Here is a 72,089-nt window from a genome sequence, read left to right as displayed (position 1 = left end):
ATTGTTATATCTTCTTCTTGGATCAATCCCTTGATCATTATGTAATGTCCTTCTTTGTCTCTTCTAATAGTCTTTATTTTAAAGTCTATTTTGTCTGATATGAGAATTGCTACTCCAGCTTTCTTTTGATTTCCATTTGCATGGAATATCTTTTTCCATCCCCTCACTTTCAGGCTGTATGTGTCCCTAGGTCTGAAGTGGGTCTCTTTTAGACAGCATTTATATGGATCTTGTTTATGTATCCATTCAGCCAGTCTGTGTCTTTTGGTGGGAGCATTTAATCCATTTACATTTAAGGTAATTATCGATATGTATGTTCCTATTCCCATTTTCTTAATTGTTTTGGGTTTGTTATTGTAGGTCTTTTCCTTCTCTTCTATTTCTTGCCTAGAGAATTCCTTTAACATTTGTTGTAAAGCTGGTTTGGTGGTGCTGAACTCTCTCAGCTTTTGCTTGTCTGTAAAGGTTTTAATTTCTCCATCAGATCTGAATGTGATCCTTGCTGGGTAGAGTAATCTTGGCTGTAGGTTTTTCTCCATCACCTTAAGTATGTCCTGTCAGTCCTTTCTGGCTTGCAGAGTTTCTGCTGGAAGATCAGCTGTTAACCTTATGGGGATTCCCTTGTGTGTTATTTGTTGTTTTTCCCTTGCTGCTTTTAATATGTTTTCTTTGTATTTAATTTTTGATAGTTTGATTAATATGTGTCTTGGCGAGTTTATCCTTGGATTTATCTTGTATGGGACTCTATGTGCTTCCTGGACTTGAACTATTTACTTTCCCATGTTAGGGAAGTTTTCAACTATAATCTCTTCAAATATTTTCAGTCCCTTTCTTTTTGTCTTCTTCTGGGACCCCTATAATTCGAATGTTGGTGCGTTTAATGTTGTCCCAGAGGTCTCTGGGACTGTCCTCAGTTCTTTTTATTCTTTTTTCTTTATTCTGCTCTGCAGTAGTTATTTCCACTGTTTTATCTTCCAGGTCACTTATCCGTTCTTCTGCCTCAGTTATTCTGCTATTGATACATTGTAGAGTATTTTTAATTTCATTTATTGTGTTGTTCATCATTGCTTGTTTCCTCTTTAGTTCTTCTAGGTCCTTGTTAAATGTTTCTTGCATTTTCTCTATTCTATTTCCAAGATTTTGGATCATCTTTACTATCATTATTCTGAATTCTTTTTCAGGTAGATTGCCTATTTCCTCTTCATTTGTTAGGTCTGGTGGGTTTTTTTTTTTATCTTGCTCCTTTATCTGCTCTGTGTTTTTCTGTCTTCTTATTTTGCTTATTTTACTGTGTTTGGGGTCTCCTTTTTGCAGGCTGCAGGTTCGTAGTTCCTTTTGTTTTTGGTGTTTGTCCCCAGTGGCTAAGGTTGGTCAGTGGGTTTTGTAGGCTTCCTGGTGGAGGGGAGTAGTGCCTTGTTTCTGGTGGATGAGGCTGGATCTTGTGTTTCTGGTGGGCAGGTCCACGTCTGGTGGTGTGTTTTGGGGTGTCTGTGGCCTTATTATGATTTTAGGCAGCCTCTCTGCTAATGGAGGGGGCTGTATTCCTGTCTTGCTAGTTGTTTGGCATAGGGTGTCCAGCACTGTAGCTTGCTGGTCATTGAGTGAAGCTGGTTGTTGGTGTTGAGATAGAGATCTCTGGGAGATTTTTGCCATTTGATATTACGTGGAGCTGGGAGGTCTCTTGTGGACCGGTGTCCTGAAGTTGGCTCTCCCACCTCAGAGGCACAGCCCTGACTTCTGGCTGGAGCACCTAGAGCCTTTCATCCACATGGCTCAGAATAAAAGGGAGAAAAAATAGAAAGAAAGAGGACAAAATAAAATAAAATAAAAGATAAAATAAAGTTATTAAAGTAAAAAATAATTATTAAGAAAAAATTTTAAAAAGTAAAAAAAAGACGGACAGAACGCTAGGAAAATTGGTGAAAGCAAAAGCTATACAGAGAAAATCTCACAGAGAAGCATACACATACACACTCACAAAAAGAAGAAAAGGGGAAAAAATAATATATCTTGCTCCCAAAGGCCACCTCCTCAATTTGGGATGATTCGTTGTCTATTCAGGTATTCCACAGATGCAGGGTGCATCAAGTTGATTGTGGAGATTTAATCCGCTGCTTCTGAGGCTGCTGGGTGGGATTTCCCTTTCTCTTCTTTGTTCACACAGCTCCCGGGGTTCAGCTTTGGATTTGGCCCCACCTCTGCGTGTAGGTCACCTGAGGGTGTCTGTTCTTCGCTCAGACTGGACGGGGTTAAAGGAGCAGCTGGTTTGGCGGCTCTGGCTCACTCAGGACAGGGGGGAGGGAGGGGTACAGATGCAGGGCGAGCCTGCGGCGGCAGAGACCAGCATGACGGTGCACCAGCCTGAGGCGCACCGTGCGTTCTCCTAGGGAAGTTGTCCCTGGATCACGGGACCCTGGCGGTGGCGGGCTGCACAGGCTCCCAGGAGGGGAGGTGTGGATAGTGACCTGTGCTCGCACACAGGCTTCTTGGTGGCTGCAGCAGCAGCCTTAGCGTCTCATGCCCGTCTCTGGGGTCCACGCTTTTAGCCACAGCTCGCGCCCCTCTCTGGAGCTCCTTTAAGCAGCGCTCTTAATCCCCTCTCCTTGCGCACCAGGAAACATAGAGAAAAGAAAAAGTCTCTTGCCTCTTCAGCAGGTCCAGACTTTTTCCCGGACTCCCTCCCAGCTAGCTGTGGCGCACTAGCCCCCTTCAGGCTGTGTTCACGCTGCCAACCCCAGTCCTCTCCCTGGGATCTGACCGAAGTCTGAGGCTCAGCTTCCAGCCCCTGCCCGCCCCGGCGGGTGAGCAGACAAGCCTCTCGGGCTGGTGAGTGCTGGCCGGCACCGATCCTCTGTGCGGGAATCTCTTCACTTTGCCCTCCGCACCCCTGTTGCTGTTCTGTCCTCCATGGCTCCGAAGCTTCCCCCCTCTGCCACCCGCAGTCTCCGCCCGCGAAGGAGCTTCTAGTGTATGGAAACCTTTCCTCCTTCAGAGCTCCCTCCCACTGGTGCAGGTCCCATCCCTATTCTTTTGTCTCTGTTTTTTCTTTTTTCTTTTGCCCTACCCAGGTACGTGGGGGAGTTTCTGGCCTTTTGGGAGGTCTGAGGTCTTTTGCCAGCATTCAGTGGGTGTTCTATAGGAGCAGTTCCACGTGTAGATGTATTTCTGATGTATCTGTGGGGAGGAAGGTGATCTCCACGTCTCACTCTTCTGCCATCTTCTCAAATCCCCTACCCATCTGTTCTTGTATGACATCCACTCTTTCCATTAGAGCCTATATATAGCATGTTAATCACAGTCTGATAATTCCAACATCTTTGCTAAATCTGAATCTGGTTCTTTGCTTGCCCCGTCTCTTCAAACTTTGTTTTTTACGTCTTTTGGTAGACGTTTAAATTTGTTGTTGGAAGCTGCACCTGATATACTACGTGAAAGGAACTGAGTTAAATAGGACTTTACTGTAAGCTTTTACATTTCTCCTAGAGTTTCAGCTATGTTTACCATTTGCTGTAGGTGTCCGAGGCTGAAATATCCTCTTCAGTCAGGCACCGTTACAATAAACCAGAGCCCTGTGGGAGTGACCGTATTGGTCTAAATGTCTGGTATAGGAGGGCTTCTGCTAATAAGGTGCCAGTAAGGCTGATCACAACAAAGTAGTGGGTACTAAAGGCTGGGGGTTGAGTCTAATGCCTCCAAAAGGAGGAAGAACTGTTTAGAAGACCATGCATTAATTTTGCAATGTTAACATGGTCTGTCTAAGCAAGGCTTTCTGGCATTCTGTGAGAGCTGTAGCCTGAGGTTGTCAGGGAGGTAAAAGTTCCACCATATGCTTTTTTAAAAGAGCCCAGTGTTGCATATTTTAAGAAATTAATTGAACACAACAAAATGGTCAGAACACTGAAGGCAATAAGGAGTATCTTGGTGGGTTCTTGCCTTTTGGCTTCAGAAGTGGCGTCTGGTGACATAGATGAGTAATATGCCTGTACAAGCATCTATCATGGTCAGAGCATAATGAGTAGCTCCTGAAGAGGGGTGAAGGGTCCTGTAAAGTCTATTTGCCATCAGCTGTAGGAGCCCCACCCTTAGTCTTGGAAGTTAAACCGATCAATTTTATTGCCAGTGGAATTTTAAAATGTGGAATAAGCTACATTTGTAAGTTAGCCAAGGCAGAGGGGGTCCTGGCATTCTATCTAGACCTTTAGGGCAGAGGCCTGTCGATGTTTTTTATATTTTATGGGCCTCCTGGGCCAAGGTTATAGCATCAGGTCCGAGGTGTAGGCATGTGTCTCAGAAACTCAGGTCAGTTTATTGGCTTGAGTATTGAAATGGGCCTTTGAAGCGTGAGGTTTATTACGTGCATGGATGTGTCTGACCTTGACTTATATTTGGGTAATTGTGAGGCAAGATATTATGAGTTCTTTATCCCTAAAGGGTTGACTTTGGATAAGAAGGTCTTGGTGGTGGTTGAACCAGACAGCTAGACCATTGGCAATGGCCTAAAAATTTGCAAAAAAGGGTGCAGATGCACCTGACTGTTGGCCAGGACATCCTCTAGTGCTAGAATGATTTCCAGGAGTTTGATTAATTGTGCTGATGCTTGGGTCCCTTCTTTGAATGGGGATGGTGGTTTTTTTTTTTTTTTAGGGATAGAAAGCAGCAGCTCTCCAGTGGACTCCTGATTGTGCTTGAAGCAACCGTCCATAAAACATACAAACCCTCCTGGTCACTCAGGTGATCTCAGAAGGCTTCTCAAGGGGCCATTGGGTCTAGAAAAAGGGAGACCTTCTCAGAGCCATTGCATCAAACTGAGGACAAGGGAAACACTTTCTCCTGTTGGTGGAATATGCCAGAAAGCCATGTTTCACTCTCTCTGCAAGTATTGTTATCTTTTCAATGAAGTGGTCTCTGTGGTGAAGCAAGCCTGAAGGGTGCTGCCTCATGACTCAAGGCAAAGTGGGTAGCCAGCTGTACGTGGTCTTCAGCTCAGGGCCTGTGAGAGCCTCCAACTCCAGAAGGTCGAGTGGGTGGCAGTGGCTGTTCTAATTGGTGCAGCACTAGGGGGAGGAGCAGAGTTTCTTGCAGCCGAGTGCCCTGAGCAGTCTGTGGCCAGCATGGTATTTAGGCTCTGGGAGGTGTGACAGGCAGGCTTTGGATGTGGGGAGGGAAATACTCATAGAGTGCCCGTTGTCCCAACGGATTTTAGAACTGTCGCCCCACCCAAAGTTGATTTCACTAGTAACTTGTTAGTGGAGCTGCTAATTGTGACAGTGGGGGCTGTTGATGCTGAGAGACATGTGCCCCATGACATGATTTCTTTTTTTTAACATCTTTATTGGAGTATAATTGCTTTACAATGGTGTGTTAATTTCGGCTTTATAACAAAGTGAATCAGTTATACATATACATCTGTTCCCATATCTCTTCCCTCTTGCGTCTCCCTCCCTCCCACTCTCCCTATCCCACCCCTGTAGGTGGTCACAAACCACCTAGCTGATCTCCCTGTGCTATGTGGCTGCTTCCCACTAGCTATCTATTTTACATTTGGTAGTGCCATTCTCTCACTTTGTCCCAGCTTACCTTTCCCCCTCCCCATATACTCAAGTCCATTCTCTAGTAGGTCTGTGTCTTTATTCCCATCTTACCCCTACGTTCTTCATGACCTTTTTTTATTTTTTCTTAGATTCCATATATATGTGTTAGCATACGGTATTTGTCTTTCTCTTTCTGACTTACTTCACTCTGTATGACTCTAGGTCCATCCACCTCACTACAAATAACTCAATTTCGTTTCTTTTAATGGCTGAGTAATATTCCATTGTATATATGTGCCACATCTTCTTTATCCATTCATCCGATGGTGGACACTTTGGTTGCTCCATCTCCTGGATATTGTAAATAGAGCTGCAGTGGACATTTTGGTACATGACTCTTTTTGAATTATGGTTTTCTCAGGGTATATGCCCAGTAGTGGGATTGCTGGGTCATATGGTAGTTCTATTTGTATTTTTTTAAGGAACCTCCATACTGTTCTCCATAGTAGCTGTACCAATTCACATACCCACCAGCAGTGCAAGAGTGTTCCCTTTTCTCCATACCCTCTCCAGCATTTATTATTTCTAGATTTTTTGATGATGGCCATTCTGACCGGTGTGAGATGATATCATATTGTAGTTTTGATTTGCATTTCTCTAATGATGTTGAGCATTCTTTCATGTGCTTGTTGGCAATCTGTATATCTTCTTTGGAGAAATGTCTTTTTAGGTCTTCTGCCCATTTTTGGATTGGGTCGTTTTTTTGTTATTGAGCTGCATGAGCTGCTTGTAAATTTAGATTAATCCTTTGTCAGTTGCTTCATTTGCAAATATTTTCTCCCATTCTGAGGGTTGTCTTTTGGTCTTGTTTGTGGTTTGCTTTGCTGTGCAAAAGCTTTTAAGTTTCATGAGGTCCCATTTATTTTTGTTTTTATTTCCATTTCTCTAGGAGGCGGGTCAAAAAGGATCTTGCTGTGATTAATGTCATAGAGTGTTCTGCCTATGTTTTCCTCTAAGAGTTTGATAGTTTCTGGCCTTATATTTAGGTCTTTAATCCATTTTGAGTTTATTTTTATGTATGGTGTTAGGGAGTGTTCTAATCTCATACTTTTACATGTACCTGTCCAGTTTTCCCAGCACCACTTATTGAAGAGGCTGTCTTTTCTCCACTGTACATTCCTGCTTCCTTTATCAAAGGTAAGGTGACCATATGTGCGTGGGTTTGTCTCTGGGCTTTCTATCCTGTTCCATTGATCTATATTTCTGTTTTTGTGCCAGTACCATACTGTCTTGATTACTGTAGCTTTATAGTATAGTCTGAACTCAGGGAGCCTGATTCCTCCAGCTCCGTTTTTCATTCTCAAGATTGCTTTGTCTATTCGGGGTCTTTTGTGTTTCCATACAAATTGTGAAATTTTTTGTTCTAGTTCTGTGAAAAATGCCATTGGTAGTTTGATAGGGATTGCATTGAATCTGTAGATTGCTTTGGGTAGTAGAGTCATTTTCACAATGTTGATTCTTCCAATCCAAGAACATGGTATATGTCTCCATCTATTGTATCATCTTTAGTTTCCTTCATCAGTGTCTTATAATTTTCTGCATACAGCTCTTTTGTCTCCTTAGGTAGGTTTATTTCTAGATATTTTATTCTTGGTAAATGGTAAATTTTATTCAATGGTAAATGGGAGTGTTTTCTTAATTTCACTTTCAGATTTTTCATCATTAGTGTATAGCAATGCCAGGGATTTCTGTGCATTAATTTTGTATCCTGCTACTTTACCAAATTCATTGATCAGCTCTAGTAGTTTTCTGGTAGCATCTTTAGGATTCTCTATGTATAGTATTATGTCATCTGCAAACAGTGAATGCTTTACTTCTTTTCTGATTTTGATTCCTTTTATTTCCTTTTCTTCTCTGATTGCTGTGGCTAAAACGTCCAAAACTATGTTGAATAAGAGTGGTGAGAGTGGGCAACCTTGTCTTGTTCCTGATCTTAGTGGAAATGGTTTCAGTTTTTCACCATTGAGGACGATGTTGGCTGTGGGTTTGTCATATATGGCCTTTATCATGTTGAGGAAAGTTCCCTCTATGCCTACTTTCTGCAGAGTTTTTATCATAAATGGGTTTTGACTTTTGTCGAAAGCTTTCTCTGCATCTATTGAGATGATCATATGGTTTTTCTCTTTCAATTTGTTAATATGGTGTGTCACATTGATTGATTTGCATATATTGAAGAATCCTTGCATTCCTGGAGTAAACCCCAGTTGATCATGTTGTATGATCCTTTTAATGTGCTGTTGGATTCTGTTTGCTAGTATTTTGTTGAGGATTTTTGCATCTATGTTCATCAGTGATATTGGCCTGTAGTTTTCTTTCTTTGTGACATCTTTGTCTGATTTTGGTATCAGGGTGATGGTGGCCCCGTAGAATGAGTTTGGAAGTGTTCCTCCCTCTGCTGTATTTTGGAAGAGTTTGAGAAGGATAGGTGTTATCTCTTCTCCAGACGTTTGATAGAATTTGCCTGTGAAGCCATCTGGTCCTGGGCTTTTGTTTGTTGGAAGATTTTTAATCACAGGTTCAATTTCAGTCGTTGTGATTGGTCTGTTCCTATTTTCTGTTTCTTCCTGATTCAGTCTCTGCAGGTTGTGCATTTCTAAGAATTTGTCCATTTTTTCCAGGTTGTCCATTTTATTGGCGTAGAGTTGCTTGTAGTAATCTCTCATGATCCTTTTGTATTTCTGCAGTGTCAGTTGTTACTTCTTTTTCATTTCTAATTCTATTGATTTGAGTCTTCTCCCTTTTTTTCTTGATGAGTCTGGCTAATGGTTTATCAATTTTGTTTATCTTCTCAAAGAACCACGTTTTAGTTTAATTGATCTTTGCTATCGTTTCTTTCGTTTCTTTTTCATTTATTTCTGATCTTTATGATTTCTTTCCTTCTGCTAACTTTGGGGTTTTTTTTGTTCTTCTTTCTCTAATTGCTTTAGGTGCAAGGTTAGGTTGTTGATTCGAGATGTTTCCTGTTTCTTAAGGTAGGATTGTATTGCTATAAACTTCCCTCTTAGAACTGCTTTTGCTGCATCCCATAGGTTTTGGGTCATCTTGTCTCCATTGTCATTTGTTTCTAGGTATTTTTTGATTTCTTCAGTGATCACTTGGTTATTAAGTAGTGTATTGTTTAGCCTCCATGTGTTTGTATTTTTTACAGATCTTTTCCTGTAACTGATATCTAGTCCTATAGCATTGTGGTCGGAAAAGATAATTGATATGATTTCAGTTTTATTAAATTTACCAACGCTTGATTTGTGACCCAAGATATGATCTATCCTGGAGAATGTTCCATGAGCACTTGAGAAAAATGTGTATTCTGTTGTTTTTGGATGGCATGTCCTATAAACATCAATCAAGTCCATCTTGTTTAATGTATCATTTAAAGCCTGTGTTTCCTTATTTATTTTCATTTTGGATGATCTGTCCATTGGTGAAAGTGGGGTGTTAAAGTCCCCTAATATGAATGTGTTATTGTCAATTTCCCCTTTTATGGCTGTATTTGCTTTATGTATTGAGGTGCTCCTATGTTGGGTGCATAAATATTTACAATTGTTATATCTTCTTCTTGGATCAATCCCTTGATCATTATGTAGTGTTCTTCTTTGTCTCTTCTAATAGTCTTTATTTTAAAGTCTATTTTGTCTGATATGAGAATTGCTACTCCAGCTTTCTCTTGATTTCCATTTGCATGGAATATCTTTTTCCATCCCCTCACTTTCAGTGTGTATGTGTCCGTAGGTCTGAAGTGGGTCTCTTGTAGACAGCATATATATGGGTGTTGTTTTTGTATCCATTCAGCCATTCTGTGTCTTTTTGTGGGAACATTTAATCCATTTACATTTTTTACAAGGTAATTATCGATACGTATGTTCCTATTCCCATTTTCCTTAATTGTTTTGGGTTTGTTATTGTAGGTCTTTTCCTTCTCTTGTGTTTCTTGCCTAGAGAAGTTCCTTTAGCAGTTGTTGTAAAGCTGGTTTGGTGGTGCTGAACCTCTCAGCTTTTGCTTGTCTGTAAAGGTTTTAATTTCTCCATCAGATCTGAGTGAGATCCTTGCTGGGTAGAGTAATCTTGGTTGTAGGTTTTTCTCCTTCATCACTTTAAATATGTCCTGCCAGTCCCTTCTGGCTTGCAGAGTTTCTGCTGGAAGATCAGCTGTTAACCTTATGGGGATTCCCTTGTGTGTTATTTGTTGTTTTTCCCTTGCTGCTTTTAATATGTTTTCTTTGTATTTAATTTTTGATAGTTTGGTTAATATGTGTCTTGGCGTGTTTCTCCTTGGATTTATCCTGTATGGGACTCTCTGTGCTTCCTGGACTTGATGAACTATTTCCTTTCCCATATTAGGGAAGTTTTCAACTATAATCTCTTCAAATATTTTCTCAGTCCCTTTCTTTTTCTCTTCTTCTTCTGGGACCCCTATAATTCGAATGTTGGTGTGTTTAATGTTGTCCCGGAGGTCTGAGACTCTCCTCAGTTCTTTTCATTCTTTTTTCTTTATTCTGCTCTGCAGTAATTTCCACTGTTTTATCTTCCAGGTCACTTATCCGTTCTTCTGCCTCAGTTATTCTGCTATTGATCCCTTCTAGAGTTTTTTTTTTTGTGTGTGTGTTATGCGGGCCTCTCACTGTTGTGGCCTCTCCTGCTGCAGATCACAGGCTCTGGACGCGCAGGCCCAGCGGCCATGGCCCATGGACCCAGCCGCTCTGGAGCACGTGGGATCTTCCCGGACCGGCGCACGAACCCGTGTCCCCTGCATTGGCAGGCGGACTCCCAACCACTGCGCCACCACTGCGCCCTTCTAGAGTATTTTAATTTCATTTATTGTGTTGTTCATTGTTGATTGTTTCCTCTTTAGTTCTTGTAGGTCTTTGTTAAATGTTTCTTGCATTTTGTCTATTCTATTTCCAAGATTTTGGATCATCTTTACTATCATTATTCTGAATTCTTTTTCAGGTAGACTGCATATTTCCTCTTCATTTGTTAGGTCTGGTGGTTTTTTTTTTTATCTTGCTCCTTTATCTGCTTTCTGTTTTTCTGTCTTCTTATTTTGCTTATTTTACTGTGTTTGGTGTCTCCTTTTTGCAGGCTGCAGGTTCTTAGTTCCTGTTGTTTTTGGTGTCTGCCCCTAGTGGCTAAGGTTGGTTCAGTGGGTTGTGTAGGCTTTCTGGTGGAGGGGAGTAGTGCCTTTTTTCTGGTGGATGAGGCTGGATCTTGTGTTTCTGGTGGGCAGGTCCACATCTGGTGGTGTGTTTTGGGGTGTCTGTGGCCTTATTATGATTTTAGGCAGCCTCTCTGCTAATGGGTTGGGTTGTTTTCCTGTCTTGCTAGTTGTTTGGCAGAGGGTGTCCAGCACTGTAGCTTGCTGGTCGTTGAGTGGAGCTGGGTTTGGTGTTGAGATGGAGATCTCTGGGAGATTTTTGCCGTTTGAAATTATGTGGAGCTGGGAGGTCTCCTGTGGACCAGTGTCCTGAAGTTGGCTCTCCCACGTCAGAGGCACAGCAGTGACTCCTGGCTGCAGCACCAAGAGCCTTTCATCCACACGGCAAAGCACCTGAAGGATACCAAGAAATAGGTGAAGCTCAGAGGGTCCCTGCTTGTACATATCACTGGTTTGGGGTAGACTCCAGGTGTCCTCTGGTGGGTGTCTCTCATATCCTGTAGACTGCAAAGTAGGGAGTCAACCACAGGGGGAGCATCCAGAAAAGCAAGGCTCTGTGGTATAAGAAAAAAACGCCCTGGACGAGCGCCCCTCCTCAGACACTGGGGCGCAGACCGGGAGCACTTGTCTCCGGCAGGCACTTGTGGTGCTTTCTCCATTGGCCCAGAAGAAAAAAAATCTCTTGACCTCAGGGAAGAATGGCCACTGAGCATGGGGGCGGGTTGTGCCCCATGACATGATTTCTGTCACTGCTTGTTCCGCCCTGTCAGCTCACAGCCACCTGGCGTTGCTGCAGAGAAATTTTCGAGTGGGACAGACCTGGATTTCTATAGATGCTTCCCACCCAGCAGACACAGTAGGTTTCAGGTGGGACTCAGAACTAGAAATACCCTCAAGATGGCCCTGGAAGACATGATACCGATGCCCAGGAAACAGTATGTCCCCAGGCAGAGCCCACTTGGGGAGAACTGTGGGGTAAACCTTTGTTTTAGACCCCTGCCTTCCCAGAGATCTGCCTGAAGAATCTGACTTAAAGTCAAAGGCAGATCCTGGGAGCCCTTTCACTTCTCTCCAGTTGTGTGTGTAGGCAGTGGGCAGGTGCAGCCCTAGAGGACATTTCCTAATTAAGATGGGATTGCAAGAAAGGCTTGTTGGGCACTAAGTCCTTCTTCTCCAGGTCTTCAATTCTTCATACTATTGTTAAGCATATTTATAAGTTTTCACAAATTTATACTAATACTACTTCCAAAAGATGGAGAATACTCTATTACCCCCAAAGAACACCCCTATGGTGCCCATTTGTACTAACTCTGTCCACCTTTAATCACTGATCTATTTTAGGTCCCTATATGTTTGCCTCTGCCTTTTCCAGAATGCAATATCAATAGAACACCATGTCGTCATGTGAGCCCTGTTTGTAAACTTTGATTCCATTTGTAAAAGTGCACAATTGTGCACTGTTCTCCTGGGCATAACAATTTTGACAGTGCCTAGTAGGGGTGGTGGCACACATTAGGCCTTTAAGCTGAGATTCCATTATTATGAGCTCTGAGTTTGGTAAGACCCTGTTCTCCCTGGGTCTGACTTTCATTTGTAACACAGGAGGCCAAAAAAGACTCTGTGCTTCCACTTCAGGCAGCACAGGTTGGATGTGTGGTCGGGGAACCAAGATCTCACATGCTGCAAGGTGTGGCCAAAAAAAAAAAAAAAAAAAAGATGGGAGGAATACTTGGGGAAGGGGCAGAGCAACTGAGAAATAATTATGAAATTACATCTATACCATGCAGAGAAGACATAAGTTAGTACTGAAAACATGGAGGAAGTTTAGACTTCTTTTGCTCTTTAATGAAACACAAAGCTGGTAATCCGTCCCCCTCCCTTTTTTTAAAAAATAAATTTATTTTTTAAATTTTTATTTATTTTTGGTTGCATTGGGTCTTCGTTGCTGCATGTGGGCTTTTTCTCTAGTTGTGGTGAGCAGGAGCTACTCTTCGTTGCAGTGAGCAGGCTTCTCATTGCGGTGGCTTCTCTTGTTGCGGAGCATGGGCTCTAGAGCACAGGCTCAGTAGTTGTGGCACACGGGCTTAGTTGCTCTGTGGCATGTGGGATCTTCCCTGACCAGGGCTTGAACCCATGTCCCCTGAGTTGGCAGGTGGATTCTTAACCACTGCACCACCAGGGAAGCCCTCCCTCCCTTTTCATAACATGTGCTGGAGGTCTAAAACTATGGGAATAACACCTATGAACAGCAAAATGGGCTTTGTAACTCTGTGGACCATTGAAACAAAAAGCTTCCAGTTCTCTTCTTATAAAAGGCATTAAAAACTTTCCATTTTGAGGATGTCAGACATACCTCCTTTCCCACTAACTTGGGATATTACTGAAGAGGATAGCCGTCTGTCTGCAGCTCACTTCACTTATTCCTTGGATGACTGCCCCCTAAACATCCATAGCTCTTTTTAGTGTTTCATGTTGGACTTGCAGAGATATCACTCACAGGAAAACCCATGACTGGCTACAAGTGTGCAGATGACCAGAACCCTTCCTCAAACTTGGAGGACCAGAAAGGCTTCATGGTGTCACTCCTTCTGTGTAGCAGCAAAATTATAATGGAAATATAAAAGGCAGTTTATTTTTTTACAATTTTTGGCCGTGCCCAATGTCATGTGGGATCTTAGTTCCCTGACCAGGGATCGAACCTGCATCCCCTGCATTGGAAGCTCAGAGTCTTAACCACTGGACTGCCAGGGAAGTCCCTAAAAGGCAATTTAAATCTTTTCAAATGATGTTAAATACAAACATAAACACGAAAACTACTCATGGCCCAAAGTAATGGGAATGGGGAGTCTCAAGTCTTGGATAATCCATGTCCAAACTCATGATTACTATTACATGCAATAAAACTTTCAACTGTGGCGAAGATGAAGATGAACCATGTCTACATCTTTATGGGGAAACCATTATGGTTAATCCCAGGAATGCAGGGATGTCTGTATTGCTCCCCACTTCTTATATCTGCACCCAAGCAGTTCGTCAAATAGTGTTTAAGATGCAAGATGGTGTAAATAAAAAGTGATCAGTGATGACATCCTCACTCATGAGGCCGTGACCTGCCACAGACACACAATTCCAGTCTCCCTATTACCTCATAGCATTGTTTACTTTCCTCAAAGCTCTTATTTCCATCTTATAAACCCAGATTGTGCTATTTGTTAGTCACCTCTTCCCACAAAAATATAAGAGCCAGGACTTGAAGAACTTGTTTCACACCTATATATCCAGAGTGTGTAGTGCCCTATTTATGCTAAATTGTGTATGATTTGAGTCTACAGTGCCTAGTAGAAGAGGGATGCTGAAAAATTAGCATCAAGAGTAGCTTCTGAGCAAGAAAGCCTTGCTTGGAATAGTAACCCTGTCTTTGTCCCTTGCCAGGTTTGTGTTCTTGACAATTTACCTAAACTCATAAAGCCTCAGTTGATTGGAAAAGGAGGTAATACCTAACACAAGTCCAAATCCTGTAAGACCTTTTGGACAGTCTCTTACTGATATGACCCATTATCATTTATGGTTTGTGTTCATCCTTATTATGATGATTCGTTATGCCCCTCTATTTGTTGTTGTTGTTTTTACATTGCTTTTTCTGATCCATTTTTCCAAAAAAATTTTTATTGGAGTATAGTTATGTACAATGTTGTGTTAGTTTTAGGTGTACAACAAAGTGAGTTAGTTATACATACATTTACTCTTTAGATTCTTTTCCCATATAGGCCATTACAGAGTATTGAGTAGAGTTCCCTGTGCTATACAGGAGGTTCTCATTAGTTATCTATTTTATATACAGTAGTGTGTATATGTCAACCCCAGTCACCCAATTTATCCCTCCCCCACGCCCCTCTATTTGAATACAAGTGTGAACCTGGCAGTTTTTGGCAAGAAGGCAGTAACAAAACCATGATTTAAGTTTTTAATTAAGAACAAATGAGAAATCCGTTTCATGACAAAAATTCTAACTATGAAAAAAAATTTGCCTGAGGAAGAATATACATGGTAATACTGAATCAAAATGTATAATGATTACCTTGAAAAAAACCACAAACTTGATCTAAAAATCTACAATTGCAATGGGATGTTTCAATATATCCTATTAGGAAATAGAAAAGATAATATTTGTTAGTATACAAGATTTTTTGAAAGAGAAGCATTTGACAAAAAAAAACCATTGTTTTCAATCACATACAATCAGTCATAACTGAAAATGTACTGAGAAATTATGTTCAATTGTGAGTGATTGGAAATATCCATAATCTATCCGATAAGAGGAAGGTGCTAATTCTCACATGGAAGGATTGGGCCACAGAAGTCACTGCACAGTGCAGTAGAGGAACTCACTACAGGACCACATGCTTTCTTCTGACTGCACCACTGTAGCTGCTATAGTGGAATCAAGAACACACAGTCACTAGCAATATCAACAGAACAATGTGTTCACTACACAAATTAGACCTTATACAAATACAATATAGAGAAGAGATGAGTCAGTGCTTCACAAAACGTTCTCAATCACAGCAGTCTAAATTTGTTGCCTGGTGGACACATGAGGACTTGCAGGAAAATCCAAACTGTGAGGGATCTTTGCTGTGGAACTTGTGGAGGTATCTGTGGAAACCAACAGGTCTGAGAAAATGGAAGTCATGTAGCTGGTGGTAATGAGCCTACTTTGGACTGGCAGGGCAAAGAATCAGGAAAATGGTTTAGAACCAGGTATATGTGAAACTCCTGTGTGGCTCAAGAACTAAGGCCTTCTTCACTTTGCCTTCCAAGTGTCATGCAAGGGAGGCTAGTGGTGAATTCTAACATAGAACCATGAAAAGAACAGGTTCTAGAAAATGTAGGTTACAACATATTACCCATGTTAACAACACATTCCAGGAGAGCATCTCCAATTCTACATTTTAGTGTCCTGTAACAGGTAGGTCTCTTTTCTTTTTGCAAATATAAAGACTTACTGGTCCATTAACATACAAGGTTATTACAAAAATGAATCAGAACTTAAATGTTAATAACACTTTAAAAAGTAGCTAGAAATGTGATGTTTATATTTAATCTCACAGACTTGCAATGTGAGAGCAGTAACCACATCAGTTATGATCACTGTTGTATTTACAGCACAGGCACATAGTAGGTGCTCAATATGAATGAAGGGATGGTAATACCACTAGTTGACTTCAGTGATATAATTATTCTAATTGAATTATGGGTAAAGAGACACTAACTGGTGATATCAGAATAATGTAGGAGAATTTTTAATGCATTGGTGGGGGAAAAATGTTGCTTCAGTGCAAAGATATTGTAGCTACGAATTTAAAATAATTGCACTTGTAAACAATGTAAAGTTGCTTTGTTTAAGTATGCAGTTGATGTCAACATGGGTGTCTTAAAGTCTCTTCCCCAAATCACAGTCAGATGGAATGACAAAGAGTAAAGAGAAAATGACAAAGAGAAAAGATGTAAATACTAAGTTAAATGAGATTATACTCTGTGTTAAACTTCACATAATTACAAATTTATGCCAACTATTTATTAGCAAGGAAAAAATGGAAGAAGGCTCTTCTGACAAGAGAAAAGTTTTTCTAGTAAAAGAGGCATATTTACAATGGGTAAGAAATATCCAGTACCTGCCACATGAAGCCAATAGGAAAATCCCAACAACTACCAGAGTGTCATTAGTCCATGCCCCCTTTACTTACAGAACAACAAAAATTACATATTTTTGGCACATTATATAATATTGGCACATTACAATTATATTCCAGTTCACTCATGGATCCAACAGATTTCAAAATGGAAAGACAAAAATTCTATAAGCTAATTTAAGGAAAAATACTACCTACTAAGCTTATATACTATTGCTTAAAGAGTACTTACAGAATTGTTTCAACTCAGTGTTGTGTTCATTTGCAAAATTAACAAGTAGAATCCATAATTAGAGACTGAGTTTCAGAATAAGCCACTGATAAAGATATATTTTTAACTTTTAAAACGTTTCATGTTATGAATTTTTTGGAGCATTATATGTGAATTAATCTACATCAGGCTTTCCCATATTATTTACATGTTATAGCATTTCTCTCCAGTAGAGTTTTCATATGACTTTGAATGTATTGGGTTGGCCAGAAAGTTCATTCTTCTGTAAGATGTTACGGAAAATCCCGAATGAACTTTTTGGCCAGCCCAGTATTTGTTAAAATAGGAAACTCTTGTATTTATCACTTATATCCAGTGTGCATTCTCATGACATGTTTATGTAAGGATGTGGGCCAATTAAAGGCTTTCCCACAATGCTTACATTCAAGAAGTTTCTCTCCAGTGTGAATTCTTTCATGGCTTCTGTATGAACTGGGTCGACTAAAGGCTTTCCCACAGTCTTTACACTTATACGGTTTCTCACCAGTGTGCATTCTCATGTGACCTCGAAAGGTTGTGCGGTAAATGAAGGCTTTCCCACATTCCTTGCATTCATAGGGCTTCTCTCCAGTATGAGTTCTTTCATGTACTTGAACATAACTGGAACAACTGAAGGCTTTACCACATATTTTACATTCATAGGGTTTCTCTCCTGTGTGAGTTCTTTCATGTATTCGAAATGAACTAGGACAATTAAATGCTTTCCCACATTCCTTACATTTATAAGGTCCATCTCCAGTGTGCGTCATCATGTGTCTTCGAAAGCTTGTGAGAGAAACAAATGCTTTCCCACATTTCTCACATTTATAGGGTTTCTCTCCAGTGTGAGTTCTTTCATGTATTTGCAAACCTAAAGGAGAACTGAAGGTTTTCCCACATTGCTTACATTCGTAGGGTTTCTCTGCAGTGTGAGTCCGTTCATGTCTTCGAAATGAAGTGGGACAACTGAGGGCTTTACCACACTGCTTACATATATAGGGTTTTTCACCAGTGTGAGTTCTCACATGGACTTGAAAAGTGGTGAGCCAGTGGAAGGCTTTTCCACATTCCTTACATTGATAAGGTTTCTCTCCAGTGTGAGTTCTTTCATGTGTTCGAAAGGAACTGGAACAACTGAAGGCTCTACCACACTGCTTACATTCATAGGGTTTTTCTCCAGTGTGAGATCTTTCATGTATTCTATATGAACTGGGACAATTGAATGCTTTTCCACATTCTTTACATTTATAAGGTCCAACTCCAGTATGTGTTATCATGTGTCTTTGAAAGCTTCCAAGAGAAATGAAGGCTTTCCCACATTCCTTACAGTCATAAGGTTTCTCTCCTGTATGAGTTCTCTCATGTTTTCGAAGAGAACTGGGACAACTGAAGGCTTTACTACACTTTTTACATTCATAGGGTTTTTCTCCAGTATGAGTCCTTTCATGACTTCGAAAGGAACTTGGACAACTGAGGGCTTTACCACATTGCTTACATTCATACGGTTTCTCCCCTGTGTGAGTTCTTTCATGTGTTTGAAAGGTTTGATGATATCGAAAGGCTTTCCCACATTGTTTACATTGATAGGGTTTTTCTCCAGTGTGAGTCCGTTCATGTTTTCGAACAGATTGGCGATATCTAAATGATTTCCCACATTCCTTACATTTATAGGATTTCTCTATACTATGATTACTTTCATGTTTCTGAAAAGGCTGGAGATAACTGAAGGCTTTTCCACATACCTTACATTTATAAGGCTTCTTTCCACATTCCTGATACCTGGATGGTTTGGGTGCAGTGTGAGATCTAACGTGCCTATTAAAGGATGAACGACTCATGAGGACTTTTCCACACACACTGCACTCCCATGGTTTTACTGCAGTAGAATTCTTGTTCAGATTAAGATTTGGAATAAGGCTGATATTTTCGCCACACTGACTACCTTCTTCACTTTCACAGCATCTCCGTAATGTATGGCTTCTGTTAAAAAAAAATTAGAAGCACACTGTTAATGATTTCTTTGTTAATGATTTTACAGTAAATATTAGTATTACATTTTTATCATTTATCGGGAAAGTATTAGGTTTTTCTGCACCATGTAAGTTTGAAAGTGAATATACTGAATGCTCTACAAGAAAGCTCAACCATTGCTATTATCATAGTGATATTCATATATGCAGTCTCTGAATATGTTTTAAAGTAAACTATTTGGGAAACAATGAACATCCATGACACAGTTAAGAAAACATTTTTTTGGTAAAAATTTTCTGAGAATAAATAAATTTGAAGCTGGGCCCTTTTGTGTCTACTTGTTTCTAAATTTCATGACATAAGAAGATTCTCTTGTGGGACACTGCTTTAAACTGTGAGTGCAACTCACCTCAGATTTCTTCCCTGGTTTTTGTACTGATCTTCAGTGTTATGGTCTTCCCATTTTTCCCCTGAAATGCCAACCAAAAAGATCAATAAATTATAGGAAAATTATTATTTCACAGGTCTATGATGACCTCAAACTATGATTTACTTACCAAAGTATTCCCTTTCCCCATTCCACATCTTAGAACAACACTGATGGGCAGGAAACACTTGTTCTCTAATTGATTAAGTGAAGGAATGTCATCATCCTTACCTATTGAGGCCAGGTTCCTCAAGGTTTCCCGCATCACATCTCTGTAGAGTTTCTTCTGTGAAGGCCCCAGCAGAGCCCACTCCTCCAAGGTAAAGTTCACAGCCACATCCTCAAAGGCCACTGGGTCCTAAAACATCACAAATATGTGTACAGGAAGATGGGTGAGATGGACAGTAGTGGGAATCTGTAGTCCATTCACAAGAAGTTCACATATGATGCTGTTATTGAAATATTTATTCTGTGACTTGATCATCAAAATCCTTATTCTCTATATGACCACTTCCTCACATTCAACAGCATCATGTACACATGGAAATCATTTTTACTATGATCACTTAAGTCTTATCATTCTCTAACAGTAGGATCCAGAGCACGCTGGAGAAATGTGAACTCCAAATGAAAGAAGTATTTCCAGATCATCAACTCCTCGTAAGAAAAATCCACCTCCTTTAATACCCACCATATCTATCACATAGCACTCCATGAAACACAGGATCACATTTGCATGAGGTGTTTTTTTTTTTTATAACTTAATTTTGGGCTGTGTCAGGTCTTCGTTGCTGCGTGCGGGCTTTCTCTAGTTGCGGCAAGTGGGGGCTACTCTTTGTTGTGGTGTGTGGGCTTCTCGTTGCGGTGGTTTCTCCTGTTGCAGAGCACGAGGCTCTAGGTGTGCGGGCTTGAGTAGTTGTGGCGCATGGGTTTAGCTGCTCTGTGGCATGTGGGATCTTCCTGGACCGGGGCTTGAATGCATGTCCCCTGCTTTGGCAGGTGGATTCTTAACGACTGTGCCACCAGGGAAGCCCCTTGCATGAGGTTTTAATGGAAAAAAACACAGTGAACTGGAAGCTTTTTCTTCCATTCCCATCACCAAAAGTGACAAGGACAGGAGACCTGTGGAAATCCAGCTTATCACTAGGCCCAGCTGGCCATATTGTCCTAAAGTACTCCAGGCTATCAGAAGTAGTCAGATGCAACTGGCTGAATAAAAATAATCTTGTGGAAAAGTATTAAGTTTAACTTGCCTGTAAAAATATTTGACAGATACTCAGTTACTCCTTTTTATCTCTGTCCTATTTCATGAGGCTAGGAAGCTATTCTGAAGTTAGTACTCAGGCATGAGAAAGAAGGCATGACAACTTAGACCTCCACAAAATCCCTATATTCAGAGTGGCTTCTCACCATCTTTACCACATATATGTGCATATACTGAGAAGATAAATGCCAGAAGAGCATTTTCCGGCAAAACCATAACAGTGTACCCTGGACCTTGCTGACCTTGGGGAACTGAATAAGAATTGCAGTTTGCACCAGAGTCCACTGAAGACCACAATGGTTTGATGGTGAACGTGCCCATCATTATAAAACACAAAGGGTCCAGCAGTGCTTTCCTCTAAAAAACATAAAACTTATCTTCTCCAATTATAGGAGGCAGTGATTCTCAACCAGCCACTTGAGAGTCTGCCTTTCCACTTCTCTCATTTCCATGCCTCCATGTGGTGCACAGGGACATGACAGCGCAACGTCTGGGCATAGGAACCACATAACTTCCCTAAATGCTGGTCTCTGTAAAAGATCACTAACCTACTGATGTCCACGTGCAGGGGACAGAGAAAAGGTTCCCACACAGTAATTACAATGGTAGAACTTATCTATTCAGTTAAGGAACAGGAAAAGAAATCCCCAGTTCTTGAGAAGTTTTTCTCACAGGAATCGATGGTCTTAAAATGGAAATATTTATTTGTGTAGCATTTCTCTAATTTTTCCAATGTGCTCTGGACCCTACCATTAGAGAACAGTAAGACTTTAAGTGATCATAGTAAAAATGTATGATTTCCACATGTTCATGATGCTGTTAAATTTGTGAGGAAGTAACCACTTCCTGCTTGAGCTGCTTGCATCAGCTCTAATTACACTTTCTATGGTGTATCTGTAGCGCTTGCTCCTAACAAACAATGTCCTACTGTGAAGTGTGCAGAAGAGAGTTACTAACAAGTCTGAGATCGCTGATTCTTAGGAATGCCTGCTCACCATGTTTGTCCTTTGTTGGTCTCTGGGAACTGGGATTTATGAGTGACCCCACCAACCTGATAAGAGTGGCTCAGTGTGTCTAAACTGTTTATGGTACATTATAAACGCTTTTCATTATGAGCGTCTGAACTTTCATTATGCTTAGGCAGAGTTCCTATGTGATCTGCTCCCCAAAATCACTCTGGGTATTGAGGCTCTAATGAGCTTCTCTGGAAGACAATTATTTTATATGTGTTGTCACAACCCGCTGCTTGTAGGCTTGAGCCCTTCCTATGTGATTACACTAGGAAAGACCATCTGGAAGTTTGCATCTGGCTCCCTCCAGAACAAATTTAATTCGGTACTAAAGAAGAATGAACGAGATATTTAATGATCCTCATGGGAAAAATTTAAAATTTTTGTTGGGTAACATTAAAGGAGAATGAGATAAATGAAAATACGAAAGATGTTTTTAGAAATAACCCAAACATCACTAAGATGTTACCTCTCCCAAAATATATCTCTAACAAAATGTTATCTAACTGGGAAAAACATTGTATTCCCCTGTATTCCATGGGCAATAGCCAATTCATTATAGATTGAAACGTGAAAGAAAAAACTGGGACACTTCTAGAAATCACAAGTAAACGCTTCATTGATCCAAAAATAGAACTTTCTCATTTAAGAGGAATAAGCCCTAGAAGCAAGAAGAACTACAATCCTGCAGCCTGTGGAACAAAAACCATATTCACAGAAAGACAAGATGAAAAGGCAGAGAGCTATGTACCAGATGAAAGAACAAGATAAAGCCCCAGAAAAACAACTAAATGAAATGGAGATAGGCTATCTTCCAGAAAAAGAATTCAGAATGATAGTGAAGACAATCCAGGACCTCCGAAAAAGAATGGAGGCAAAGATGGAGAAGATGCAAGAAATGTTTAACAAAGATCTAGAAAAATTAAAGAACAAACTAACAGAGATGAACAATACAATAACTGAAATGAAAAATACACTAGAAGGAATCAATAGCAGAATACCCGAGGCAGAAGAATGGGTAAGTGACCTGGAAGACAGAATGGTGGAATTCACTGCTGCAGAACAGAATAAAGAAAAAAGAATGAAAAGAAATGAAGACAGCCTAAGAGACCTCTGGCACAACATTAAACTCAACAACATTCGCATTATAGGGATCCCAGAAGGAGAAGAGAGAGAGAAAGGACCTGAGAAAATATTTGAAGAGATTATAGTCAAAAACTTCCCTAACATGGGAAAGGAAATAGCCACCCAAGCCCAGGAAGCACAGAGTCCCATTCAAATTGGCAAAAATTAAAGACAAAGAAAAATTATTGAAAGCAGCAAGGGAAAAACGACAAAAAACATACAAGGGAACTCCCATAAAGTTAACAGCTGATTTCTCAGCAGAAACTCTAGAAGCCAGAAGGGAGTGGCATGACATATTTAATGAAAGGGCAGAACCTACAACCAAGATTACCCAGCAAGGATCTCACTCACATTTGATGGAGAAATCAAAAGCTTTAGAGACAAGTAAAAGCTAAGAGAACTTAGCACCACCAAACCAGCTGTACAACAGATGCTAAAGGAACTTAAGTGGGAAACACAAGAGAAGCAAAGGACCTACAATAACAAACCCAAAACAATTAAGAAAATGGTAATAGGAAATACATATCGATAATTACCATAAACGTGAATGGATTAAATGCTCCAACCAAAAGACACAGGCTTGCTGAATGGATACAAAAACATGACCCATATATAGGCTGTCTACAAGAGACCCACTTCAGACCTAGGGACACATACAGACTGAAAATGAGGGGATGGAAAAAGATATTCCATGCAAATGGAAATCAAAAGAAAGCTGGAGTAGCAATACTCATATCAGATAAAATAGACTTTAAAGAATGTTACGAAAGACAACGAAGGACACTACATAATGATCAAGGGATCAATCCAAAAAGAAGACGTAACAATTATATATTCACCCAACATAGGAGCACCTCAATACATAAGGCAACTGCTAACAGCTCTAGAAGAGGAAATTGACAGTAACACAGTAATAGTGGGGGAATTTAACACCTCACTTACACCAATGGACAGATCATCCAAACAGAAAATTAGTAAGGAAACACAAGCTTTAAATGGCACAATAGACCAGATAGATTTAATTGATATTTATAGAACATTCCATCCAAAAACAGTAGATTACACTTTCTTCTCAAGTGCGCACAGAACATTCTCCAGGATAGATCACATCTTAGGTCCACAAATAAAGCCTCAGTAAATTTAAGAAAATTGAAATCATATCAAGCATCTTTTCTGACCACAACACTATGAGATTAGAAATCAATTACAGAGAAAAAAATGTAAAAAACACAAACACATGGAGGCTAAACGTTATTAAATAACCAAGAGATCACTAAAGAAATCAAAGAGAAAATCAAAAAAATACCTAGAGACAAATGACAATGAAAACACGATGACCCAAAACCTATGGGATGCAGCAAAAGCAATTCTAAGAGGGAAGTTTATAGCTATACAAGCCTACCTCAAGAAACAAGAAAAATCTCAAATAAACAATCTAACCTTACACCTAAAGGAATTAGAGAAAGAAGAACAAACAAAATCCAAAGTTAGTAGAAGGAAAGAAATCATAAAGATCACAGCAGAAATCAATGAAATAGAAACAAAGAAAACAATAGCAAAGATCAATAAAACTAAAACCTGGTTCTTTGAGAAGATCAACAAAAGTGATAAACCATCAGCCAGACTCATCAAGGAAAAGAGGGAGGGATTCCCTGGTGGTGCAGTGGTTAAGAATCCACCTGCCAATGCATGGGACATGGGTTCGAGCCCTGGTCTGGGAAGATCCCACATGCTGCAGAGCAGCTGGGCCCATGTGCCACAATTACTGAGGCCCAGGCGCCTAGAGCCCATGCTCCGCAACAAGAGAAGCCACTGCAATGAGACGCTCATGCACCGCCATGAAGAGTAGCCCCTGCTCGCTGCAGCTAGAGAAAGCCCAACGCAGCAACGAAGACCCAAAGCAGCCAAAAATAAATAAATAAAATAAATTTTTTTTAAAAAAGAGGAAGAGGACTCAAATCAATAAAATTAGAAAGGAAAAAAGTTAAAACAAGCACTGCAGAAATACAAACCTTCCTAAGAGACTACTACAAGCAACTCTATGCCTATAAAATGGACAACCTGGAAGAAATGGACAAATTCTTAGAAAGGTATAACCTTCCAAGACTGAACCAGGAAGAAACAAAGTATGAACAGACCAATCACAAGTAATGAAATTGAAACTGTGATTAAAAATCTTCCAACAGGGCTTCCCTGGTGGCACAGTGGTTGAGAGTCCACCTGCTGATGCAGGAGACACGGGTTCATGCCCTGGTCCAGGAGGATCCCACATGCCGTGGAGCGGCTGGGCCCGTGAGCCATGGCCGCTGAGCCTGCGCGTCCGGAGCCTGTGTTCTGCGATGGGAGAGGCCACAACAGTGAGAGGCCCCCGTACCACAAAAAAAAAAAAAAAAAAAAAACTTCCAACAAAAGTCCAGGATCAGATGGCTTCACAGGTGAATTCTATCAAACATTTAGAGAAGGGCTAATACCCATCCTTCTCAAACTCTTCCAAAAAATTGCAGAGGAAGGAAAACTCCCAAACTCATTCTATGAGGCCACCATCACACTGATACCAAAACCAGACAAAGATACTATAAAAAAAGAAAATTACAGACCAATATCACTGATGAATATAGATGTAAAAATCCTCAACAAAATGCTAGCAAACAGAATCCAACACATTAAAAAGGATCATACACCATGAATCAAGTGAGATTTATCCCAGAGATGCAAGGATTCTTCAGTATACGCAAGTCAATCAATATGATACACCACATTAACAAATTGAAGAATAAAAACTATATGATCATCTCAATAGATGCAGAAAAAGCTTCTGACAAAATTCAACATCAATTTATGATAAAAACTGTCTAGAAAGTGGGCAACATAATAAAGGTCATATATGACAAACCCAAAGCAAACATCATTTTTTTTTTTTTTTTGCGGTACACTGGCCTTTCACTGTTGTGGCCTCTCCCATTGCGGAGCACAGGCTGTGGACGCGCAGGCTCAGCAGCCATGGCTCACGGGCCTAGCCGCTCCGCGGCATGTGGGATCTTCCCAGACCGGGTCACGAACCTGTGTCCCCTGCATCGGCAGGCGGACTCTCAACCACTGTGCCACCAGGGAAGCCCAACAAACATCATTCTTAATGGTGAAAAAGTAAAAGCATTTCCTCTAAGATCAGGAACAAGACAAGGATGTCCACTCTCACCACTATTATTAAACATAGTTTTGGAAGTCCTAGCCATGGCAATCAGAGAATAAAAGGAATACAAATTGGAAAAGAAAAAGTAAAACTAACATTGTTTGCAGATGACATGATACTATACATAGAGAATCCTAAAGATGCCACCAGAAAACTACTAATCAATAAATGTGGTAAAGCTGCAGGATACAAAATTAATGCACAGAAATCTCTTGCATTCCCATACCCTAGTGATGAAAAATCTGAAAGAGAAATTAAGGAAACACTCCCATTTACCATTGCAACAAAAAAAAAATACCTAGAAATAAACCTCCCTAAGGCAACAAAAGACCTGTATGCAGAAAACTATAAGACACTGATGAAAGAAATTAAAGATGATACAAACAGATGGAGAGATATACCATGTTCTTGGATTGGAAGAATCAACATTGTGAAAATGACTATACTACCCAAAGCAATCTACAGATTCTGTGCAATCCCTATCAAATTACCAATGACATTTTTCACAGAACTAGAACAAAAAAAATTCACAATTTGTATGGAAACACAAAAGACCCCGAACAGCCAAAGCAATCTTGAGAAAGAAAAACGAAGCTGGAGGAATCAGGCTGACTTCAGACTGTACTACAAAGCTACAGTAATCAAGACAGTATGGTACTGGCACAAAAATAGAAACACAGATCAATGGAACAGGGTAGAAAGCCCAGAGATAAAGCCCACGCACCTATGGTCAACTAATCTATACAAAGGAAACAAGGATATACAGTGGAGAAAAGACAGCCTCTTCAATAAGTGGTGCTGGGAAAACTGGACAGGTACATGTAAAAGAATGAAATTAGAACACTCCCTAACACCATACACAATAGTAAACTCAAAATGAATTAGAGACCTAAATATAAGACCGGACACTACAAAACTCTTAGAGGAAAACATAGGAAGAACACTCTTTGACATAAATCACAGCAAGACCTTTTTTGATTCACCTCCTAGAGTAATGGAAATAAAAACAAAAATAAACAAATGGGACCTAATGAAACTTAAAAGCTTTTGCACAGCAAAGCAAACCATAAACAAGACCAAAAGACAGCCCTCAGAATGGGAGAAAATATTTGCAAACAAATCATCTGACAAAGGATTAATCTCCAAAATATATAAACAGCTCATGCAGCTCAATGTTAAAAAAACTAACCACCCAATCCAAAAATGGGCACAAGACCTAAATAGACATTTCTCCAAAGACATACAGATGGGCAAGAAGCACATGAAAAGCTGCTCAACATCACTAATTATTAGAGAAATGCAAATCAAAACTACAATGAGGTGTCACCTCACACCAGTTAGAATGGGCATCATAAGAAAATCTACAAACAACAAATGCTGGAGAGGGTGTGGAGAAAAGGGAACCCTCTTGCCCTGTTGGTGGGAATGTAAATTGACACAGCCACTATGGAGAATATGGAGGTTCCTTCAAGAACTAAAAATAGAATTACCATATGACCCAGCAATCCCACTATTGGGCATATACCCTGAGAAAACCATAATTCAAAAAGACACATGCACCTCGATGTTCACTGCAGCACTATTTACAATAGCCAGGTCATGGAAGCAACCTAAATGCCCATCGACAGACGAATGGATAAAGAAGATGTGGTACATATATATAATGGAATATTACTCAGCCATAAAGAGGAATGAAATTAGGTCATTTGTAGAGAAGTGGATGCATCTAGAGACTATCATACAGAGTGAAGTAAGTCAGAAAGAGAAAAACAAATATCGTATATTAACACGTATATGTGGAACCTAGAAAATGGTACACACGAACTGGTTTGCTTAGCAGAAATTGAGACACAGAAGTAGAGAAAAAACGTATGGGCACTAAGGGGGGAAAGCGGTAAGGGATGGGGGTTGTGGTGTGATGAACTGGGAGACTAGGATTGACATATATACACTGATATGTATAAAATGGATGACTAACAACAAACAAAAATTAATTAAAACAACCCCCCCCAAAACAAAAAAAGAAGAAGCCCTAAAGCAAGAGCCTGACCAATTCAAACATATTAAAACTAAGGGAGTTATAAGACAAACAACAGGTGGAAAAAAATACATGCAATGTTGAAGGGTTAGTGTGCGAAGTAAGATGAACGGACACAATAGTTAAGGGGGAAAAAAAAAGGGAAAATAACCAAAACATGTTTAACAGAAGATGCGAGATCATGTATGAGAAAATACCTGTCTGATTGGTAATAGGAAGTAATGAAACAACATGTCAAGCAGATTACATTTCACACTGATTAGGACAAAAATTTAGTCAATTTAGTAATCCCTAGTGTTGATGACCATAGGTGACAAATACGTAAATTATGCACGAATGGAGGAAGCATCAACTGATGCACTCCACTGCCATTTCCTGTACATTCGAACTCGCTATCTACAGCTTAGCGATTTTTCTCTAATGTCCAGAGGATTTATGTTCTTGGAGACTAATGCAAGAATATAGAAAATGTATTTTTAAGGAGATTAAAAATTAAACTGGAGAGAATTCCCTGGAGGTCCAGTGGTTAGGACTCCGTGATTTCACTGCCAAGGGCCCAGGTTCAATCCCTAGTTGGGGAAGTAAGATCCCATAAGTTGTGTGGCACGACCAAAAAAAATTTTTTTAACTGGAAAAAGCCGAACCCTATAACCACTGCAATGGATGAGTACCTTGACTGGCCTGTAGACCCTAGATGTGTATGAAACATACTTCTGCAAAGAACCAACCAAAAAACATTTTGACCGTAATTTCATTAATACTCATTTACTGAAAGGTCAAAACAGACAAAACTAAAACAACACTGTGTAGTGAAAAGAATAGATGGTAAAGGTATGAATAACTAAACAATCAACAGAGATCATCTATGGGGCAGCACAGAGATGAGCAAGGGAGCAAGAACATCATGAGACTCTAAAAACTGCCTGAAGGCCCAGTTATGAATCTTGATGATTACAAAGATGTTTATATTGTTATTATTACTAGATCTTCCAATAAAACATTTTGTATGGGCTTCCCTGGTGGCGCAGTGGTTAAGAATCCACCTGCCAATGCAGGGGACACGGGTTTGAGCCCTGGTCCGGGAAGATCCCACATGCTGCGAAACAACTAAGCCCATGAGCCACAACTACTGAGCCTGCGCTCTAGAGCCCAAAAACCACAACTACTGAGCCTGCACTCTAGAGCCTGCGTGCCACAACTGCTGAAGCCCAGGCGCCTAGAGCCCTTGCTCTGCAACAAGAGAAACCACCGCAATGAGAAGCCCGTGCACCACAATGAAGAGTAGCCCCTGCTTGCCGCAACCAGAGAAAGCCCGCACACAGCAACGAAGACCCAACATAGCCAAAAATAAAAAATAAATAAAATTTATATAAAAAAACACTTTGTACATTCTTTTTTGAATATATGTGATGACAAAATAAATAAGGAATTAATGAAGTTTGGAGAAAAACATAATTTTACTATGTTTGCCCTGTGATGTGGCAACCTGAGTTTTAATTCACAGATTCTGGTAGCAAAAAGTGGTAGCAAACACATATATATGGAATTTAAGAAAAAAAAATGTCATGAAGAACCTAGGGGTAAGGCAGGAATAAAGACGCAGACCTCCTAGAAAACGGACTTGAGGTTATGGGGAGGGGGAAGGGTGAGCTGTGACAGGGTGAGAGAGAGTCATGGACATATACACACTAACAAACGTAGTAAGGTAGATAGCTAGTGGGAAGCAGCCGCATGGCACAGGGATATTGGCTCGGTGCTTTGTGACAGCCTGGAGGGGTGGGATAGGGAGGGTGGGAGGGAGGGAGACGCAAGAGGGAAGAGATATGGGAACATATGTATATGTATAACTGATTCACTTTGTTATAAAGCAGAAACTAACACACCATTGTAAAGCAATTATACCCCAATAAAGATGTTAAAAAAAAAAAACTGGTAGCAAGACAAGTGTCTATTTTGTAAGAACTGGTTACATAATCTCACCCTCATATTCACTTTTTTTTTTTTTTTTTGCGGTACGTGGGCCTCTCACTGTTGTGGCCTCTCCCGTTGCGGAGCGCAGGCTCCGGACGCGCAGGCTCAGCGGCCATGGCTCACGGGCCTAGCTGCTCCGCGGCATGTGGGATCTTCCTGGACTGGGGCACGAACCCACGTCCCCTGCATCGGCAGGCGGACTCTCAACCACTGCGCCACCAGGGAAGCCCTCATATTCACTTTTTAAAAATAAAGGGTGAAGGGACTTACCTGGTGGTCCAGTAGTAAAGAATCCGCTTTCCAATGCAGGGTATGCAGGTTCGATCCCTGGTCAGGAAAGTAAGATCCCACACGCCGTGGGGCAACTAAACCTGCATGCCACAACTACAGAGCCCACGCGCTCTGGAGCCCACATGCCACAACTACAGAGAAGCCCACACACCTAAACGAAAATCCCTGCACGCCACAATGAAAGATCCCGCATGCCACAACTAAGACCTGACGCAGCCAAAAATAATAAATAAATTTAAAAAAAAGGGTAACATGAACTGGTATAAAAAGATGTGGAAGATTTTTCAATAGAATAATTTTTTTTAATTAATTTATTTTTTGGCTGCGTCGGGTCTTCGTTGCCGTGCGCAGGCTTTCTCTAGTTGTGACGACAGGGGCTACTCTTTGTTGTGGTGTGCAGGCTTCTTTCTCACTGTGGTGGCTTCTCTTGTTGCAGAGCATGGGCTGTAGGTGCACGGGCTTCAGTAGTTGTGGCTCGCAGGCTCAATAGTTGTGGTGCACAGACTTAGTTGCTCCGCGGCATGTGGGATCTTCCCAGACCAGGGCTCGAACCCGTGTCCTCTGCATTGGCAGGTGGATTCTTAACCACTGCGCCACCAGGAAGTCCCTCAATAGAATAATTAAGCAGTGTGTTGCAATATACAGATCATGTTCCCTTTTCTTGTGGACCCCATCTGAGATTTGGCTCAGATGTGTAGGCTGACGACAGCACACAATGCCAAGAGGGTATGAAGTTTTTTACTTCTATAATTCAAGTGTCTGGGGAGGGCAGGGCGGGCCTCTCAAGCAGGTGGGAAATGCCTTCGGAGAGCAAGGTAAGGAGCCTGGCTTGGGTTTTTTCATTGAGATTAGGGGGTGAGCTAGGATGACAGTTTGCACACATGAGCAGGGACTTCCATGGACTTATTACTCTCTTAACAGCATCAAAGGAAGGAACACTCAGGCTTTCTTAGCACTTTGTACAGATGTGGGGTACAAAGAGGAATAAGGAGGGATGAAAGTATAAAGCTGTCAGCAGACAAAAATAAAAACTGAGGTCAGAGACTTCCGGTTCCTGATCTGGCATGTTAAGGAGCTTAGAAGCTGGCATTAGCACCCTCATAGGGAAAAAACAACAAACTAAAAGTTAACAATAGACCCATCAGAGAATTTAGGTCATCGGGAAACTGCTGTCTCCAAAATCAGCGAGACAAAAAAGTAGCCATGTCCAGAATACTCTGTTCTTAACAAGAACTGTCCTCAAAATAATCTATTTTGTAACAGTGCAACTGATCTGGGGCGTGCGTGTGTGTGTGTGGTGGAAACACCCACTTGAGTCTCCTCTAGCCTCCCTGCTCTCCAAAGGTGGGGGTAGAAGACAGAAGCACTTGTGACAGTGGTTTCCCCTCCTTACGTCAAATATGTGGTGTCTTTTTAACACCACTGCACCAACTCTGTCATCAAATATGTGTCTACCAGTTTGAGTCAATATGAATGCTACCTGGAGTTAGTGTCGGACCTCACAGACTAATAAACACTCACTCCCACAAGACTGCCCCCACTTCAGCTGCTGGCCACAAACAGGGTGCCTGGGCTACTGACATTTCTACCCAGCCTCCTACAAAGTCATAGATTCCCTTGACATTCCCTCAGGTTTGGTAATTTGCTAGAACAATTCTGAGAACTCAGGAAGACACTTGGCTTTACTATTACTGGTTTATGATAAAGGATACAACTCAGGAACAGCCAAATGGAAGAGATGCATAGGGAAAAATATGGGAGCAGAGAGTAAGGGGCTGGGGTCAAAGGAAACAAAAGCAAAAGAAACAAATGGGACCTAATTAAACTTAAAAGGTTTTGCATATCTAAAGAAACCATTGACAGGCCTGGAGATTATCATACTAAGTGCAGTCAGACAGAGAAAGACAAATATCATAATATTGCTTATATGGGGAATCTAAAAAGACGTGATACAAATGAACTTATTTACAAAAGAGAAATAGGCTCACAGACTTAGAAAAAAACTTATGGTTACTAAAGGGGACAGGTGGTGGGAGGAAGGAATAAATTGGGAGTTTGGGATTGACAGATACACACTACTGTATTTAAAATAGATAACCAACAAGGACCTATTGCATAGCACAGGGGATTCTGCTCAATATTCTGTAACAACCCAAATGGGAAAAGAATTTGAAAAAGAATAGATACATGTATACATATAACTGAATCACTATGCTGCACATCTGAAACTAACACAACATTGTTAATCAACTATACAGTACTCCAATAAAAAAATTAAAAATTCTGTAAAAAAAACTTGGTTAATACTACATTTAAAGTATTTTGTATGTCAATAAAATACCAATAAAAAGAAAAAATTTAAATACAGGAGAAAGTATGGAAAGGTATGTGTACCAATAAACTTTTTGTGGTTAAAAAGTAAATAAGCCATCGACAAAATGAGAAGACAGCACATTGAATGGGAGAAAATATCTGCAAATGATATGACTGATAAGGGGTTAATATCCAGAAGATATAAACAGCTCATATACCTCAGTATCAAAAAAAACCTGATTAAAAAATGGATAGAAGACCTGAGTAGACATTTTTCCAAAGAAGACATACAGATGGTCAAGTAGCATATGAAAAGATGCTCAACATCACTGCATCAGAGAAATGCAAGTCAAAACATCGAGGTATCACCTCACACCTGTCTGAACACCTACCATCAAAAAGACCACAAATAACAAATGTTGGTGAGGATGTGGAGAAAAGGGAACCCTTGTACACTGTTGCTAAGAATGTAAATTAGTGCCAACTAATATGGAAAACAGTACTGAGATTTCTCAAAAAACTGAAAATAGAACTACCATATGATCCAGCAATTCCACTCCTGGGTATATATCTGAAGAAGATGAACACTATTTCAAACAGATACACACACCCCAATGTTCACAGCAGCATTATTTACAATAGCCAAGATATGGAGGCAACCTAAGTGTCCATTGACAGATGAATGGATAAAGAAGATGTGGTGCATACATACAATGGAATACTTCTTGACCAGAAAAAAGAATGTAATTTTGCCATTTGCAACAACATGGATAGATGAAGGGTATTATGCTCAGTAAAATAAGTCAACAGAGAAAGACAAATACTGTATGATTTCACTTATATGGGGAATCTAAAAGAAACAAATGAATATAACAAAACAAAAACAGACTCACAGATAGAACAAACTAGCAGTTACAAATGGGGAGAGCGAAGTGGGGAGGGGAAAGACGGGTGGGAGATTAAGGGGTACAAACTACTATGTATAAAATAAATAAGCTACAAGCGTATATTGTACAGCACAAGGAATATAGCCAATATTTTGTAATAACTTTATATGGAGTATAATCTATAAAAATTTTGAATTATTAGGTTGTATACCTGAAACTGATACAATATTGTAAATCAACTATACCTATAAAAAGGTCAATGGTCTAAAAATACAACAACTGAAGCCACATACTGTCATAGTGGATTTAAAAAAATTATATGTTGTCTGAAATAAAGCCGCATTCACAATAAAGACAGATGGATTAAGACTAAGGGATGGAAAAAGATGTTATCATGTTAACATTAAAAGTAGAATATCCATATTACTTTCTGACAAAGCACAGAGATAAAGAGGGGCAATGCATGAAGATAAAGGGGTCAAGTCTCCAAGAAGACAAAGTAATCCTTAGTGCTTACGTGCACAGCAACAACACAGTGGCAAAATACACCAGGGAAAAATGGATAGAATTACAAGGAGAAACAGACAACTCCACTATTATAGTTGGACTTCAACACCCCTCTAATAAATGATTACGAGAACCAGCAGGAAGAAATTCAGAAAAGCCACAGAGCTGAATTGAACAGTGCCCTCAAACAACCGGATATAACTGAAAACTGTGTATTATTTCATCAAACAATAGCAGAATACACATCCTTCTCAAGTTAACATGGGAAATTCATAAGGATAGAACACATTCTGGGGGAATTCCCTGGTGGTCCAGTGATTAGGACTGGGTGCTTTCACTGCCATGGGGCCGGGTTTGATCCCTGGTTGGGGAACTAAGATCCTGCAAGCTGTGTGGCGTGGCCAAAACAAACAACACATTCTGGGACATAAAACACATATTAACTAATCTTAAGGGAAATCATACAAAATATACTCTCAGAACACAAAGGCGTTAACCTGGAAATCAATGATAGATATTTAAAAACATTCAAATACGTCAAGATTAAACAACACACTTTTAAATAACCCATGGATCAAAGAAAAAGTTTCAACAGCAATTAAAAATTACCTTGATTAAATAAAAATGAATGTACAATTTACTGAAACTTGTGGAATGCAGCAAAAATAGGGTGGGCGTAGAGGGAAGTTTATGGCATTGAAGGCATACACTTGAAGAAAGAGATCTGTAATTAATGATCCTAAGCGTTTAGCCTTAAAAAGTAGAAAAAAGAAGAGGAAATTAAGCCCAAAGTAAGCACAGGAAGAGATGTAACAATGTGAGAAGAAATCAATGAAAGTACAAGAAATCATTGAGAAAAATCAACAAAACATCTGTTTTTTGAAGAGATGAAATTCAGAAATGTCTATATAAGCTGAGAAAAAAAGAGAAAAGACATGGGAATTTCCTGGTGGTCCAGTGGTTAAGACTCTGTGCTTTCACTGCTGAGGGTTTGGGTTCAATCCCTGGTTGGGGAACTAAGATACTACAAGCCACACAGCACGGCCAAAAAAAAAAAAAAGAAGAAAGAAGAAAATCCAAATTATTAATATGAGGAATGAAACAGATGAAAATGTAAAAGCATTTGAAAAAATCCAAAATCCATTTATGATAGCACACTAGAAAGAGAGGAACTTCTTCTTCTTGAGAAAGACCATCTACAAAAAACCTGCAGTTAACATCACACTTAATGGTGAGAAGCTAGATGCTTCCCTGGTAAGATCAGGAGGCAATGATGTCCCCTCTCTCACAAGTCCTAGTCAACACTGTACTGGAAGCTTACAGAATAAAAGGACATGTAAGGTATACAGAATGGGAAGTAAGAAATAAAACTGTCTTTTGTCATGTAGGACATGATTATGGAGAAAAAGAATCAACAACAACAAAGAAAACCCCTGAACTAATAAGAGAGTACAGTAAGACTGAAGGTTAGTTAACATACAAAGTCAATGATTTCCTATAGATCCAAACAAATCTAGTCAATTCATCTTTGACAAAGGATCAAAGGCAATTTAATGAAGAAACGACAGTCTTTTCAACAAATAGTGCCAGGAAAACTAGATATCCACATTGAAAAAAAGAACGTCTAGACACAGATCCTACACCTTTTGCAAAAATTAACCCCAAATGGACCACAGATCTTATGTAAAAGGCAAAACTACAGAACTCCTAGAAGATAACACAGGAGAAAGTGAACCTATCTATGAAACAGAAACAGAATCATGGACATAGAGAACAGACTGGCGGCTGCCAAGGGGGAGGGGGTGGGGGAGGGATGGAGTGGGAGGCTGGGGTTAGCAGATGGAAGCTTTTATACATAGAATAGATGAACAACAAGGTCCTATTGTACAGCACGGAGAAACTATATTCAATATCCTATGATGAACTATAATGGAAAAGAGTATTAAAAATGTATATATGTGTACAGCTGAACCACTTTGCTGTATAGCAGAAACTGACACAACACTGTAAATCAACTATACTTCAAGTTTTTAAAATATTGAGAAAAAAGGTAACATAGGAGAAAATCTACATGACCTTGGGTTTGGTGATGAGTTTTTTGATTCAACACACCAAAAGTAGGACTGAAGAAAGAAAAAAATTAGTAAATTGACTTCATTAAAATGACAGTTTGCTCTATGAAAGACAGGGTTAAGAGACTGAAAATAAGCCATAGACTGGGAGAAAATCTCTGCAAACCACTTATCTGATAAAGGACTGCTATTTGAAATATCCAAAGAACTCAAAACTCAACGATAAGAAGACAGGCAACACTATTAAAAATGGACAAAATAAGACACATGGATGGTAAATAAGCATAAGAAAAGACACTCCACATCATATGTCATTAGGATTGCAAATAAAAGAAGAATGAGATTATTACTAGATACTTATCAGAATACTAAAATTCAAAAAACTGAGAACACCAAAGGACAGAGACAATGTACAGCAACAGGAACCCTGTTCCATTCTCAATGCTGGTGGGAATGGAAAACGGTATGTCTACTTTGGAAAACAGGCAGTTTCTTAAAATACTAAACCTATTCTTAACCATACAATCCAACAATCAGGCTCCTTTGTATTTTGCCACATTAGCTGAAAACTTATGTTCATAAAAAAAAAACCTGTGCATGAATTTTTATAAAAGCTTTACTCGTGATTGCCAAGACTTAGAGGTAAACAAGATATCCTTCAACAGGTGAATGGAAAAATCATCACTGGAACATCAATACAATGAAATATTTTTCAGTGTTAAAAGAACACGAGGTATCAAACCAAAAAGACATGGAGAAACCTTAAATCATATTGCTAAGTGAAAGCAGCCAATATGACAAGGCTACACACTGTATTATTCCAACCATAGTTCTGGAAAGGAAAAAACTATGAGTAAGACCTTCAGCTGCCAGGGATTTCGGGTGGGAGGGAGGAATGAATGAATAGGTGGAGCACAGGGGCCTTTTAGAGCATGAAAGTAGAATACATGATACAGATATGATGGACACAACTCATTTTATGTTGCCAAAGCCCAGACTGTCTAACATAAGAGTCAACGCTATTGTAAATTGCAGACTTTAATGCATCAGTATTGGTTCATCAAATGTAACAAATGTACCACAGTAATACTAGATATAAAAAATAGGGCAGGGACCTCCCTGGGTGTCCAGTGGTTAGGACTCCCTGCTTCCACTGCAGGGGGCGTGGGTCCAATCCCTGGTGGGGGAACTAAGATCCCGCATGCCCTGTGGCATGGCCCCCCAAAAAAATACAGGGCAAACTATATGAAGGCAAAGGGGTTAAGTGGGAACTCTGTACTCTGTAATCAAGTTTTCTATAAACCTAAAACTGCTATAGAGAAAGATAAAGTGTTATTAGGAAAAAAAAAAAGATGAAGTCAGATGCCTTAATATCCATCTCAGATGACTGATGGCTGAAAGAGGTCATCTTTCAATCAACTGATCTGAAGTTATTTCAATGAGCCATTTTGGTGCTTTTATGAGGCCTAGACTCTGAGACTTACAAGAGAGGGTTAAACTACACTGAATGCTGTGTTCCACAGTGCAGCACTGGATATTCTGAGAAGTGAAATGAGTGCCTTGGTTACTATTAGCAGCGCCTGGAACTCTGACATGGACAGACGAGTGTTACCTTAATTTTTTTGTGTGTGTGCCTCCTCAGCATGTGGGATCTTAGTTTGCTGACCAGGGACTGAACCGGTGCCCTCTGCAGTGGAAGCACAGAGTCTTAACCACTGGACCACCAGGGAAATCCCTACCTTGATTTATATCGTGGGTATCTGTTAGGCAAGAGAGTCTCAGAATTCTTTTACCACAAAGGGGCAACTCTTAGACAACCATCCAGGGGTCTATAAACACATGCTGATGGAGCCAGTTGCTGGTCAGTGCTAAGATGACAGCCTGATGTTTTGTCAGTTGTGCACCCTTGAGTCCCATCCTTCGTCAGAATGTCCCAAATAAGGGATGAAAAGCAGCAACTCTGCCTGAGCTGGATCATGTATGAATGTGGAGATGTTGTCTCTAATGCCTAAAACTCCCACTGCTTTTCACTCAGAGAATCCTAAGGAGCTCCCCAAGGAGCCTAGGGGTCTGGGAAGGGGGTGACCTTCAGAAAGGGACTGAAGAGAGGGTAGGCCACCCCTCCTGCAGGTAGGTTATGGCAGGGGGCCCAGGTTTAGCTGTATCTTGCCTGAAGGGGGTCTCCATAGCTGAGCTGAGCTCTTGGGGTGCTGTTCACAGGTCCCAAATTACAATGGGAATCTGGGTGAAGGGTCACATGCTCAGGGCTATCTGTGTTTAGCACAGCTCTGTCAGAAGGGATAACTGCAGCTCGAATGGCATATAGCGTGGAGCCTAGGGCAGTTACTGATGGCAACTCCAGGGGCAGGAGACGAGGTCACTGAAGCCTCTACTGTGAATCAGTGTCTGATGGCACTAAGGGAAGTAAGTGCCTGTCATCTGGCAGTTTGACCTGAGTCCAGAGCCTTTTTGTTTTTTGTAGGGGGAATATTCAAGGTGGGCCGATGTACAAGTAATAGTATAAATGGGCTCAAGTAAAATTCATAAACAAGGAATAAGATGCCTCCAGAACACCAGAAGAATCTAGACAAGGTTGTGGGTCCAGAGAGGGACAACAGTTATTTCTTCACTGTGTCAGGGAGAGCGGGCCCCAGGTTACCAAATAATTGTTAGGAATTTAAGCTAGGTGGCAGGAACCTCACATCGTATACCAGCAATGGCCTGTCTACTGCTTAGGAGCTCTTTTTGTCAATATTTTTATGTTCTGATGTCCTCAGAAAGAGGATGTCGTTGGTGTAATGTCACACCTGTGCTTCTGGACCAAGGTGGCTACAGTTCAGAGCCTGCCTGCAGAGACTGTGCATGGTCACAGTGGTGTTGAGGTTCCCTGAGGGTAACTAGGTAAAGGTGTACCATGCCCCTTCGAGGTGAAGGCCAACTGCAGCTGAGAAGCTGCTGAAATAGACACTGAACAGAATAGACTTAGCCAAATCTGTGGGAGCAGGATATTTACGTTGCTGAGTGGGTGAAGCCAGTAATTTCCATTATGTTGGGGGCTGGGAATTGGGGCTTATTTGGTGAAATCACAGCCTCAAGGTTGCTGTAATCCAGTGTGAGGTGTCATTCATTTTTTCCAGGGTTGAGAAGAAACCAAATAAGGCTATTAAAAGGAAAAGCACAGGGGGTTAATCACCTCCTCACTAAACAGATTTATACAATGTTTTTCAATCTTTCAAAACCCTGTTAAATTTACACTGGGCCATATTTAACTAGGGGGTAAGGTCAGTGGTGTCTCATTTATCAATATAATTTGAAAGTGGCAAAGACTAAATTAAAATTTCATTTATAATTCACTGGATCAGACCTTCCTTGCTGGGGGTGGCTATTTTAGGACAGTGGGTGATAAGACCACAGGGAATTTAGGTAAGATAACACTTCTCAAAGTTAAGGCGAAATACACCTATTAGTCTTCTATATGATATCTAGTAACTCCCCTAAATTTATCAGGGGTACCTTGCTTAAATTTAGTGGGATCCCAGGTATAACTGTAATTTGAGCCCTAGTATTTATTATTTGCATGAAAGTTTGAGAATTAGTGCAGCCCAACAGATGGCAAAATTACTTCATAAACTATGTTGTTGAGGCACCAAAGCAAGTAGTGCCCTTTCATCTTTTTCATTGTGTAAATTCTGTATATTTTGGATTTCCAATTGGGTCAAATTGTGGACCTTTGTTTCATTATTTTTTTCATTTGTCCTCTCCCTCTTGTCCCCCCCCCCCCCCCCCGCTTTTGCTTTTTTTAGTCACTGGTTATATTGAATACTTCGGGGGAGGGGGTATCCTCTGGTATTTATAAACTCTACTTCTGGAGAGCCTCACACATCAGTGCTATCAGGGTCACAGGCCTCCTCTATGATATCTGGCTGCTTTATAAAGTATAAGGAACTTGGGCTTAAATCAGGTTTGAAGGAATCCCTTGGTTGTGCCACATGGGTGCCATGGTGTTGTCCCCTGTAACCCTGAAGGTCAGGATCTCTGTTGCAATAAAGGCAGCAGCAGAACTCAAGGGTCCTGGGGAATTCTCTGGAATTACGAGTGGGGACTCAGCCACCATCTAATGACTGCCTTTCCCCCTCTCTTTTCTCTCCAGTAACTGCTCTGTCAGGAACTACCACCCAACTAGCCCAGCTCTTGCACAGGCTACTGTCTCTCTTTCCCACCTGTGCCTTACATGTTGGGTCCAACCCAGGCACTAGCACAGCTTCACTGTAACATGCAGATAAATCCCAGCAAACACACTGGCCCAAGACTAATTTAAGGAGAGCTCCAATCCCATACTGCTGCTCCCAAATGCCTAGGAGTTCTTAAAACTGACAATTCTGCTCGGCTGAACACAGAACTGAGTCCTGGTATGGTCAACAATGCAACACAGGGCAGCACAGCTCACAGCTCCAGCTCCCCAGCACCCAGCAGCCCACAGCGCCGGCCGCCACCAGACAGCAGAGCAGGTGAGCTGAGTCAGAGCTGGAGAAGACAGACAGGTGGTGATCATGTGTGGCCATGCCGCTCACAGTGCCAGCTGCTATGGTCACCTGCAGAGGTGTGGCTGAGGCTGTCACCGGTGTAGTACACACCCACCAAGAGGATAAGAAAAGGGTGACGACTCATGGAAGAGAGGTCTGGGGGAGAGCAGGCCTGGCCTCTCATGTAGCTCTGAAATGGCTTCACAAACCAAGAAAAGGAGCCTGGTCCCTGTGTTCACTCACTGTGGGTGGAGGGTGGGACCGAGGCAAAAATTCTTGCCCAAGGGCAGAAGCTTGTGTGGCTGGAACACCCTGCCACCTCTAGAAGAGAGGCCACCTAGACTTCTCATCAGCTTGTCCAGGTCAGGGCACAAGGGGAAGAGGGAGGTGTTAAAAAGAAACAGTAGGCCCCAGATGGAGTCATTTGTGCTAAGCCCATGTCACCAAACCAAGACTTAATACCTAACCTAACTGCAAATACGACCTCCCCTAGGAATGTCATCTTAACCAATCTGGAATTTTCTGGTCAACACCAACGAGGTAATCTGCCACATAGGTTTTTCCTTTTTTAAAAAAATATGTATTTATTTGGCTGCGCTGGGTCTTAGTTGCAGCACGCCAGATCTTCGTTGCAGCATGTGAACTCTTAGTTGTGGCATGTGGGATCTAGTTCCCCGACCAGGGATTGAGCCCAGGGCCACTGCATTGGGAGCACTGAGTCTTAACCACTGGACCACCAAGGAAGTCCCCGCATAGGTTTTTTTCTGTCCCTCAAAGAAAGATGAGATAATCCACTCTTTCCTTACCTCTTCCCCCTTCTGCCCATCTAAGCCTTCCATCTGGACACCTCTCTACTTGCTAGATGCGATGCTGTCCAATTCACCACCAATCACTTAATAAAGCCAATAAGACCTTTAACATTTATTTAGTTGAATTCTTGTTATTTTAACAGATTGGTGAGGCTATAACTGTGAGCAAACATCAAAAAATGCGGAGTCTGGGGACTTCCCTGGCAGTCCAGAGGTTAAGACTTCACGCTTCCACTGCAGGGGGGCACAGGTTCAATCCCTGTCGGGGAGCTAAGATCCCACAAGCCGTGTGGTGTGGCCAAAAAACAAAAAGAAAGATATGCATTTGCAATTGCTTCCTTTTTTTTTTTTTCTTTTTTTTTTTTGCGGTACGCGGGCCTCTCCTGTTGCCGAGCACAGGCTCTGGACGCGCAGGCCCAGCGGCCATGGCTCACCGGCCCAGACGCTCCGCGGCATGTGGGATCCTCCCAGACCGGGGCACGAACCCGTGTCCCCTGCATCGGCAGGCGGACTCTCAACCACTGCCCCACCAGGGAAGCCCACAATTGCTTCCTTTTTGATAAAGAAAACACCAAATCAAGATGCTCAAGAAATGATCAATACTGGTTATTGGGGGTGGCTGAACCAAGAGCACTTGAGGGGCCAGGGTGTTCTGGAGTGAGTCTACTTTAGATCTTTTTTTTTTTTGCGGTACGCGGGCCTCTCACTGTTGTGGCCTCTCCCGTTGCGGAGCACAGGCTCAGCGGCCACGGCTCACGGGCCCAGCCGCTCCGCGGCATGTGGGATCTTCCCGGACCGGGGCACGAACCCGTGTCCCCTGCATCGGCAGGCAGACTCTCAACCACTGTGCCACCAGGGAAGCCCTAGACCTTCTTATCTTAACAGCCTTTTCCTAACCTTCGCATGATTATTTAAGATTAACTGAGTAATCTGCATAAACCATATTTTTCTATTTAACAGCCTTTACTTTTAATTAACTTGCTTTTAATTTTTAATTTTAACTTATTTTTTACTTTTCTATGGAGGAAACCATGCTAAGATTTACTCCTTTAAACATTTAACACTTATAAAAAGCATAAAAAGTGAAAAGTTTCATATCTCCTTCTAACTAAAATTACAAGAGAGGCATCATAGTTTCTCCTTATATCTCACTCTGGGGGTTATTTCAGAAATAAGTAATGTGTAATGCACTAGGAATTTGGGTCTAATCCATTAAATATACTAGGATTTTCAATGACTTAGGTAAGTTTTGAATAGTTTTCCTCATTATCAATTAAAGGAATTCATTTGCTTCAGTAATATTGCAGCACTTAAAATTTCAAAGCTCTCTAAGGACATGCACATACAAAAACTGACTTACAAATGTAAAAACCATCTGAGAACTCAAATACACCCATCTCATATCTTGAGGATCTCTTGCCTAAAAGGAACAAATACTCTGTTTGGTTCCAAAATTCTTGGCCTTACTCCCACTATGTCTCTCAATCAACATACATTTAAAGCCTGAGACCTATAAATATTATACACTCACACAGTAAATTATATCACAAACCATTAAGGGAAACTAGAGTTAAGAGCTGCAATATTCGATATATAAACATATACAAGGAAAGAAAGGCAAATATTTCAATCAGTGAGATAAGCAGGCTGTTTCCCTACAGTTCAGAAGGAAACCCAGATTTCCAAGCTTGAGGTCCAGACTCCCCCTGTGGGGATACAACCCCTAGAGTGTGTCAGTCCCTGGTGATGGAGGGTAAGGACACCTGAGCAGCCATAGAAATAAACTCTGGAGGCTCCAACATAATGCAAATGCTCCCTTCTCAGGCTTCAATTCTTACAAGTGAGAAAACTCTTGGCCAGATTCAATTTAAAGTTCTAACTGAAATGTACTCCAAAACTCATAAACTCTTGTCCAGGACACAGAACACATGACCTTCACAGACTTTCTCAATGTACTCATATTACTCTGAGTGCACCTACACTGCAAAAGCGACTCAAACCTGTATCTCAAAACAGGCACCAAGAAAATCACAGTTATAGCTTCAGAAAGGGCATCACTCCCCACCCCCCACCCACCATCACAGGTGCATCCCCAGCTTTTCAGGGATCTGTATCTTCTCTTCCTATAAAGACTCCTTCCACAGTGGGTGCAAGCAGGTAGGACACTTACAGGGGGAGGCTCCCCAGCAAGAACAACTGGTCCTCTGAGTACTTCCCTTTGCAGGCTTAAGGGGGCCTTAGCTTAGAAATACTGACCACAGGTCTCGGTTCCCCACTGTTGTTGCCTTGGACACCACTGATATTTTAAATGACACAAACCCAGTGTTTGAATAATCCAGCACAACCATTCTAAACCAGGATTTATATGTAAAGGAAGGAAGAAAATTGTAAGGCATTTTTCTAGTTCAAGAACAAAACACACAAATGTCTATTCCTTTCTGAAAATAAATGTCAGTTAATTATTATTTCCATGGCAAGAAACTGTTTGGAAATAATCATTATTGAAGAAAAGAAAAAAACAGATCTCGAATGTTACATGCAGTCACTCATGGGACCAAAAAAAAGAAAAATTTTAACTAATGGAATGGTATAACAGAATATTTTGTTTTATTTTTTCTGAAATTCACCTCTTTCTTCCCCTTCGGAAATATTTTATACTCTCTTTCAAGATCTATTGATTAAATACATTTACAGTTACCAAAAACCGAGACTTAAAGTGAATAAAGTCACAAACTCAGGGAGGGGCAAGGCTGACCTGGAACTATGATAAAAAGATTACCCAGGAGTCTCCAAAGAGGAACCTCCACCCAAAGGGCTCAAACAGGATGTCTGTGCCCAGCAAAGGTCCTGGGGGGGAAGCGCAAGACTTATACAATGTAGTTCCAGGTGGTTAGTCTCTGATTTCTTCTCATGGAAAATACACACAGACAAAAAAATGAATCTTTAAAAAGAGCCATTCATGGCTCTGTGGAGAAATGATACAATTAAAATACTGCGTAGTCTGAAATGCACCGTGGAAGACAAATAGTTAATGATGAAGCTATGCACTGGAGAGGGGAAGATGGCGTTTGGGAACGTGGGGAAAGATCTGGAAATCTAGGCATTTACTGCCTGCCCTGGGAAGATCTAGGGTACAAGAACAGGGTCGTGGATTTGTGACCATGTTTCTCAAAATTTGGGAAAGTGAGGGGGAAATGAGTCCCCCCACCCCGGGGAGAAAGGAGGGACTGGGGACCCCAAAGACCACAGCTCCTCCAACGCAGGAACCCCGGATACTGAGTCACGATTGTCCCCTGATCACCCTCCCCGTGGACACCACACAATCTGGAGTAGACCTGGCCACTGCAGTGAGCAGAGAGGCCGCCCTGGGTCCCGACTGCCGGCCGAGCCCCAACGCTGCCTGCCGCGCCGGCTGTGGACTCGGGTCCGCAGGTCCGGAGTTGACCGCGGGGAGGCCCGGGTCCCACAACGGCCAGTTCCAACTGGTCCCTCCGCCCCCGTCTCCCAACACCAGGCTCCCCAACTCACCATTTTTCGGTTTCTCGGCTTCCCTGTCGTCCACCCCACAACTGCCGCGGCAAGTGCAGGTCTCAGCGACAGAGGATGCCGCGGAGCCACCAGAGCCCTTTAAGGGCATCGAGCGGGGACGTGCTGCACAGCGGGAGCAAATGAGAATGAGCAAGCAGTCCACGCCACCCACGCACGTCACTGGAGCGTCGCCCGCTGGCGCCCACACGTACGTAACCAGCGACTCCCCTGATTGGACAGTTCGCAAGGCCCTGCCTCCCGTGCCTGAGTGACAGGAGGCCGGAGTTCTCGTCTTTGCGCCGACCTTGTCCTGGCAGGGGCCCAGAACTGTCCCCCCCACGGACACTGCACTGAACCATAAGGCCGCGAGGCCCTCACGGAACTGTGACACTTCTTCACAGACACGGAGACTTAAAAGTGACCTCACCATATGAAATGAGTCTGGCTCCACTTTTATCTTTGACGATTTCCTGTGAGAGACGCCCATCCATCCCTACCTACCCCCACTCATTTGGTACTTTAAAAGCCCGCCGGCCTCAGGGGCACTTGGCTCTGGTGGGAGGATGAACCCCGCAGTCCTAGACCAGCCCTGAAACCTCAAACACTAGCATGTGTGAAACACTGAGAAAGAGAAACCACCGGAAAACCTTTTCAGTGTAATTCCTTGTTTGTTGAAAGGTCAAAGGAGGCAAAACTGAAAGACCACTGCTGAGTGAAAAATGACAGATAGCGAAGGTATGAAGGATAAACAAAGAATCACAACCACCGTCATGTATGGGGCAGGACCGAGATGAGTGAGGGATGGGAACGTCAGGACACTCTCACCACTGCCCACAGGCCATTTATGAATCTTCATGAAGATTCCAAAGGTGTTTCAATTATCAATAAATCTTGCCACAAAATATTTTGTATATTCTTTTCTGAATATATTTGCTGATAAAAATTTCAAGCAGTAATTAAGTTTGGAAACAAACATAATTTTTGTATGTTAGTTTGTCCTATAATGTGGCAATCTGAGTTTTCACTCACGGTTTTGGCAGAAAAATCAGCAAGAAGCCAACTGTCCGTTGGGAAAGAATGGGTTCCATAAACGCATCATCATATGTAGTTTTTAAAAACAAAAGGTATTGCTATGAAAAGGTCTGGAGGATTTATCAATAGAGCAAATAAGTGCAGTGTATTGCAATATATATACCATGTTACCTTTTCTATAACCTTCGGAGACAGGTGGACCCTCGACACCGCCCCCCCTCCAACTGCAAGCGTTGGTTGAGTAGTGGAGACTAACACACACCTACCAAGAATATATGAAAGGGTTAGTTACTTCTGAAACTGAGGTCTCTGGGGAGAGCAGGGCGGGCCTCTCAAGCCGGTGGGAAATGGATTGAGAACAAGGAAGGGAGCCTGGCCTGGGTTTTTTAAACTGAGGTCAGGGGCTGGGCTAAGGTGGAGGTTCACACACAGCCTTTCTTATCACCCTGTACAGATGTGGGGCACAAAGGGAAGAAGGAGGGGTAAGACTCTAAAGTTGTCAACTGTCAAATAATGGAAAATATATATACTGGTCTCTGCCCCTGGTTACTGGCACCCAGCTCCTAAAAGCTTGTAAATTCCTAAAGGATAAGAGCACTAGGAACAACTCTTGTTGCGCTGAAGCGACTCTGGGTGGGCTCCTGGATAGCTGCTGGGTGGGGGCTGGTCACCAGAAAGAGCAAGCCATGATAAGGAGCTTGGAATTTTCAGCCCAACACCCTCATCCTCCAGAGAGGGAATAGGGCCTGGAAATGAAGTTAATAATCAATCATGCCTACGTGAGGAAACCTCCGTAAAATCCCAAGGGTATCCCAAGGGTATGGGGTTCAGAGAGCTTCCAGGTTGGTGAGCACATCCATATGGGGGAGGGTGATGCACCCCAACTTCACACGGACCCTCCCAGACCTCACCCTTTGTATCACTTCATCTGGCTCTTCACTTGTATCCTTTATCATATCATTTAATAAACTGGGAAATGTAAATTAAGTGTTTCTCTGAGTTCTGTGAGCCGCTCTAGCAAACAGAACCCAAGGAGGGGGTTGTGGGAACCCCTGATTTGTAGCCAAGTTAGACAGAAGTTGTGAGTAACCTGGGGACCTACTCCTTGTGATTGGCATCTGAAGTTGGGGGGCAGGAGTGGCTGCCTCGTGGGACTTAGCCCTTAACCTGTGTAATCTGAAGCTGTCTCCAGGCAGACAGTGATAGGATTCAGTTAAGTTGTAGGACACCCCACTGGTGTCACAGAGAATTTACTTATTGTGGGGGGAGGCCCTCACATATTTGGTGACCAAAAGTGTCAAGAGTGAAGTGTTCTGGGTAAAAGTAAAGGAGAAACACAGGCAGGAAGAACTGGATTTTCTCTATTCAGGAAAAATACTGAGTTTTCCCAACATATCAGCAGTCAAACATTAAAAGATGGAGCCAGAGACCTCTGATCTGGCAGATAAGGAGCTTAAAAGGTAACAGTCTCATCCTCAACAAACTTTTTGTAAAAAGCAAACTGAAAAAATCAATGACTCTTCTTATATCTATCAAAGAACTGAGGTCACAGGGCAAAGTGCTGTCTCCAAAACTGCAGAGAGACTGAAAAATAGCCATTTTGAAATATGCCCACAAAATTCCACTCTTCTTAACAAGTCCTGTCCTCAAAAGGATCTGCTTCATTAGAGGCTAACCAACTGGGATTCTACCAGTGCCTAAATGACATGAGGGGTGGGAAATAGGCAACTGGAGTCCCCTCTAGCCTTTCTGCCTGACCTCTCAGCAAATACTTGGTATGTTTTCCAAAACTATGCCAACTCTCCAGCACCAACTGGGTGTCCTGCAATTCAATTCAAGTCTAACACAAACTAATCCGAGTTAACATCAGACTCCACGGTTTACAGGTTCAATCCTGTAAGACTGCCCCCATGTCAGATGCCAGCTGCAAACAGGGCAGTGGGCAGGTTACACACATTTCTGCATGGCCCGCTACAAATTCAGAGGTTCCCTGGACAATACCTCATCTTTGTTAATTGGCTAGAAGAGCTATCAGAAAAGCACTACTTATTATTACCAGTTTACTGTAAAAGATACAAGTCAGGAATAGCCAAATGTGAAGGGTGCACAGGGCAAAGTGGTGGTCGGGGGGTAGGGAGCTTCCATGCCCTCTCCTGGAATGACAGCCTCCCAGCATGGTGATGTGTTCACCAACTCAGATTTCTCTGAATCCCGAGGTTTAGGGGTTTCCATGGAGTTCCCTCATGTCGACCACTGGTGAATAACTCAATCTCCAGTCCCTCTTTCCTCCCCAGAGGCTGGGAACTGGGCTGAACATTCTAAGCCTCTAATCAAAGCTTGGTCTTCCTGGTGACCGACCCATACCCTGAAGCCATCTTGGGGGCCTGGAAGCAGTTGCCTCATTACAACATAAGATGCTCTCATCACTCAGAAAGTCCAAGGGCCTTAGGAGATCTTTGATAAGATCTGTGGACAAAGACCAAACATTTTTATCATACCACAGAAGGTCACAGCCCAAGGACACACACTCATTAAAATACTGAGACCAAATCATGGGACGCTAGAACATTTCCTCTCCACCCACAACATGCCACTACACCAAGCAGACGCCTGTTTCATCACAGTGGGAAACACAGAAAGAACAGTATGTTTCAGAACTCACTTACAAGTCTCTACAGTACCCCAGAGGTGACATGGGAGACAAAAGCAAGGACACCTGAGGGTACTTCACCCCGGACAGCTACAACAAATAGTCGATACAGCCTAAGGCTAGTCAGATAAACAAAAAGCCTCACATTAAGGTCTATTTACCTCAGTTCCTTTTCACACTACATCACGTCCAGTATTCAACAAAAAATTCGAAGGCACAAGAAAAGACTTAAAAAACACACCTTCAGGAGACAGTGTAAGCAGCTCTTCGCAGGAAACTGCCCTCAGCAGGAAGTCCCTTTCCTTGTCACTGTAGCAAAGTTGTAATGTAACTAACTTTTAAACCAGGCACCCCCATGCTCTACTCATCTCCCGCCCAAGCACACCTTTCAAATCCTTTCATCACACAACACCTTGCCTAGCCTGTTGGTTCAAAGAAGTAGAAATGAGTAAGTAGAATAAGTAATTAACAGATGACCAGATCTCTTCCCTAGCTTCCCTTTCGGTAATCTCGTGAACAAACTGTGTGATTAACATCTGGAGGAAGATCACAAGTCGATGAACCTGCATGCAGTGGGGGGCAGTGATGACTGTGACCCCCTATTTCAATGATTGAGATTACTTCCCTCTTTCCCTTTAAAACTTTCATGGCCGAGCAGGCCCTTGGGAGGTGGTTTTTTGGGTCCACCATCTTCCTGGATTGCCGGCACTCTGATTAATCAAAGACAACTTTCCTTTCTATCAACATTTGTGAATTTGATTTTGTAAGCTGCGAGCAGCGGGCCCTGATTCGATAACAATAGGACAAGGAAAAGAAACTAATTCAGATGTAGCGGGTATGCTGGAATTATCAGACCAGAAATTTGAAGCAACCATGATGAATATGCTAAGGACTCGAACAGAAATAGTGGATGAGGGACTTCCCTGGTGGTCTGGTGGTTAAGACTCCACGCTTCCAATGCAGGGGGTGCAGGTTTGATCCCTGGCCGGGGAGCTAAGATCCCACATGCTGCAGGGCATGGCCAAAATAATAAAAAAAAAAACCAAAGAAATAGTGGGTGGCGTGCAAGTACAGATAGGTCACGTACGCGAATATGGAAACACTTGAGAAAGAACCAAAAGGGAAATACAAGAAATAAAACCCAAAAGCACAGAAATGAATTATTCCTTTGGCAGGATGGGGGTGAGGGCACATCAACACAATGGAAACATGTGAGGAAAGAATCACTGAGTTTGAGGAAATGTCAAGAGAACCTTCCAAAACTAAAATGCAAAGAGATGAAAGAACAAAAAAGGGAACAGAAATCCATGAACTTTGAGACAATTATAAAAAGTGTAACATACACATGATGGGAATACATGAAAGAGAAGAAAGAAGGGAACAGAATAAGTGAAGCTTATGGGGACTGAGATTTTCCCAAAATTAATGACAGTCACCAAACCACAGATCCAGAAAGCTCAGAGAAATGAGATTAAAAACTGAAAAATGCACATCTAGAAATACCATATTCAAACTTGAGAAAAATCAAAGACAAAGAGAACATCTTAAAAGAAGGTAGAGTGAGAAAATATTAGGTATAGAAAAACGAGGATAAGAATGAAATCAAACTTCTTTAAGAAACCATGTAAGCAGGAAGAGAGTTTCGTGAAATAAAGTGCTGAAAGAAAAACCACCCAACTAGAATTCTGTGTCAAGCAAAATTATCCTTCCAAAGTGAGAGAGAAATCAAGACTTTCTGAGACAAACAAAGATCAAGGGAATTTGTTATCAGCACACCTGCTTTGCAAAAACTGTTAAAAGAAATTTGTCAGGGACTTTCCTGGGGGTCCAGTGGTTAAGAACTCCATGCTCCCAATGCAGGGGGCCCGGGGTTCGATCCCTGGTCTGGGAACTAGATCCCACATGCTGCAACTAAGAACCTGCATGCTGCAACTAAAGATCCTGCATGCCACAATGAAGATCCCACATGCCGCAACTAAGACCCAGTGCAGCCAAATAAATAAATAAACATTAAAAAAAAATTTGTCAGGAAGAAGGTAATGATGAAGAAAGGAAGAGTGTTAGAGAAGGAATAAATGAAGGTAAAATAAAATGATTTATTTCTGTTATTTTTATGTATTCTGACAGAAAACACTGTTCAAAATCATAACAGCAACTATATAATTATAGCTTATAGCAAGTAATTATAGCTTACGGTTAAATGAAATGAATGATAGCAATGGTACAAGGGCAGGGAGGAGGAATTGGAATACTCTGTTATGAGAAAACTGTACATCCACTGAAGTGATGGTATACTGTTACTTCAGACAGGACAAGGTTAGTTGTAAATGTATATTGCAAACTCATGGGCAACTACTGAAAAATGTATAATAGTAAGCTAAAAGAGGAGAAAAAAATGGAACCACATAAAATGCTCAATAAAAGGTAGAGAAAGAAGAAAGGTGGAAGAGAATGAAGAAACAAAGAACAAAGGTAACAAACAGAAAAGAGTAGAAATATGGTAGATATTGATCCACTCTATCAATAATCACCTTAAACATCAATGGTCTAAATACAAGAAATGAAAGACAGAAATTGTCAAGTGAATAACAAAATAACAATTATATGTTGTCTGCAAGAATCAGTTTAGATATAAAGACACAGATAAATTAAAAGTAAGGACCTTCTTTAAGATCCTCTCTGGTCGTCCAGTGGGTAAGACTCTGTGCTCCCAGTGCAGGGGACCTGGGTTCGATCCCTAGTCAGGGAACTAGATCCCGCATCCCATGCTGCAGTGAAGAAGCCCATGTGGCGCAGCTAAGAGCCCGCATGCTGCAACTAAAGATCAAGCATGCCACAGCTAAGATCCGGTGCAGCCAAAAAAAAAAAAAAAAAAAGTAAAGGGTGGAGAAGGATATACCATGCCAACACTAAACAAAAGAGAACTGGCATAGCCACATATATATTTCTTTTAATTTTACTGAAGTATATAGTCGATTTAGAGTGCTGTGTTTAATTTCTGCTGTACAGCAAAATGACTCAGTTATACATATATATTCTTTTTCATATTCTTTTCCATTATGGTTTATTACAGGATTTTGAATATAGTTTCCTATGCTATACAGTAGGACCTTGTTGTTTATCTATCCTATATATAATAGTTTGCATCTGCTAATCCCAAACTCCCAATCCTTCCTTCCCACTGACCCCCCTGGCAACCAGTCTGTTCTCTGTATCTGTGAGTCTGTTTTTGTTTAGTATGTTCATTTGTGTCATATTTTAGATTCCACATATAAGTGAGATCATATGGTATTTGTCTTTCTCTTTCTGACGTACTTCGCTTAGTATGATAATCTCTAGGTCCATCCATGTTGCTGCAAATGACATGGCATAGCTATATTAATTTCAGACAAAGCAGACTTCAGAGCAAGGAAAACTCACACTGATAACGAGGAACATTACATAATGTTCAGTGTCGGGAATTCCCTGGTGGTCCAGTGGTTAGGACTCGGCACTTCCACTGCTGTGGCCCTGGGTTCAATCCCTGGTCAGGGAACTAAGATCCCACAAGCTGCTTGCTGTGCCCACCCCCACCCCATGAAAAAAAAACCAAAACAAAAAGCCCAAAGTGTCAATTTTCCAAGAGGATATAGCAATACTTAATGTCTACATGCATAACAACACAGGGCAAAATATACGAGGAAAAAAATACTAGAACGGCAAGGAGAAGTAGATGAATTCACCATTATAGTTGGAGACTTCACATGCCCTCATCAGTAATTAAGAGTTCCAGCAGGAAGGACATAGTTAAATTAAACAGCACAATCCAACAAGTGGATTTAATTGAAATCCATGCAATACTTCATCCAAACACAGCAGAATACACATTCTTCTCCAGATCATATGGAACATTCACCAAGACAGACCACATTCTGGGACACAAAATTCCCCTTAAATTTGAAAAGAGAGAGATCATACAAGATATGCTTGCAGACCACAATGGTATTAATCTAGAAATCAGTAACAGAGAGATAGTTGGAAAACTCCCAAATACTTGGAGATTAAACAACACGCTTTTAAATAACACTTGGGTCCATAAGAGAGTGACATCAACAGGATGGTGGAAGAGGAATTTTCTACTGTCATCTCCCCACAGTGCACTGATTTTGACAACCAGTCAAGGATGAGAGTACCTTTGTGGAAGTCAGGGAGCCCAGTGGAGAATTTCCAGCACACCAGTGGAGCAAAAAAATCTGAGAACAGACACCACAAGAAAAGTACAAAGAACAGTCTCATTCCTCCCCAAAGGTGGCATAGCTTGATGCTAAGAGTTCTCTTTGGCCCAGGATTCCTCCCATGGGAAAGTGAGAGTGTAGTGACTGAGCACTTGGCTTCCCGAGTGGTGTGAGATGCTGCCCAAGAGGCTCAGTGATTTCTCATCTCACCAAGAATACTAAGGGAGAATACTAAGGGAGTCAGGACAGCTGGAGGGCTGGGAGCAGGGAAGAGTTGCAAGGACCCACAGAAATCAAGGCTCAGAACACAACAAATGGCTGCAGATCCTACTAGTCCCTCACAGACTCCATCAGGAGGCTTGCATTTCAGCCACTTGGGATGTGATGTCTGCAGGCACTCCTGTCCGGTGCATGGGCACACCCAATGCTCTGCGCACCTGACTCCCCCACCCTCCCACCCCATCCATAGCCAGCTCCATGTATGTACTCCAGACAGCGAGGGAAAGCCCCTCCCCTGTCTCGTAAGCACATGCATTCAGCTGGCTCAACTCAGTGGGATTGGAAGAAGACAAGCATTTCAGAGGACTACATCTCAGGAAAACAAATGGGAGGCTCTCACTACCCCGCCTGGTTGTGAGGGATCAACAGAAGGCATACAGGGAATTCCCTGGTGGTCCAGTGGTTAGGACTCCACGCTTCCACTGCAGGGGGCACAGGTTCAATCCCTGGCTGGGGAACTAAGATCCTGTATGCCGAGGGGTGCAGACAAGAAAAACAAAAAAACAAACGAAGGCATACAATCTTAAGAATTCCTGCTAAAGAGGGAACAAGAGGTGTGAGGTGGGTGCGTTCATAGATAAGGTCTGACAGAATCACAGAATTCCCAGCTGGGCTGACTGGTGAAAAGTGTTTCTTTCCCAAAACCAGTCAGTGGAGGAATTGACTGCTCCTTCACATGCGAACACAGCAATGCAAAACCTCAAGGAATGAACACACACACACACACACACACATACACAGAAAAATGACAACAAGGAAACTCAATAATTTTCTGGTAACCTATTCCACAGAAATGGAGGTCTAGAAATTGCCTAATGAAGAATTTAAGATAATTGTTCAAAGGAAGCTCAGGGAGCTTCATAAGAATACATACAGTCAACTCAAGAAAATAAACAATACATGAACAAAAGGAGATGTTTGACCGATAGATAGAAATCACAAAGAACCAAACAGAAATTCTGGTGCTGAAGAATACAATAAATGAATTGAAAAATGAAATACAGCTTCGAGAACTGACTTGATCAATCAGATAAAAGAATCTGTGAACTTGAAGACTGTTCATTTGAAATTATTCAGTTAGAGGAGAAAAGAGGAAGAAAAAAAGGATGAAAAGGAATGAAGAAAGCTTATGGGAATTAGGGGACACCAGCAAAAGAAATAATATACACATTATGGAATGTCTATAAGGAGAAGGGTAGAAAGCCTATTTAAAGAAATGATGACTGGAAACTTCCCAAATAATGGGAAAGATATGGACATCCAGGTACCTAAAGCTCAAATATCCTAAACAGGTTAAACCCAAAGAAGACTTCATAAAGATGCATTATAATCGAATTATTAAAAATCAAAGAAAGAGAATTTTGAAAGTAACAGGAGGAAAGTGATACATCACATAAAGGGAACCCCAATAGACTATCAACAAATTTCTCAGCAGAAACCGTGAGGCCATAAGAGAGTGGCATGACATATGCAAAGAGCTGAAAGAAAGAAACTGCCAACCAAGAAAGCTTTACTCACCAAAGCCGTCCTTCAGAAATGGAGGAAACAAAGACTTCGCAAACAAACAAAAGCTGAGGGAGTTCACCACCACTACACCTGCTTTACAAGAAATGCTATAGGGATTTCCTCAAACTGAAATGAAAGGATGCTAATTAGTAACGTGAAAACACATGAAAGTATAAAACTAGTCAAAGTAACTAAGAATTGGTTGTTTGAAAAGACAAACCATTAGCTAGACTAAGAAAAACAAGAAAAGATTCAAATTAATAAAATCAGAAATGAAACGGGATAAATTATATGGGGTACAACAGGAATATAAGGGATCATAAAAAATTACTATGAACAGTTATATGCTAATAAATTGGATAACCTAGAGCAGCGGTTCCCACCCTTTTTGGCACCAGGGACCGGTTTCATGGAAGACAATTTCTCCACGGACTGGGGGCGGGGGGGGGATGGTTTCAGGATGATTCAAGCGCATTACATTTATTGTGCACTTTATTTCTATTATTATTACATTGTAATACATAATGAACTAATTATACAACTCACCATAATGCTGACAGGAGGCGGAGCTCAGGCAGTAATGTGAGCAATGCGGAGCAGCTGTAAATACAGATGGAGCTTCGCTCGCTTGCCTGCCGCTCACCTCCTGCTGTGCGGCCCGGTTCCTAACAGGCCACGGACCCATATCAGTTCGTGGCCTGGGGGGTGGGGATCCCTGATTTAGAGATATTAGATAAATTCTTATAAACATACAACCTACTGTGACTGGATGACGAAAACAGAAAATCTGAACCGCTAAATAAGGAGTAAGGTGGTTGAATCAGTAATCAAAAGCCTCCCAACAAAGAAAAGTCCAGGACCAGATGGCTTCACTGCTGAATTATACCAAAGATTTAAAGAAGAATTAATATCAATTCTTCTCAAACTCTTGCAACAACTTGGAGAGAAGGGAACACTTCCAAACTCATTTTATGAGGCCAGCATCACCGATACCAAAGCCAGACAAGGACACTACAAGAATAGAAAATAACAAGCCAATACCCCTGATGAACATAGATGTAAAAATCCTCTACAAAATAAAAGAAACCAAATTCACAGCACATTAGAAGGCTTATACAACATGATCAAGTTGGATTTATCCCTGGGATGCAAGGATGGTTCCACATACGCAAATCAATAAATGTGTTACACTAAATTAACTAAATAAAGGGAAAAAATTATATGATCACCTCAACAGACGCAGAAAAAGCATTTGACAAAATTTAACATCCTTTCATGATAAAAACTCTAAGCAACTTAGGTATAGAACGAATATACCTCAACATAATAAAAACCATACATGACAAACCTATAGGTAACATAGTGAATGGTGAAGAGACCTCTTCCAGAACTGTGGCATCTAGAAAGGGACTGAGGGGGTGGGTGCCCCCTCCTGCAGGCAGGCTGTGCCAGAGGGCTCCATCATGTCTCAAGGAGGTCTCAGTAGCCTGTGCTGAGCTTATGGGGGGCTGTTTTCAGGGTGGAGGAGATCCTCTGTTTTCAGGAGAGCTCAGTACCTGGTGGTAATTACAGCTCTAATGTCACAAAGTGTGGGCCAAGGAGGGGAGTTTCTTGCATAGAAGTAAAGTTTGTAAGGAAAGAATATGTTGCCTTCCAAACACCAAAACAACCTAGGAGATGCTGTGAGTGCTAAGAGGGACAACAGCTATTTCTTCATGGTGTCAAGGAGGGAACAGCCCCTTGTTTACCATGTAATTCTTAAGAATTTAACCAGTGTCAGGGCCTTATTTATGGATGGGCTAATGACCCATCCACTTGCCAGGAGCTCCTTTTTTCAGTATCTGTATGTCCCCAAATGAACTTCCTCAGAGGAGAATGTCATTAATGTAATGTCATACCTGTGCTCCCAGAGCAAGGTCGATACAGCTCACATCCTGCCTGCAGAGACTGTGTGCAGTGACAATGGTGTTCAAGTTCCCTAAGGTTAACCAGTTAAAAGTGCATCACATCCCTTAAGAGGTGAAGGCCAACTGAAGCTGAGAGACTGCTGAAACAGGGACTGAACACAACAGACTTAACCAAATCTGTGGGAGCACGATATTTACCAGCTGCTGATTGGACAGAGTCAGTAATTTCCACAATGTTGGGGACTGGGTACAGGGGTTTGTGTGGTGAGACCACAAACTCAAGGTAATCCACTGTGAGGTATCATTCATTCCTTTTTTTTTTTTTTAATTTTACTGGAGTATAGTTGATTTACAACGTTGTGTTAGTTTCAGGTGCATAGCAAGGTGATTCAATTATACATATGATATATTCATTCTTTTTCAGAGTCTTTTCTCATATAGGTTATCACACAATATTGAGTAGAGCTCCCTGTGCTATACAGTAGGTCCTTGTTGGTTATCTGTCTTACATATAGAAGTGTATGTAAATCCCAAGCTCCGGATTTATCCCTCCCCCCAACGTTTCCCCTTTGGTAAACATAAATTTGCTTTCAATATCTGTAAGTCTGTTTCTGTTTGGTAAATAAGTTCATTTGTATCATTTTTTAAAAAATTAGATTCCATTTGTATCTTTTTTTAAATTATGACATTTGTCTTTCTCTGTCTGACTTACTTCACTCAGTATGACAATCTCTAGGTCCATGCATGTTGCTGCAAATGGCATTATTTCATTCTTTTTTTATGGCTAAGCAATATTCCATTGTATATACGTACCACATCTTCTTTATCCATTCCTCTGTTGATAGACATTTAGATTGCTTCCATGGCTTGGCTACTGTAAATAGTGCTGCAACGAACACTGGGATGCACGTATCTTTTTGAATTATGATTTTCTCCAGATATATGCCCAGGAATGGGGTTGCTGGATCATATGTTAGTTCTACTTTTAGTTTTTTAAGGAACCTCCATAATGTTTTCCACAGTGGTTGTACCAAGTGCCATTCCTTCTTTTCATGTTTTAGAACAGGCCAAATTCAGCTATGTAAAGGAGAAGTACTGCAAGTAATCACCTCTTCGCGAAATAATTTTTTGTAATGGTTTTCAATCCTTCAAAGCCCTGTTTAATTTACTTTGGCACATATTATTTACCTGGGGGATAAATCTGTGGGGTCCCATTTTGTCAAGCCAATTTGGAATTGGCAAAAACATTATTTAAGGACTTCCCTGGTGGCGCAGTGGTTAAGAATCTGCCTGCCAATGCAGGGGACACGGGTTCAAGCCCTGGTCCAAGAAGATCCCACATGCCGTGGAGCAACTAAGCCCATGCACACAAGTACTGAGCCTGCGTTCTAGAGCCCGCGAGCCACAAGTACTGAGCCAGCATGCCACAACTACTGAGTCCGTGTGCCACAACTACCAAAGCCCGTGTGCCTAGAGCCCGTGCTCCACAATGAGAAGCCACTGCAATGAGAAGCCCACACACCACAATGAAGAGTAGTCCCCACTTGTTGCAACTAGAGAAAGCCCACGTGCAGCAACGAAGACCCAAAGCAGTCAAAAATAAATAAATAAATAAATTTATTTTAAAAAATTATTTAATTTTAATTTGTGAATCATTAGTTCAGAGCTTTCCTGTTCACTATAGGATACTTTAGGACAAATGAATCCTATGACCGTGGGGTCTTTAGGCAAGTTGGCTGATGGTTAAGGTGAGACATGCTTATTTGTCTCCTATTTTATTTTTTTTATAGTTATATTTTTGGAATAATGTTTTTACTGCAAAAAATACATAGAATTATAAAGGAAACAAATTATGTAGAAATACAGTTATCAAAATATTTTTAAAATGTGCGATATAGCACATGTAGTTTTTATTAACATAGTAAAGTTTACTGTCTATCAGTGGGTCTTATAGCTTTGATAATTTCTTTTTTAAATATGGAAAGCTTCACGAATTTGCGTGTCATCCCTGCACAGGGGCCATGTTAGTCTCTGTATCATTCCAATTTTAGTATATGTGCTGCCGAAGCGAGCACTGTCCCCTATTTTATATCCAGTAACTCCTCTAAGATTATTGGGAATCTTAGATCATCTTAGAAATTATCTTACCTTGCTTAAGTTTAGTGGGATCCTAATATAACTGTATCGTGAGACCCAGTATTACTATTATTATTTTTTGCGATACGTGGGCCTCTCACTGTTGTGGCCTCTCCCGTTGTGGAGCACAGGCTCCGGACGCGCAGGCTCAGCGGCCACGGCTCACGGGCCCAGCCGCTCCGCGGCATGTGGGATCTTCCCGGACCGGGGCACGAACCCGTGTCCCCTGCATCGGCAGGCAGACTCTCAACCACTGCGCCACCAGGGAAGCCCGAGACCCAGTATTATTTGCATGAAGGTTTGTGAATCAATGCAATATAGCAGATGACAAAATTAATTCAGAAACTATGTTGTAGAGGCCCCAGAAACCAAACAGTGCCCCTTTATCTTTTCTGTTGTGTAAATTCTTTTACTGTATTTTAGATTTCCAGTTGGGTTAAATTGTGGACCTTTGTTTCAGTATTTTTTCACTTATTTCCTCTCTCCTGTCCTTCCCTGTTTTAGTTTTTCAGTCACTGTATATACTTCGGGGGAGAGGGTGACCTCTCTACCCTGGTATTTATAAAATTTTTCCCTCCAGAGGGCCTCACATTAATGCCATGAGGAATAGGGGTCTCCTCCAGGACAACAGGTTGCTTTATAGGGTTTAAGGACCGCAGGTTTAGGTCAGTTTGAACTAATCCCTTGGCTGTGCCACAAGGATGCCATGGGTGTTGCCCCCTGTAACTCTGACGGTCAGGAGCTTTGTTGCAGTAGAGACAGGGGCAGCAGCAGAGGTACTTAGGGGTCCTGGTGCGCCCCCTGGTATTAGGAGGGCGGATTCAGCCTGCCATCTATTGGCTGTCTTTCCCCCTCTCTTCTCTTTTTCTGTCTTTTTAAATGACTGTTCTTTCAAGAGCAACACTCAGTGGAGCCACCTCTTGCACAGGGCATAGTCTCTCTCTCTCTCTCACCCTCACTGGGGTATGTCGGGGCCAAGCCTGCCTCTGTCACAGCTTCACTCTAACACACAGATAAATCCTGGCAAAGATATCAACCCAGGACTAATACAAGGAGGGTGCCAATCCCATACTGCTGCTCCCCAAAGCCTAGGAATTCTTGAAACTGCCAACTCTCTGCTGAATCTAAAACTGAGGCTTCGTATGGTCAACAATGCAACACAGGCAGCACAGCTCACAGCACGAGGTCCCTGGCACCTAGCAGCCCACAGCCCCGGCTGCCACAAGACAACACAGCAGGTGAGCGAGTCAGAGCAAGAGAAGACAGACCCACGGGTGGTGGTCATTTCTGGCCAGGCTGCTCACCACACCAACTGTTCTTGCCACCTGCAGAGGTGTGATTTCCATGTTGAGACTGATGCTGGTGTGTCATGCAAACACACACACACACACACTCAGGGTAGGAAAAAGCCTATGACCGGGACTTCCCTGGTGGTCCAGTGGTTAAGGCTCTGCTCTCCCAGTGCAGGGGGCATAGGTTCGATCCCTGGTCAGGGAACTAGGATCCCGCATGCCACCCGGTAGGGCCAAAAAAAAAGGTCTATGACCCACGTAATTGCGCTCTTGGGGGGAGGGCAGGGCTGGCCCCTCAAGCAGCTCTGAGAAGGCTCCAGAAAGCAAGGAAAGGAGCCTGGCCTGGATCTTTATCACGGCTAGGGGATGTTAAAGGAAAAATATTCAGTGACACTTGTCAAAGAGGTAAAGCAGATTTTATCCAGAACCCCTGGGACAGGTACAGAGACCACTGCAATGGGATTTCACAGCCAGGGGGAAATGAGACTAGGCTCAACTCTGAATACAGCACGTGGAAGTGGGAATTCATGGCCAGAGAGCAGGGTGGGGGGCGTCAGTGGATGGAAAATTACTAAAAGAAAAACCAGGGATTGGTGGGTCTGGATAAACTGACCTAACAGGATTCTTACTGAAGTCACCTGAGCAATGGCAGGAGTGCAGGAACCCAATCAGATACAGAAGGCAATCAGACATGGGCAGCTGGGGAATTCGGTTTAACTGACGCAGCAGGGTTTCTGGTAAAACTGGATTTCATGAGGAACTACACAGATAGGCCCAGGAGAAGGTTTAGGGTCAGAACCAACGATTCTCTGGTCAAGCAAAGAATCTTTGTCAGGGGTTGGGCCAGGATAAGAGTTCTGCACACAGACAGGGGCTTGTGTGGCTGGAATGTGAAACTAATGCCAGAGGACTACAGACTTTGTTATCGGCTTTTCCGGGCGTGGACACAAGGGGAAGAGAGAAGGGAGGCGTAAGCTGTCGGTAAACATCAAAAAACGTGGAGTCTGTACAAACACAGAGAACAGACTTGTGGTTGCGAAGGGGGCGGGGGGGGGGGGGCTGGGGGAGGGAAGGACTGGGAATGTGGGATGAGCAGATGCAAACTGTGATATATAGAATGGATAAACAACAAGGTCCTACTGTGTAACACAGGGAACTATATTCAATATCCTGTGATAAACCATAACGGAAAAGAATATGAAAAAGAATGTATATATGTATAACTGAATCACTTTGCTGTACAGCAAAAATTAACACAACATTGTATACCAACTACAATCAAGTTTCAAAAATGTGGAGTCTGACTACTCATTATAAGGACAAACTTGGGTATGAAAAATAGGAATTCACAATGGCTTGTTTTTATATAAAGAAACATTAACAGGAAGCTCAAGAAATGATTAAAACTGTGTATTTGCAGTGGCTGGAGTAACAATGCTGGAGGGGACCAGGATAGGTGGGCAGTGACTTTGCTTAAGTTAGGCTTTTGTATCTCACAGGTTTCTTGAAAATAAGCAAAGTATATACACCCCGTGTTACTATTTAATAGTCTTGCTTTAATTTTAACTTTTGTACATAGGAAACTATTGTTACGATCTAATTCCTTTGAACACTAATGGTTACAAAAGTATAAACCATAATTTTCAAATCCCTTGCTAACTAAAATGACAAGGTGTATCCTAGTTTGTCCCTTCCCTATATCTCACATGGGGGAGGGTGGTATTTTCAGAAATCAATATAACATTATAATGCAACAGGGGTTTGGGTTTAGTTCTTTAAATGCAGTAGAATTTTCAAAGATGTATGTAAGCTTTGATTAGCTGTCCTTACATCAATTGCTTTAGCTTTTTTTTTTTCTTGGCTGTGCTGCACGGCTTGCAGGATCTTATTTCCTTGACCAGGGATTGAACCAGCAGTGAAAGCCACGAGTCCTAACCACTGGACTGCCAGGGAGTTCCCTGCCTTTTAAATTTCAATTTTCTCTAAGGACATGCACAAACACTGATGTAAAATGAAACACATACCTGAAAACGTAAACACATTCATCTCACATCTTGAGGTTCTCTTCCCTAAAAGGAACAAAAATTCTATTTAGTTCCACAATTTTCTTGCCTTACTGACATCGTATCTCTCAATCAACTGAGATTTTTCTTTAAGCCCAAGAAACTAAAAATGTTATTTCCCACACAGGGAATTAATTACAAAGTGCTAAGGGAAACTACAGCCAAAGGGCTGCACTATTCAATGGATAAAAGAATCCAGAGGAAAGAGACACAAATATTGGAATCAGCACAGATAAGCAGTCAGCGTCTCACAGGACAGAAGGAGCCTGTTTGAAAGTTTAACACCCACTAGCCTCTCCTGGTTGAGATAGAACCGCTGGACCAGGTCAGTCCCTGGTGAAGGAGGGTGGGGGCACCTGAGCAACCACAGGGATGGACTCTGGGAGCGCCACACGCCCTCCTCTCCCTGGGGAATAATGGAACCACTCCCTTTTTCAGGCTTCCATTCCCACAGTGAGAAAACTCTCAGTAGAATTCAATTTAAGATTCTGACCCAAAAGAACTCCCAAATTCATGACCCCTAACCCAGGACACAGAACTCCTGTCACAGACTTTCTCAATGTAAACAAATTACACTCTGAGTGCAGCTACACTGTGGATGTAAAACTCCAACCTAGGGCTTCCCTGGTGGCGCAGTGGTTAAGAAACCGCCTGCCAATGCAGGGGACAAGGGTTTGAGTCCTGGGCCGGGAAGATCCCACATGCCGTGGAGCAACTAAGCCCATGCGCCACAACTACTGAGCCTGCACTCTAGAGCCCGCAAGCCACAACTACTGAAGCCCACATGCCTAGAGCCCGTGCTCCACAACAAGAGAAGCCACCGCAATGAGAAGCCCGTGCACCACAACGAAGAGTAGCCCCTGCTTGCAGCAACTAGAGAAAGACCACACGCAGCAACAAAGACCCAACTCAGCCAAAAAATAAATAAATAAATTTATATTAAAAAAAAAACCCAACAACTCCAGCCTATACCTAGAAACAGACCCGCGGGAACCACGGTTACAACCTCAAAAGGGGCATCACCATCCCATCTCCCCCCAAACCCTTTCCGCCATGTGCAGTTGTTATCCCCAGCTTTCCAGGGCTCTGTAGCTTCTCTTAGATTAAAGGCTCCTTCCATGGTGGGTGTGAGCAGGTAGGACACCTGCTGGGCTCTCCAGGAAGAACCAGCTGGGCCTTCAAATACTTCCCTTTGCAGCCTCAAGGGGGCCTCACCTTGAGTCACTGACCTCAGGCCTCTCTGCTCCCAGTCACATTGCTTTGGACCACAAGATGCTATTTTAAATGACCCCAGTGGCTGAAGAATCTACCAAAATCACACAAACCTAGTGTTTATGTAGAAAGGAGGGGAAAATTGTAAGGTTTTTTTCCAGTTCAACAAGAAAACGCATAAGTATCTATTACTCTCATAAAATAATGATATTAATTAATTATTTCCACAGCAAGAAATTGTTTTATAAAAACATAATGGGGGGGTAAATTAGGAGTTTGGGATTAAAATATACACACTACTATATATAAGATAACTACTATACAGATAACTAACAAGGACCTACTGTATAGCACAGGGAACTATACTCAATATCAATAACCTGTAATAGAAAAGCATCTAAAAAGTATATATACATATATTCACATATAAATATACACGTATATATGTATATATATGACCGAATCACTTGACTGTACATCTGAAACTAACACATTGTAAATCAACTATATTTCAATAAAAATTTAAAAAAAACTGTACTTGAACACCTCAAGCCTAAGCCCTGGAATTGCATTTGAACAACCCCCCGCCCCCCCCAAAAAAAACCCAAAACAAAAAGAACAGACCTCAGGATATTACTACGCCTGCTCAGGGAGGGAAGAAAAAAGAAGCAAGAATTTTTAATGCAATGTAATACAAGAATATTTTCTTTTTTCTGAAACTCACCTATTTCTTGCCTCTTTGGAAAATGCTATCGTTCAAGCTCCACTGCTTACATAAATTTTAATTTTTTGAATAACTGAGGCTCACATACATGAATAAATCTTTCCAGGGTGACAAACCCAGGGAGGGGAAGTGATTACAGGAGAGAACACCCAGGAACGATTCCAAAGAAGAAACTCTACCTAAAGGACTACCCATAGGATGTCTGTGCCCAAGAAAGATCCTCGAGGAGAGGCACAAGGATTTCATACAATGTAGTTCTGAAACAGGAGGGAAGAGGGCACGGCACAACCTTTAAAAGAATGACATAGCCTGAGGACATAAACTGATTAGAACATAATAGGTCCAAGATGGCGGACAAGTTGACTTCCACTAGACCTTGAGCCTCAGTATACACTCATTGTAACACACTCACAGGTGCCATGACAGTTCCAAGGCCGAGCATAAAGGTCAAAAAGTGGGCAGTGGCCCAATTCCTGGAAATCCCCACCCCTTCTCCAAAATAGCTGGAATACCCCTCCCACTCATTAGCCTATGAAGTTATCCACCCCTATAAAAATGGCCAACCCCACACCCTGGTGCCACTCTCACCTTCTGAGATGGCCCACACTCTGTGGAGTGTGTCCACTTCTTACCTATCGCTTTGTCTCTCACTGAATTCTTTCTGCGATGAGACATCAAGGACCTGAGCTTCATTAAGTTCTGAGACCAGGTGTGACATCTCAGTTAAAAGACCATGGGTTCAAGCCCCAATCTGAGTTATACGGTTTCAGTTCCAGGTGGTTGGTTTCAGTTCCTGGTGGTTATTCTCAGATTTCCTTTCATGGAAAAATATCCACAGCAAGTATAAATCCTTAAAAAAGAGCCACCCATGACTCTTTAGAAAAAGGATAGGGACTTCCCTAGTGGCGCAGCGGTTAAGAATCCTCCTGCCAATGCAGCGGACACGGGTTCGAGCCCTGGTCCGGGAAGATCCCACATGCCGCGGAGCAACTAAGCCCGAGCGCCACAAGTACTGAGCCTGTGCTCTAGAGCCGGCGAGTGACAACTACTGAGCCTGTGAGCCACAACTGAAGCCCATGCGCCTAGAGCCCATGCTCCGTAACAAGAGAAGCCACTGCAATGAGAAGCCCATGTGCCGCAACCAAGAGTAGCCCCTGCTCGCCGCAACTAGAGAAAGCCCGCGTGCAGCAATGAAGACCCAACACAGCCAAAAATAAATAATTTTTTAAACAAAGAAAAAGGATAAACAATTAAAATATTGGGTCTGTTTGAAATACACCAGGGAGAACGAAGAGTTGATAATGATGCTCTAAATTGAAGACGGAAAGTTGGCTGTGGGAATGAGGGAGGGATGTGGAAATTTAGGGATTTATTGCCAGTTTTAAGAAGGGCTAATCTGGAAATTAGTCTGGATCCTGGATTTGAGACCCTGCTCTCCAAACATTTGGAAAACTCAGGAGAAAACGAGTGCCCCCTGGGGAGAAAGGAGGGACTGGGACCCCACAGGCCACAGCTCCTCCCACGCACGAACCACGGAGACGGAATCACGATTGTCCCCTGATAACCCTCCCCAGGGTCACCACACATTCTAGACGAGTCGCGGGGCTGTGGGCGAAGAGCTGCCCAGAGAGGCTCCAGGCTTGAGTCACCGCCTGCAGTGACGGGACAGGACGCCAGGGGTCCCGGCTGCCGACCCAGCCCCGCCACTGCGACAGCCGGAGGGAATGAGGTCTGAACGGCGTCCCCTGCGATTTTGGGTCCGCAGACTCCTGAGTTTACCGCGTCGGGAGGCCCACGTCCCGCCACGGCCGGTTCAGACTGTCCCTCCTCCCTGTCCTGGGACACCTGGCCCAGCACACTCACCATTTCCCGGCTTTGGGCTCTTCCGGCGTCTTCCCATAGACTCCCGCGGCCCGTGCAGCCCGTATTTACGTTGCAGCAGACACACCTGAGACACGTAAACGCAGACGAGATTCCACGCAAATCGTGGCCACGAGCGTCCACGCAGTTTGCAGAGCGTGGCCCGCCCACTTTCCCCTGCTGCGCCCCTGATTGGGCAGTTCGCAAGCACCCGCCCCCCTTTCTCCTGAGTGACAACAGGTCAGGAGGTCACATAGCTCAGCGGCTATGGCTCACGGGCCCAGCCGCTCCGCGGTATGTGGGATCTTCCCGGACCGGGGCAGGAACCCGCGTCCCCTGCATCGGCAGGCGGACTCTCAACCACTGCGCCACCAGGGAAGCCCCAGCGACGTTTGCCTTTAAACCACACTTGTCACTGGCCCTAGAGGGACAGTGGCGGCTTCCTCAAATCTTTCAGAATGTGGGGACACAGGTGTGCTCAGGGAACTCCCGAGTAAGATTCCGGAACAACCGACGTCCTTATCCAAAGCAAGAGGGGCGCCCTGGTCAGGCCAACTGGGAAAAGAGGGTTTGCGGACCTCCACAGGGCAATACTTGGCATAGACTGTGAGGCCACTCAGGATACTGTGACCCTTGTTTACAAACACACTGAAAAATGACCTCACCATGTGTAATAAAGAGTCTGGCTCCATTTTTATCTTTGTTGACAGCGTTGAGGCCGTCACTTTTACCTCTCCACACATGTGGTATTTTAGCTAGAGAATCCCCTGGCCTCCCAAGCACTTGACTCTGGTGGGAAGTTTGAACCCTGCAGCCCTTGCCTGGGAACAGGGACTCTTCTCCCACCAATCATAATTTGCGAGATGTGTTCAACAATACTCTCAGGTATACATTTTACACTAGAAGGAAATTTATTTTAGTTTCAGAGTGTGTGCCTAGAAATTTTGAAATGTAAACGGCTATGATATCCCTACGGCAATCCAGTTACTATTTTTTTATAAATTTATTTATTTATTTTTGGCTGCATTGGGTCTTCGTTGCTGCGTGCAACTAGGGAAGCCCCTAGTTACTATTTTTACCAATATAACAAAAAACAATAAGTTTTGGGGGCTTCCCTGGTGACACAGTGGTTAAGAATCCACCTGCCAATGCAGGGGACACGGGTTCGATCCCTGGTGCCGCGGAGCAACTAAGGCCCTGTGCCACAACTACTGAAGACTACCTGCCACAACTAGTGAAAACCGAGCGCCTAGAGCGCGTGCTCTGCAATGAGAGAAGACACCGCAGTGAGAAGCCCGTGTGCTGCAACTAGAGAAAGCCCGCGGGCAGCAAAGAAGACCCAATGCAGCCAAAAATAAATTAAAAAAAAAACAAAACCAGCGGCTTCCCTGGTGGCACAGTAGTTGAGAGTCCGCCTGCCGATGTAGGGGACACGGGTTCGTGCCCCGGTCTGGGAAGATCCCACATGCCGCGGAGTGGCTGGGCCCGTGAGCCATGGCCACCGAGCCTGCGCGTTCAGAGCCTGTGCTCCGCAACGGGAGAGGCCACAACAGTGAGAGGCCCGGTACCGCAAAACAAAACCAAAACCAAAACCAAAAAAAAACAAACGAGGTATAATTGACATTGAACATTATATATATAAAAAACACAATAAGTTTTGGAAATGTGGGATATACTTGAAAACTTTTAATATTCTTAACACATTGGTTCAAAACTTCTAATGCATTTATTTATCTGAATAGTTTTATTGAGGTAAAATACACATACCATACACTGCATCCCTTTAATGTGTACAAGTCAATGTTTTTCAGTACATTCACAGATATGTTCAATCAGCACCACAATTTTTGAACATTTTTGTCACCTCTAAAAGAAACCCTGGTACCCTTTAGATATCACTTCCCTATCTTCCCATCTTCCTCCTCCAAGCCAGAGTTGTAGGCAACCTCTAATCTTTCTGTTTCTACAGATTTCCCTGTTCTGGAGTTATATACGAATGGAATCATATGCAGTATTATCTTTGTAATTAACTTCAGTTGCTTAGCATAACTTTTTCAAGGAATTTCTATGTGGTAGCATGTATGGATACCTCATTCATCTTTATGGCTGAATAATATTCCACTGTATGCGTAAAACACATTTTCTTTATTTACTCATTTCTTAATGGACATTTAGTTTGTTTCCACCTTTTGGCTATTATGAATAACGTTACAATAAACTTTCGTGTACAAGTTTTTGTTTGGACATATTTTCATTTCTATTGGGCATATACCTAGGAATGAATTGATGGGTCCTATGGTAATTCTAGGTTTAATTTCCAAGGAATTGCCAGATTTGTTTTCCAAAGTTGTTGCACCATTATATATTCCCACCGGCAGTGGTTGAGGGTTCCAATTTTCCCATATCATCCACAAAAATTTTATTATCTCACTTTTTTAACTCTAGCTATCCTCGTGGTTGTGAAGTGGTATCTCATTTTTTAAAATATATTTATTTATTTGGTTGCACCGGCTCTTATCTGCGGCAGATGGGCTCCTTAGTTGTGGCATGCATGTGGGATCTAGTTCCCTGACCAGGGATTGAACCCCAGCCCCCTGCATTGGGAGCATGGAGTCTTAACCACTGCACCACCAGGGAAGTCCCTTTCATTGGGGTTTTGATTTGAATTTCTCTGATGGCTAGTGCAAGCATCTTTTAATGTGTTCTTGACCATTTGTACATTTTCCTTTAAAAATGTCTATTTACATTCTTTCATATTTTAAAATTGGGTTAGTTGACTTCTTACTGAGTTATTAGTGTTCTTTATATACCTTCAATACAAATCCCTTAGATATTTTATTTGCAAAACTTTCTTCCATTCTGTGGGCTGTGTTTTCCTTCTCTTGCTTTAAAATTTTAACTTTTAACACATACTATGAAGTTTACATCTTAAATGTCCAGTTCAGTAGTGAGAAGTACACTGACATTGGGAAATCAATCTCAGAAGTGTTTTCATCTTTCAAAACTGAAAATCTAAACATATTAAACAACATCTCCCACTTCCCTTTCCCCCAGGCCCTACCAACCACCATTCTACTTTCTGTCTCTATGAATTTCACTATTCTAAGCACTTCATACAAGTGGATTCATATAGTAGTTGTCCATTTTTGACTGGCTTATTTCACTTAGCATGATGTTCTCGTTTCACCCATGTTACAGCATATGTTAGAATTTCCTTTCTTTCTAAATCTGAATAAAATTCCATTCTATGTATATACTAAATTTTGTTATCCATTCATTTTTGATGGACACGTGTTGCTACCACCTTTTGGCTCATGAATAACATTCCTGTGAACATGGGTGTAGAAATATCTGAGTCCTGGGAGTACATACCCAGAAACAGTATTGCTGGATCACATGGTAACTTTGAATATAATTTTTGAGGAACTGCTATACTGTTTTTGTTTGTTTGTTTTTGTGGGGATTGTGTGTGTGTGTGTGTGTGTGTGTGCGTGTTTTGGTCGCATCGCCCGGCTTCCAGGATCTTAGTTCTTTGACCAGAGATAGAACCAGGCCCCGAGCAGTGAAAGCGTGGAGTCCTAACCACTGGACTTCCAGGGAATTCCCATGCCATACTGTTTTCTAAAGTGGCTGCACCGGGCTTCTCTGGTGGCGCAGTGGTTAAGAATCCACCTGCCAATGCAGGGGACACGGCTTCGAGCCCTGGTCCGGGAAGATTCCACATGCTGCGGAGCAACTAAGCCCGTGTGCCAGAACTACTGAACCCGAGTGCCACAACTACTGAAACCCGCGTGCCTAGAGCCCGGGCTCCACAACAAGAGAAGCCACCACAATGTGAAGACCACACACCGCAACGAAGAGTAGCCCCTGCTCGCTGCAACTAAAGAAAGCCCGCGAACAGCAAGGAAGACCCAATGCAGCCAAAAATAAGTAAGTAAATAAATTAATTAAAAATAAATAAATAAAGTGGCTGCACCATTCTATATTCCCACAATAGTAAACTTGGGTCCCAATGTGTGTTTTCACCTTTTTGATAGTATACTCTTAAGTACAAAAGTTAATAATTTTGATTAAATTCAAGTTGTCTTTTTTTTTGGTGTCATCTTGAATAATTTTGTGCCAAATCCAAGGTCATGAATATTATCCTCCATATACATATATATTTTGGCCGCGCCACTGGTCATGCGAGGATCTTAGTTCAAGGACCAAGAATTGAACCTGTGGCCCCTGCAGTGGAAGTGCAGAGTCTTAACCACTGGACCTCCAGGTAAATCTCTACATTTTTTCTAAGAGTATTAAGTTTTAACCTCTTATGTTTAGGTCTTTGATCCATTTTGGTAAATTACTGTATGTGCTGTGATGTAAACATCCACTTCATTCTTTTGCATGTGGCTATCCACTCGTCCCAGTGCCAACTTTTAAGAATAATATTCTTTTCCCATTCTTGGCATCGTGTTTGAAAACCAGTTGACCACAGACGGATGGGTTTATTTATGAAATCTCATTCTATTCCAATGATTTATATGTCCATCCCTGTGTCATTACCACACTACCTTCATTACCACTGTTCAGCAGAAAGTTTTGAAATAAGGAAATGTGAGTCCTCCTACTTGATTTTTGCTTTCATTGTTTTGGTTATTCTGGATACCTTGCAATTCTATCTGAATTTTTGAAACAGTTTAACAATTTCTATAAAGAAGTCAGTTGGGATTCTGACAGAGATTGCACTCAATCTGTGGATCATTTGGAGGAGTATTGCCATCTCAAAATATTGTCTTCCAATGTACGTACATGGGAGGTTATACCATGTAATTAGATCTTTAACTTTGCTCAACCTTTTGTGGATTTTGGAGTTTTTGCTTGGTATCTCTTTTGTTAAATTTAGTCCTAACTATTTTATTCATTTTTATTGCGGTACAGTTGATTTACAATGTTGTGTTAGTTTCAGGTGTACAGCAAAGTGAATCAGTTATACATATACATATATCCACTCTTTTTTTAGATTGTTTTCCCATATAGGCCATCACAGAGTATTGAGCAGGGTTTCCTGTGCTATACAGTAGGCTTTTATTAGCCATCTATTTTATACATAGTAGCATTTAAATGTCAATCCCAATCTCCCAATTTATCCCTCTCCCCTATTTTATTCATTTTTATGCTCTTGTGAATGGATTTGTTTTTTAAATTTCATTTTCAGATTTTTTGTTGCAAGTGATTAGAAATAGAATGTATTTTTATATATTGATCTTGTACCCTACAACCTTGCCAAACTCGATTATCATTTCTAATATTTTTTTTAAAAAAGTGGATTCCTTATAGAGTTTTCTATTTACAGGATACATCATCTACATGTAGAGACAGCATTACTTTCTCTTATCCAACCTGGATTCATTTTATTTCCTTTTCATTCATTTATTCATTGCACAATTGTCCTGGCTAAAACCCCCAGGGTATTGTCAAATAGAAATGATAAGAGCAGATATCATTGTTTCCTTCCTGATATTCAGGGGAAAGCATCCAGTTTTTCACCAATTAAATATAATATCAGCTGTGATTTTTTTCATCGATGCTCATTTTCATGTGAAGGAAATTTCTATCAATACCTGGTTTGCTGAGGGTTTTTATCATGAGAGGGTGCTGTAGGTTGTCAACTACAGCTGACCCTTGAACAATGCAGGGGTTAGAGGTGCTGTCCCCAGGCAGTCAAAAATCTACATATAACTATTGACTCCCCTAAAACTTTATTAATAGACTACTGTTGACCAGATAACATAAACAGCTGATTAGCACATATTTTGTATGTAATATGACTGTATACTGTATTATTACAAGAAAGTAAGCAAGAGAAAATAAAATATTATTAGGAAACTCATAAGGAAAATACATTTACAGTACTGTACTGTATTTATCAATACCATAAGTTTGTCTTCTGTTTACAAGATGAATTGTCTATCAGTACCTCCATCAATATTGTCTTATATGATACAAAACGCTGTGATGTTATATGTATTACTAACACGACATCAAAAATGAAAAGATAATGTGAAAAAGAAATTCATAATTATAATGATTCATGCACTGATAATGAAGAAATGGCAATATGATTGCTTTATGGTAGCCTCGTGTAATGGATACAGTTGCTTCATGGTATCCTAGCCTATAACTAATGAATGAATCATTATAAAATTTTTATCATGTATTATGGTCATATTCATAATACAGTATTGAAAACGTTGTTCCATTTTTTGAAAAAACCACTTACCTGTGATCATAGGCTGATATGCAGTTTCTCCAGTTACGAGAGAGAAGCATACTGTATGGTAATGTAATTCTTTGAAAGCAAAGTTATAAAACAGTAATAAAATTTACACATCACTAATTTTATATTAAATATCACTCACTTTATACCTAGGTAAGGATAGGCTTTCCACTTCCTTACAAGTCTTGAGATGATAATAATTAAGAGATGATGAAAATAATGACACAAAAACATCTCATAGAGTTCTTGCCACACAGTTATTAGATTTTCACATGAAGACATTCACACACATATACAATAAAGTTGATTAACTGTACAGTATGATGAATATTTACTATTCATT

General features: G+C 41.7%; 1 protein-coding gene and 2 non-coding genes across 4 annotated transcripts; 1 reads left to right on the top strand and 2 right to left on the bottom strand.

The window, feature by feature from the left end:
- Nucleotides 1-15,211: 15,211 nt before the first annotated feature.
- Nucleotides 15,212-65,635, bottom strand: LOC137222339 (zinc finger protein 791-like). 2 transcript variants are annotated; one of them, XM_067733409.1, is made up of 5 exons: nt 65,491-65,635; nt 61,653-61,697; nt 19,316-19,442; nt 19,067-19,127; nt 15,212-18,666 (listed from the first exon to the last, which is right to left on the bottom strand). In XM_067733409.1, the coding sequence occupies exons 2-5, from the start codon at nt 61,668-61,670 to the stop codon at nt 17,010-17,012; spliced, it is 1,863 nt and encodes a 620-aa protein (XP_067589510.1). In that variant the 5' UTR covers nt 61,671-61,697; nt 65,491-65,635; the 3' UTR covers nt 15,212-17,009. The 2 variants fall into 2 exon arrangements, with proteins under 2 accessions (XP_067589510.1, XP_067589511.1); XM_067733410.1 differs by lacking the exons at nt 61,653-61,697; nt 65,491-65,635 and adding an exon at nt 44,613-44,769.
- Nucleotides 51,757-51,829, top strand: TRNAG-UCC (transfer RNA glycine (anticodon UCC)). Its single transcript has one exon. It is a non-coding gene; the product is annotated as a tRNA-Gly (tRNA).
- Nucleotides 58,172-58,275, bottom strand: LOC137222831 (U6 spliceosomal RNA). The gene has a single exon (XR_010942622.1). It is a non-coding gene; the product is annotated as a U6 spliceosomal RNA (small nuclear RNA).
- Nucleotides 65,636-72,089: the final 6,454 nt, after the last annotated feature.

Source organism: Pseudorca crassidens, chromosome 3 (assembly GCF_039906515.1).
Source record: "Pseudorca crassidens isolate mPseCra1 chromosome 3, mPseCra1.hap1, whole genome shotgun sequence".
Taxonomy (NCBI): domain Eukaryota; kingdom Metazoa; phylum Chordata; class Mammalia; order Artiodactyla; family Delphinidae; genus Pseudorca; species Pseudorca crassidens.
This window is presented reverse-complemented; position numbering and strand designations above follow the sequence as displayed.

What these genes read in the sequence shown, in the direction of transcription:
- LOC137222339 (XM_067733409.1), bottom strand. An exon ending in GAGGAACCTGGCCTCAATAG is followed by an intron (nt 19,128 to 19,315) that starts GTAAGGATGATG and finishes TTGGCATTTCAG; the next exon opens with GGGAAAAATGGGAAGACCAT. An exon ending in AACCAGGGAAGAAATCTGAG is followed by an intron (nt 18,667 to 19,066) that starts GTGAGTTGCACT and finishes TTTTTTTAACAG; the next exon opens with AAGCCATACATTACGGAGAT.